Below are 72,089 nucleotides of genomic sequence, written 5' to 3' on the forward strand. Positions count from 1 at the left end.
TACTTGATCAGGGTGGATGATAGTTTTGATGTGTTCTTGGATTCGATGGGCAAGAATTTTATTTAGTATTTTTGCATCGGTACTCATAAGGGAAATTGGCCTGAAATTTTCTTTCTTAGTTGGATCTTTGTGTGGTTTTGCTATCGGTGTAATAGTGGATTCAAAGAAGGAGTTGGGTAGTGTTCCTTCTGTTTCTATTTGGTGGAAAAGTTTGAAGAGTATTGGTGTTAAGTCTTCTTTGAAGGTCTGATAGAATTCTGCACTGAAACCATCTGGTCCTGTGCTTTTTTTTGGTTGGAAGCCTATCCATGACCCCTTCTATTTCTTTAGGGGTTATGGGTCTGTTTAGATGGTCTATTTGATCCTGGTTTAATTTTGGTAATTGGTATCTGTCTAAGAAAATGTACATTTCCTCCAGATTCTCCAGTTTTGTTGAGTACAGGTTTTTGTAGTAGGATCTGATAATTTTTTGAATTTCCTCATTTTCTGTTGTGATATCTCTGTTTTCATTTCTAATTTTGTTAATTTGGATACTTTCTCTGTGCCCTTTGGTAAGTCTGGCTAAGGGTTTATCTATCTTGTTGATTTTCTCAAAGAACCAGCTCCTGGTTTTGTTGATTCTTTGTATGGTTCTCTTGGTTTCTACTTGATTGATTTCAGCCCTGAGTTTGATGATTTCCTGTCTTCTCCTCCTCCTGGGTGAATTAGCTTATTCTTGTTCCAGGGTTTTCAGTTGTTCCGTTAATCTTCTAGTGTAAGCTCTCCCGAATTTCTTTTTGGAGGCACTCAAAGCTATGAGTTTTCCTCTTAGCACTGATTTCATTGTGTCCCATTGATTTGTGTATGCTGTGCCTTCATTTTCATTAAATTCTAAGAAATCTTTGATTTCTTTCTTTATTTCTTCCTTGACCAAGGTATCATTGAAGAGAGTATTGTTCAGTTTCCATGTGTATGGTATGTGGGCTTTCTCTTGTTTTTACTGTTACTAAAGATCACTTTTATTCCATAATGATCTGATAGGAGGCATGGGATTATTTCAATCTTCTTATATTTGTTGAGGTCTGTCTTGTGACCAACTATGTGATCTATTTTGGAGAAGGTACCATGAGGTAATGAGAAAAAGGTATATTCTTTTGCTTTGGGATAAAAAGTTATATATATATATATATATATATATATATATATATATATTCCAATTGGTTCAAAGCTTCAATTAGTTTCATTGTCTCCCTGTTTAGTTTCTGTTTTCCTGATCGGTCCATTGGTGAAAGTGGAGTGTTGAAGTCACCCACAATTATTGTGTTAGGTGCAATGTGTACTTTGAAATTTAGTAAAGTTTCTTTGATGAATGAGGGTGCCCTTGTATTTGGGGCATAGATGTTCAGGATTGAGAGTTCTTCTTGTTGGATTTTTCCTTTGGCCAGCAAGTAGTGACCTTCCATGTCTCTTTTGATGACCTTAGGCTGAAATTCAATTTTATCTGAAATTAGAATGGCAACTCCGGCTTGTTTCCTGGGACCATTTGCTTGTAGAATTGTCTTCTAGCCTTTTACTCTAAGGTAGTTTTTGTCTTTGACATTGAGGTGTGTTTCCTGTATGCAGCAAAATGTAGGGTCCTGTTTACGTAACCAGTCTGTTAGTCTATGTCTTTTAATTGGGGAATTGAGTCCATTGATATTAAGAGATATCAAGGAGTAGTAGTTTTTGCTTCCTAACATTTTTGATTTTAATTTTATATGTGTGTGGTTATCCTCTTTGGGTTTGATGAAAGAAGCTTAATATCCTGCTCTTTCCAGGGTATTGTTTCCCTCGTTGTACTGGTGCTTTCCCCCTATTATCCTTTGTAGGGCTAGGTTTGTAGAAAGATATTGTGTAAATTTGGTTTTGTCATGGAATATCTTGGTTTCTCCATCTATAGTAATTGAGAGTTTCGCTGGGTATAGCAGTCTCAGCTGGCATTTGTGTTCTCTTAGAGTCTGCATGAGCTCCGCCCAGGATCTTCTAGCTTTCATGGTCTCTGGTGAGAAATCTGGTGTAATTCTGATAGGTCTTCCTTTATATAAGACTTGGTTTTAAAATCAAATCTCATGATGCTGATAGAGGGCTTCAGCAAGGATAGAAATAACTCCCTTAAAGAATACAGGAGAACAGGGATCAACAGATAGAAGAGCTTAAAGTGGAAACACAAAAAATCACTTAAAGAATTATAGGAAAGCACAACAACACAGGAGAGGGAATTTAACAAAACCATTCAGGATCTAAACATGGAGACAGAAACAATGAAGAAATAACAAAGAGATACAACTCTGGATATAGGAAGCCTCAGAAAGAGATCAGGAGTCACATATGCAAGCATCATCAACAGAATGCAACAAATAGAAGAGAGAATCTCAGGTGAGAAAGATGCCATAGAAAATATTTTCACAACAGTCAAAGAATAAAAAAATAATAATAATGCAGAAAGTTCCTTACCGAAAACACCCAGGAAATCCCCAAAACAAAGAGAAGACCAAACCTAAGGATAATATGTATAAAAGAGAGTAATACTTTCCAGCTTTAAGAGCCAATAAATATCTTCAACAAAATTAGAAAAGAAAACTTCCTTAACCTAAGGAAACAGATGTCTATAAATATAGAAGAAGATTACAGACATCTAAAAAGACTGGAACAGAAAAGAAAATCCTCCTGTTACATAATCAAAACACCAAATGCACTAAACAAAGAAACTGTATCAAAAGCAGTAAGGGGAAATGGTCAAGTATCATATAAATGCAGGCCTATCAGAATTTCACCATACTTCTCACCAGAGACTATAAATCTAGAAGATCCTGGACAGATAGAATACAGACCTTAAGGGAACACAAATGCCAGTCCAGGCTACTATATCCAGCAAAACTCTCAATTACCATAGATTGATAAACCAAATATTCCAACACAAAAACAAATTTACACAATAACTTTCCAAAACTCCAACACTTCAAAGGATCATAAATGGAAAATTTCAACAAAAAGAAGGAAACTACACCTTAGAAAATGTAAGAAAATAAACTTCTTTTAAAAAACCATGAAGAGGAGAGCAACATAAACATAATACCACCTGTAAGATAAAAAATAACAAGAAGCAATAATCACTTTTCCTTAAAATATCTTAATATTAATGGGCTCAAAACCACAATAAAAAAGACATAGACTAACAGATTGTTACTTTGTAAATGGGACCCAGAATTTTGCTGCACACAAGAAACTCACCCCAGAAACAAAGACAGACACTAACTTAGAGTAATAGCTGGAAAACTATTGTCCAAGTAAATGGTCCAAAAAAATCCAGTCACCATTTTAATGTCAAATTAAATTGACGTTCAACCTAAAGTTATCAAAGAAGAAGGAAGGAAACTTCATACTCATCAAATGGAATATCTACCAAGAACTTTCAATTCTGAACATTTATGCTCCAAGTTCAAGGGCACCAACATTCATAAAACAAACTTTACTAACCCTCCAAGCACATATTTCTCCCCACACAAAAATAGTGGGAGACTTCAACATGCCACTCTCATCAATGGACAGATCATGGGAACACAAAATAAACAGAGACACAGTGAAACTAATGGAAGAAATTAACCAAATGAATTTAATATATAACTATAGAACATTTTATCCTAAAACAGAAGAATGTACCATCTTCTAAGCACGGCATGGGGCCTTCTCTAAAACTGACCATATAATCAGTGACAGAACAGACCTCAAAAGATATAACGAGGTTAAGAGAATCCCTTGCTTCCTAACAGATCTCCATGGTCTAAGGTTGGTCTTCAAAACAACAAAAATAATAGAAAGCCCACATACATATGGAAGCTGAAGAACACTCTACATATTTTAAAATGTAATAAAAATGATGTCACAACACACCCAAACTTTTGGGAAACAATGAAAACAGTGATAAGAGTGAAATGCATAGCACTGAGTGCCTCCAAAAAGAAACTGAAGAGAACATGAACTAGCAGCTTGACAACACATATGAAAGCTCTAGACCAAAATGAAGCACATACACCTAAGAGGAGTATGTGTAAAGAAATATTCAACTTCAGGGATAGAATCAACAAAATAGAAACAAGAATTATACAAAGAAACAACCAAAGCAGAAGCTGTTTTTTGGAGAAAATCAACAAGATAGATATGCCCTTAAAGAAACTAACGAGAGGGCACGGAGACAGTAGACAAATCAACAAAATCAGAAATGAAAATAGCAACATAACAACAGAAACTGTAGAAATCTAAAAAAATATCATGCTACTACAAAAACACATACTCAAGGAAACTGAAAAATCTGGATGGAATGGTCAATTTTCTAGACAGATATCAGATTGACATCTTAAATGAGGATCAGTTAAACCTTCTAAACAGTCCCATAACCCCTAATAGAATAGAAACAGTCAGTAGTAGTCTCCCAACCAAACATAGCCCAGAACCAGGTAGGATTAGTACAGAGTTCCATCAGACCTTCAAACAAGACCTAATACCAGTACTCTCTAGACTATTCCACAAAATAGAAACAGAAGGATCACTACCTAATTCATTTTATGAACCCACAATTGATCTGATACCTAAAGCACACAAAGACCCAACAAAGAAAGACCATTTCTGACCAATTTCTATTATGAAAGCTTATGCAAAATTACTCAATAATATTCTCACAAACCAAATCCAAGACAATATCAAAATGTCATTCATCATGATCAATTAAGATTGATCCCAAGGATGCAGGGAAGGTGCAATATTTGGAAATCCATCAACTTTATCCACTATATAATCCAATGATAATTTCAAGCTCAGAAAGAAAAATTATCAATATTTTCCCATGGTGTTTATAGAACATGATTTTAATATTTCCAACTGTTAACATTCAACAAACAGAATAATAATTTTAAGACATATTTTATTTAAGTTTGTTTATCAATTTCAAAATAAAAATTGTTACAATATCCTATGTAATGAGAATATTATCGTTTAGCCTTTTTTACGTGCACCTTTTATTGTGTTGTTATTATATCAATTTTGTAAAAATTTATCATATATTTCATAATAACTCAGTGTTTTTAAGTCTTTGAGATCCTTTAAGTGCTGTCTGAGCACATAGGTCTTCTCTCCATTTGAAATGTGTTCATCTACCCCAGCACTGCTGGCAGTTCATTTTTAACTATTTATTATCAATTACCTTTCATCAGGAGTAAAAGCATCAAACATGCTCATATGATGAAATTTGCATTTTTCAATTGAGAGTCTGGAACTAAATTTTCTTTCTAAACATGAAAAGTGTATTTGCAAAGTTTATATACTTGCAATTTTACACCTTAATATGGCTTATATAATTGTCAACAATGAGAATTTCCTATATTTTTTCAATGTGTGAGATAATGCAGAATACAACAGAAATGAAATTCCTACTGACATAACACAGAAGTATAATAATGTGAAACCAAAATAACTATCAAAGTGTACATAGTGTAATGAGGCCAAAGATTGGAAGACATATTCTATAAATCCCAAAGTCATGAAAATTGAATAAGAGGTTAGATGAAAGTCAGAAACAGAATAGTACAGGAAACCTCAGTTCATGAAAGAAAAATGTCCCAGGCACATTGATTAGCTATAAGATTAGTAATTTCAACACAGATTCCCTCATGATTTGCAGGCACAAATGATAACATCTCCCAATTGGGATTTTAGAACTATGTATTCACAATAAGATCAGCTTCTTATTCACAAGAAGAATATTTTTTCTCTTAGATTTTCTCTAGTATGATATTTATTCAATAATAAATAGAAATATTGAACATATACCTGATACTAGTAGTAAGCCTAATATGTGACTGGGCATTTGCATGATTGAACCAAAAGATTATTCTGGTAAGAGAATATGAAGCCTGGCATTTATTTTCCACATTCAATTTCAATTCCAGACTGAAGGGTGGGACTCATTTAAAGATTATATTAAAAATCAATGTTTATTTATATTCACATGCATATAAGTAATATTGTACATGTAGTCAGAAACAGTAGACCCACACATTCACAAACATTTCAATGCATGAATACTCAACATTTAAAGGCCAAAACTAGATAGCATTTTAGGAAGGCATTTCGATGAATGCTTATACAGGAATTGTTGGCAGACTATTTAATATAGTCATTGATGCATTCTGTTCATATTGAGCACTTGCCAAAGGTGGGAACTGTAATATCATGTCAGATTAAAAGGCATTTATAAATATGATATCCATAGAGAGTCAATTGATAGAGTCCAGTCTCTCTGATTGCCAGCTTTCTGAACTGGATACCAACTTAGTAAAACTAAGTTAAACCGTGACACATTTGAAACTATTAAAATAGTGATTGATGTAACCATTAATTTTTAGTGGTTCATAGAGTTACAGGAGAAAGAACAAGACAGAACTCCACAATTTGTGTACATAGCTACATGTTTCTAATTCATGACAGTGAAGCAGAGAATAAAGTTAGTGACTTACCTAAAAAGAATAGTTTTATTATAAAAATTGTCTTCAACAGGCTCCTCTATTGTAAAAAGGAAAAAAGCCACAATCACTTCTCAAATCTCCATGATTATCTTCATTATTCTTTATCTTCCAAAAGCAAGTGTTTTCTGTCAAACAGCACAAGAAGAGAGAAAACTTCAGGAGCAAAAATGAAATAGTGAAAGCGCACATATTTTTCATGTCTGCAAGGCTCTCTGATGGAACTGTTGTGAAATCTGTTTCTTATGCAGACAAACATCACACAGACATTTACAACTAAGTGTCTGTTTTAAGGCTGCTGCTGTCTGGAGAGCAACTTAATTATATTCACTGTTCCTTTCCATTTATCCTATGTCATGCTCCCTGGATACATTGAGAAAATTCTGGCCTCAAGCTCTACATTAGAGGTCCAAAAACTTTTGATCAAAACATTTATGAAAACATGTTTTGGAGATCATTTTCTCAATAATCAGGTGCCATGATTTCATCCATATGCATGGCATAATTCCCAAGGACCATCTTCTCCTGGTCAGCTTTGGCCAGAATATGTGTCAACAGCCATATATATGAACACAATGGATTTCAACAGAACTTCCATAGACAAGAAGTTAGAAGGTCATAAAAGTTCCATATCATTCACACTTTGAGAGGAATCATAGGACATTATGTCTTCCACTGTCTAGTGTAGGGAAACACAGTCATACATGAAATATTGAGCCTGGAGTTGAACATTCTCTATGTTTTTCATATAAAATTGTAAGCTTGTCATGTTTACAAAATATCTTCAAACCTTCTGTGATTCCTGTCATCTGGACAATATATCATTATGCAAAATCCAAATGCCTGGATTATAAAGATTCAACACCCGTCCTCTCCAATATCAGTACTTGTGCAGACATTCACTGAGTTATTATGCTGATCTTATCCCTGATAATCAGTCCCTGACAGTTAGTATCATTTAATGAAACATTTCTTTGTTGATATTTGTTCACACCTCTTTAAGAAGTTTGAGAACAATTTCATATGTTTTTCTCAAAGAAATGAAATAATTCACATGCCATTTCTGACAAACGATTGTTAAAATGTTAGTATGTACCTTATATTTTTCATCCATGTCTAGTTGGTATTTGTTTTGAAACAGTCCTGTCTTGCAACAAGACAAATGTGTGTCTGTCCTGCTAACATATGTAACTTGGTTAGATTACAAAGAGTGACACATATGGAGCATTGAATTTGATTTATATATTTTTTGAACTAAATATTTTTGGCCCATAATATACACACTAAATTAAGAGGAATTTTAACTCCATTTTTGGAATCATTGCAATGTTACTGGCTTATAATAAATCCTTGCTATGAAGTTTATTGTAGTATCTCAGCTACTATGAATAAAAATTTGTTTCATTCTTTGGTTGAATTATGACTTTGTCAATTTGAATATTTTTGTGTACTTTTGCAGACCTGAAGATTGGGAAGACTGAGTGCCTTGATACTGAGATATTCTATACTTGCTGTATACTGGGTGGTAATACCATGTTAAATGATTTGGGAATGTGTGTGGAGGCTGACTCTTCACTCCATTGTAACTACTATGGAAATGCCATCCTGGGCTGTGGCATTCTTTTGGAAGTAATTTGCTGCACATGAGCATTGGATTTGGGTCCATACCATACTCATTATAGCCAGACTACAGGTCAAAGGTAAAGATCCTTCAATAAACTTGAATTTGAGTTTGCCAAGATTGAGAGCTTAGACTGCATGTTGTTTTCCACAGAAAAATCATTCATGTTCTTGGAACAAAAATAGTATTTCTTGAAATTTCTTTTCTTTCTGCCTTAAGCTTATGTTATTGACTTGATACATTGGAAAGAAGGCACACCACACACTGCTGTATTCGTCCTGATTATCAGGGGAGTCTTTTTTTCCTTTAAATTATAATATTGGATGGCAATATTAAGATATTCCCTAAAGTATTTTATAAGAATGTAAAATAAAACATTCTTCCATGTCTCTTAAATGTTATTCCATAGCTTTTGTTCAGATTATTGTCCCTTTTTTTCTTTTTGGAATCAGATATCTGATCCATGTTGTGCTATATGGAACTTGAGATAGCCTCTATCCCACTTTCATTTCAAAGTCTAATCTCTGAAGTATTGGTGTTGTATTTTCTTTAAATGTTTGATATCATTTATTAGTAAAATGTTCTTGTCCAGTTTTTCCCCACTAATCAGATACTGATTTTTGTTTCTTCAATCTCTTAAAACAAGATTTGATATGGCACAGAAATATGATTTATTCAAAGCACTGAAGCAGTTTTGGGTATCTGAACTCATCACTCTACATGGATGGAAAGACTTCATCTTTCACGAATGAGATATGCAATAGCAAAGATCTTATTCAATAACCACAGATATTTGAAAGGCAATGTGATGTCCATTTTACATCCATGCAACAATAAACATAACTACACTTTCTTCATTACAAAAAACATCTCAGTTAATTATAATTGTGATGATTTATGTAGAAACTTCAACTTAATCCAATGCAACTAAATATAGCTTAATTACAAATAGGATTTTTAACACAATACATTATAATTGGCATGAAATATTACTCCAGTAACCCTTAAAATACAAAGCTGTACAGACTTTCTGATCATTATTTTTAAGTTTTAACCTTATAACCTTTAAATTATAAACTCAGATTACTATATAATATCCTATATTCCCTTCCGACCTTCATTGTCCCATATACTAAACCTTAATAAGATGGAATACCAAAAATTTTTTCAATATTTTATATAAATTTTATACCTGAAGGACCTCTATAATCTGAACTTATGAAAGCAGGTAGTGCCTCCCATATCTAATGGCCTACCTGTCTAACCGGTGGTCTTCCAATCTAGAAATATAGATTAGACCTTTGGCTGAATACCTTCACCAGTTTGGACCCACACAGACACCAGCACATGTGCTATCCAGCAAGCTCTTCCTGAGACACATTGTCCTTCCAGTCTGCATCTTCATTTGAAACTATGGCAGATTCTTATGTCTACCACAGACCCCAAATCCAACCTGGTTTTCAGGATGTCTGCCTTAATCAGACACATGGGGATGCATGAAGCTTGCACTAAGCATGGACACAGTAGGCACCACATAATCACAGACAGCACTGCCTGTCTCCAAAGTGGCCTGCTACAATCTGTGGGGCCCAGTCAAGTTAAAAAGGGAAATGACCAGGTGGTGAAAGAAAAATGCAAGAATATAACCAACAGAAGCCAATGTAATTTGGCAGTGTCCGAACACAATTCTACCCTGGATATCCAAGCACACATGAAGAGCGAGATTCTAACCTAAAATGGCACCTCATGAGGACAACAAATGTCTTTAATGATGATAAAAATTACCCCTTTAATGAAATATAGAAAGCCACAGGCAAATAGGTATAAGCCCTTAGAGAGGAAAAAATAAATCATTTGAATAATGGAAGAAAATATAACTTAAAAGGGGATGTAATGGAGGAAAAGAGACTAAGACTTAAAATCAGAAGCAATAAAGATATCACAAATCTCTTCTACACATTCTTCAGACTGCAGACACATACAGGTAAGCTTCCCTTGCCCCAGCCATCTACCCTGATCTCTGAGCCTCCTGCAACAAGCCAAGTTTCATTTAGCAGTCTAATAGCCCAAGAAAATCTCCATTCTCTTGCCACCACTCCACATACTTTCATCTAAAACTAAAAGAACTGGAGGTCTGGAAAAACACAGTCTAAGGATACCCATCAGATAACTACCATGCTAAGATCAACAAGGTGCATGTCCTCCCAATACCAACTGCAATAAGAATTTCTGTGGACCTAAACTTTCATGATAGATAAAGACCCTCAAAACAACAAAATTAGCAAAAGACATGGATACATAGTACCTCCAAAGAAGACCTATGTCAATTCAGTAAGCCTTGGATATCCTGATATATGGAAAAATGACTGTCGCTGCGAGCAGTGAACTGGGTTCCTGGAATAGAAGCTGGGGAATAGATGGAGACAGTTAAAAGAACGAAGGCCAAGACAGCCCAATTGCTGATTGAGGTCCCAAGTTTAATGGAGGTCTCACAAGTTAAGAGTTTTTGGAAGCCCCTCCTTGCAACTCTGTGGTGAGTTCTGGGGAAGTGTTCTGGCTATTCCTTGGGTGTTGGCTTCACTGTTCTGGGCAGTTGGGCAGGTCACCTGATTAATTCGGGAATTCATAGACCTAGAGGAACAAAGAACTTCACCTTCACCCTGAGCACTAGATCAAACAGGATCCGGAATAACACAGGAATCACTGCTCAACAAAGGCTGGGGGAAGAAGTATACCTTGATCAATGTCGAGTCCTACCAAGTGGCATGACACCCCAAAAATGCTCTATACAAATTACTATAATCCAATCTTGTAAAAATGAAGTGGCATTTAAATATGAAATGAATGAATCTCTTAAAGAAATACAGGACATTACAACCAAAATGATAGAAAACTTAAAGAGTGAATAAATAATTGCCTTAAAGACCTATATAAAAATGCAGTTAAACAGGTGAAGTAAATGAATAAAGCTCTTCAGGATCTGAATGTTGAAATCCTGGAGATGGAAAACCTAAGGAATATAACAGAAATGACAGAGGCTACCTTCACCAAGGGAATACAGTACATGGAAAAAGAAAATCTTAGATGTATCAGAGAAATACGATATTAGAAATTGATTCTTTGGTTAAAAAAATGGTAAATCTAAATGACTCCTGACCCAATCTATACATGAATTCTTGGATAACATGAAAAGACCAAACACTGGAATAATGGAAGTAGAAGACATTGAATAGTCCAAGTTCCAAAGCTCAGATAATATTCTCAACAAAATTACAAAAGAAAATTCTCTTTAACAAAAAAATGGATGCTTATAAAACAAAAGAAATGTATTGAACACCAAATAGACTGGACCTAAAAACGATATCTTCAGGGAATATAATAATAAAAACAAAAAAATCTAGAGAAATATGAAAGAATATAAAACATAGCAAGAGAAAAGGCCATGTAATACAGAAGCTATTCCAAGGCTAATAGACGGATTTATCAGAATTACACCTAATATCACAATACATACTCTAAAATCTAGAAAATACTTGTCAGATATCTTGCAATGTTTGCATCTCCCCAAATACTGCATCCCCCAATAATGCTCAGTTACCACCATACAGGCAGAAAACAAGATATTTCAAGATCTATCTACAAACAGCTCTACAGAAAATACCAGTAGAAAACTCCAAACCAGGAAGGATAAATACATCTACAAACAGGCAACAAATAAGTAATTCTGTATATTCAATAAAAGGGGAAACCACACACATACCACCAACTCCATCATCACCACCAACAAAACCAAAATAAATCAATATCAAAATAAAAACATCTGATCATTTATCTCTCTCAATATCAATGGATGCAATTCCAATATAAAAAGAGAGAGGCTAAAGAATGCATGTTAAAACAAGATACATCACTCTGATGCACACAAGAACCACACCTCAAAAATAACAATGCACATTTTCTCAGAGAGAAGGGCTGAAGAAAACTTTTCCAAGCAAACAAATCCTAGAAACAAGCTTTAGTAGTCATTCTAATATCAAAAAAAAAAAAAAAAAAAAAAAAGAGAGAGAGACTTTCAACAAAAATTAATCAAACCTTTAGGGACAAAAGGACACTTCATACTTCTCAAAGGAAAAATCTACTAAGATGATATCTCAGTTTTGTACATCTATATCCCAAACACAAGGACACACATATTGGTAAAAGAAACATTTCTAAAGATTAAGTAGCACATTGAAGTCACACTTTTAGTGGGAGACTTGAACACTTCACACTTCCAATTTGACTGGTCATTCAGATATAAACTAAACAATAAAAATGAAACTAACACTTTTCATTAATGAATTGTACCTAATAGACATCTATACACTATTTTACCAAAATACAAGATACTTTCAGTAAACCATGGTCCCTTCTCCAAAACTGGCTGTATAGTCACAAAAAAAGCCTAAATAGATAAAAGGAAATTGAAACAGCACGTTGCAGGTTTTCATACCACCATAGATTGAAGCTGTACTTCCAAAGAGCAGAAACAAAAGAAAGGCTACACACTTTATGAAAATGAACAACACTCTCCTCAGCTTCTCAGTTTCTATAGTAATGAACCTGATGGTTGCCTCTCTCAGAAAATCTCTGTGACTGTGAATATTGTGGTCAGCAGGTCACAAGGTGTGCTCCCCTTGAAACTACAGCAAAAAAAAAAAAAAACATAAGAAAATATTTTCTCTTGTATAAATAAGTTATTTGTGTAGCCACTTCATGCTTGTTTAAATGTAGAAATATGTTCTTCCTGTCTTTGTTTTAGATTATTGGCTTATACCTTATTGAGTATGATTAAAATTTGTAACATTTGTAACAAAAAGTTGGCTTAAATCTGGTAACACAAGCTCTGAGTAATGTTAAGCATCACATGGTATGAACCAACCCTCCCCCCCCCCCCAAAAAAAAACAAGTCTCTAAAGATATATCTAAATTGGGATAATAATTTATGTAATTCCAGTCCTAATCATCAGACACATAAAAGATACGATTTAAAATAATGAGGTATTAAAAGCAGCACCATCATTCATTCATACATAAGGAATGACAGGAAAACTTTGTAAGATGAAATTAATGCCCTTGTTACTGATTTTAGAGGAAATGGATTGTTTACACAGTTAAAAAATTGTTTTAATTTCCAAAATTACAATAGATTCATAAAGTAAAACAGGGCTCATTATGGCCACATACACCACAAATTTATTTAAATCCTTAAAAATGTGGATGTCAAGGAGCTCTCTGCTGAGTGTCTCTGCAATCCTACAGCTCGGCATACTCATGCCCAAGTGAAGTGGAAGGATGATATGACAGGGAACTGGCCTGGACCTGACTCTGTACTTAAATGGGGAGGGCACTGGCCTGGACCTGACTCTGTACTCTTACATGTTAAACATACTTGTGTTTTTTCACAGGGAGAAAATGGGCACAGTGGTTGCAGTAAAGGCGATGTGAGAAATTGTACAATTCACTCCCTGCTGATTCCCTCAATGATGATGATGATGGTTCCTGCACACTTTGAAGTCAACAGGGCCTTTGTTCCTGACTTTTCACTGATATATTCAGCAGTGTGGTCCAGACTAAAGATTCTCGTGCTTTCATCTCTCTGGACAGAGGAGCCAACTTGTAATAAGTCTGCCACCCTCAATGCGTTTGGTGATGGGTGATGCGTTTGGTTGGTTTCTGTTTGCTTTGTAAAGAATAGTATGGGTGTACTTCTGTGTTTCCTTAAAATTGTAATCTCTCATTAACCAGTCATATTAAAATTACTTTTATTTCTTCTATTGTATTTAATATAAGTTGTATTGATTGCACACCTACTTTTTTTACATGTTTTCTTTCATTATTTTTATTAATCATTCCATTCATTTACATCGCGAATGATATCCTACTTCCCAGTTGCCCCCTTCAACAAACACCCCATTGCATGATATCTGACTTCCCAGTTACCCTTCTCCAAATCCCCAACCTACATCTGCCTCCCATCCTTTTGCCTATATGAGGGTGCTACCCCACATACCTACCCTCTCCCACCCCAAGGACAACCATCCCCCACCACTCGGGCATCAAACTTCCCAGGGACCATGTTCCTCCCCTCCTATTGCTATTGGGCAAGACCATCCTCTACTATATATGTATCTAGAGCCAAAGATCCCTTTAGGTAAACTCCTTGGTTGGTGGTCTAGTCTCTGGAAGAACTGGGTGGTCAGGTCAACCTATGTTCTTCTACCAATGTGGTTGCAATTCCTTTTCTCCTGCAGTCATTTTGCTACCTCCCCCACCGGGTTCTATGAATTCAGCCTGATGGTTGGCACCAAGCATCAGCCTTGTATTGATATCAAGGGTGGTTGGTTGTAGCCTCTTCCAGTCCCACCAGCAGTGGAAGAGTGCTCGTATTTCTCCACATCCTTGCCAACATCTGGTGTCGCATGCAATTTATTTTAGCCATTCTGATTGGTGTGATGTAGAATCTGATTGTCATTTTGATTTGAATTTTTCAGATGAGTAAGGATTTTGAACATTTCTTTGTTTCTCAGCCATTCAAGATTCCACACTTGAGAATTCTCTATTTATCCCTGTTCCCCAATTTTAATAGGGTTATTTGGTTCTCTTAAGTCTGACTTCATGAATGCTTTAGATATTTTGGATATTAACCCTCCATGGGATGGAAGTTTGATAAAAATCTTTCCCACCTATTGGCTACCAATTTTTACTACTGACTGTGTCTCTTGTTTTACAGAAGCTTTTCAATTTTATGAGGTCCCATTTGTTGATTATTGCTCTTAATGCATAAGCCACTGGTGATTACTACTACTCAGGAAGATTTCCCCTGTACCCAAGTATTCAAGGGTCTTCCCCACTTTCTCTTCTGTTAGATTCAGTGTATCTAGTTTTATGTGGAGTTTTTTGATTCACTTGGTCTTGACCATTGTACTGGGAGATAAGAATGGATCAATTTGCGTTTTTCAACATGTGGATTGCCAATTGAACCAGCCCCATTTGTTAAAAATGTCATTTCCCCCCCACTAGATTGTTTCCTCTCCTTTCTCAAATATTAAGTGACCATAAGAATTTGGGTTCATTTCTTGGTCTTTAATTATATCCCATTGATCTTCCATCCAGTCTCTGTACATATACAACGCAGTTTAATCACCATTACTGTGTAGTACAGATGGGAATGACCACTGAATATCAGAATAAATAATGAACCATCTTATATTACTTTGCTTCTTGTGCTTGAGGTATCTGGGGACATTAATAAGATTTACTTGTGTCAATCAAACAAATCTGAAGTATAAAGAAATATCCAATTAATCATGGTATTTTACAATAATCCGTTACAAATAAAGAACGCTGTCAATAAAAAAAAAACAGCATCAGTGGCAAAGTGAAGAAAAATAACATTTGTATTAGTGCAGATTCTCAAGATAAATATATCTCAAATCATAGAGAGAATGTATCTCTCTGTGGATATAGAAAGGGTATGTTATAGAATGTCTCACAGACAATGGTCAACCGAGCCCAATAAAGGATGTTGACCAAGGGAAATTAGAAAAGTCAAGGACTGGTAGATTTCCTGTTGCAGCACATTACAGATGGTCTTCAGTATATACCAAATTTTTGAAGAAATAAGTACATACATATGCCAGTTTAAAAACCAACCAACAAACAAACAAATCATCTTTGTTTAAAAAAAAGTATGGCAAGTACAAAAATACAAACGATCTACCCAATTGAATGTTCTTTATATATGTAGGATGCGAAAAGATCTATAGCTTAGGTTAAAGGTGGATCTGAACAACTCAAAGGATCAATATTAAGAACAGGTTTCTTACTTCAAACGGTATAATTAGGAAATATCCCCAACAGTAAGCAGGGTTAGAATTAGAGTTGGGCAATTAAAGGCTTATAGTTATGATACCAAGACACAATTAACTTATCACATGATTCCCAAGAAGAGGGAAGGAGAGGGCCCTGGTCCTGGAAAGGCTTGATTCAGCGTTGTAGGGGATTACCAGGACAGAGGAGTGGGAGGGGGTTGATCGGGGAATGGGCAGAGAGAAGGGGGCTTATGGGACTTATGGGGAGGGGGGAACTGGGAAAGGGGAAATTATTTGGAATATAAACAATGAATATATATATATATATATATATATATATATATATATATATATATATATATATATAATAGATATATTTCCATCAAAACCTTCAATTTTATCAGAAAACAATGCTTTCTGCTTGGCCATTTAGTATAGATAAATTTGACATTTTTAGCTTTTACCATTATTATTTTCCAACAAATGCTATTATTTTAATACATTTTTTCTATATATATCTTCAATTTTATTAGTATATTCCATCAAAATCTCCAATTTTACCAATTTTTTTCTATATATTTGGTCAATAAATAAGGACATATTTTCTATGTTTAGGATTTTACCATGACTATTTTCTACTAAATTATTCAACTTTAATACATTTGTCTATATATTACTTCATCAGAAATATTTTAGGATTTTGGTTTTTTCGAGACAGGGTTTTTCTGTGTGGCCCTGGCTGTCCTGGAGCTCACTCTGTAGACCAGGCTGGCCTCAAACTCAGAAATCTGCCTGTCTCTGCCTCCCAGAATGCTGGGATTACAGGCATACACCACCACCGCCTGGCTCAAAAATATTTTAGATGAACATCTTCAATTTATCAGAAAATGTTTCTAGATACCACCTCATTAAGTTTAGAAATATCTAATATGTTTACCATTTTATCTATTATTTTCCATGACAAATTTTAATTTGAAAACTTTTTTCTATACTTCTTCAGTTTTATCAGAAATATTTTCCATCAGTATCTTCAATTTTATTAGAAATTGTTTCTTTGTGCTTGTTGAATTAGTAAGGATATATTTTTGAAGGTTTACTATTTCACCAGTATTATTTTACAAGAAATTCTTCAATTTTAACACCTTTTCCTATGTATTTCTTCAATCTTATCAAGCAATGTTTATACTGACCACTTGACTTATTTTAGAAATGCGTAATATGTCTACCATTTTATGTGTATTATTATCAATGAAAATCTTCTATTTAAGACATTTTTGTATATATTTCTTCAATTTTATCAGAAGTATATTCTATGTAAATCTTCCATTTTATAAAAATGGTTTCTATTTAATTATTTAAATAGTTTAGAAATGTTTTCTATGTGTACCTTTTTATCTGTATTATTTTCCATGAAAATCTTCAATTTTAATACATTTTTCTATAGTTCTTCAATTTTAACAGAAATATTTTTCATGAAAATCTTCAATATTATTAGAATATTTCTTGTACTTGCTTTTTCAATTTGTAAAGATATATTTTGTATGTTTATTATTTCACCATTATTGTTTTCCAATAAATTCTACAATTTTAACACTTTTTCCATATATTTTTTCAATGTTATCAATATTTTCCATGAATATCTTAAATTATATCAGAAAATATTTCTACATACCACTGTAGTTAATAAATGATTAATATATAAACCATTTTCTGTATTATTTTCCATGAATGTCTTCAATCTTAACTCTTTTCTAATTAATCAGATAGATTTTCAATCAAATTCTTCAATTTTTTATTAAATATTTCTACTAAATTCTTTAATTAATTTAGAAAAGTTGTCTGTCTATAATCTTATTTGTATTATTTTCCATGAAAATATTCAATCTTAACACTTCTCATATTTATCAAAAATATTTTCCATCAAAATGTTCAATTTTATCTCAAAGTATTTCTACTAAACTTTTTAATTATTTTTGAAATATTTTCTATGTTTATCATTTTAACTGTTTTATTTTCCATGAAAATATTCTATTTTAACACTTTTTTCTAGATTTCTTCAGATTTTGGATATCAAAGGAAGGAGAGTTCCCTGGTCCTGGAAAGGCTCGATGCTGCAGTATAGGGGAATAATAGGACAGGGAAGCAGGAGAGGGTTGAATGAGGAACTGGGGGAGGGGAGATGGCTTATGGAAATTTCAGGGAGGAGGAACCAGGAAAGGGGAAATCATTTAAAATATAATATATATATCCAATAAAAATTATTTTTAAAAGAAATATTTTTCATTAAAATCTAAATATTAGCCAGGTGGTGGTGGCGCATACCTGTAATCCCAGCACTCTGGGAGGCAGAGGCAGGCAGATTTCTGAGTTCGAGGCCAGCCTGGTCTACAGAGTGAGTTCCAGGACAGCCAGGGCTATACAGAGAAACCCTGCCTCGAATAAAACCAAATCCAAAAAAAAAAATCTAGATATTAATTTTTTCTATATGCTTGGTTAATTAGAAATGATATTTTTTATTTTTAATATTTTATGATTATAGTTCTTCAACAATTGTCTAGAATTTTAATGCTTGTTTTTATAACTTTCTTTAATTTTATCATTATTTTCCATGAAAATCTTCAATTTTATCAGAAAATGTTTCTATTTACCATTTCAATTAGTTTAAGAATGGTTAATATGTCTACCATATTATCTGTATAATTTTCCTTGAAAATCTTCAATCCTCTCATGTTTTTATACATATTTTCTTCAAATTTATTCCCATCAAAATCTTCAATTTCATCAGAAAATGATTCTAATTTACTCTTTAATTAATTTAGATTTTTTCTTTTTTTAAGATTTATTTAATATATACATAAGTATAAATGTTTCCTATATCCTCCATATTATCTGTATAATTTTCCAGGAATATCTTCAATTTTAGCACATTTTTCTATATATTTCTTTAATTTTATCAGAAATACTTTCAATGAAAGTCTACAATTTTATCAGAAAATATTTCTACTTAACACTTCAATTAGTTTAGAAATGTTTAATATGTCTATCATTTTATCTGTATTATTTTCCATGAAAATCTTCAAATTTAAAACATTTTTGTACATATTTCTAAGGCTAAGAGACAGACCAGAGCTGTTCAGAACATGTGCTATTTGATATTTGTTGACAAATTTGGATACACAACTGTTGTGAAGTGTCTGGTGAGATGGGCCTCTGACAGCCTCACTGACAGAGCATGGAATACAGGGAATATACTATATCCTTTGTTTTTGTTTCTCGGTCAGAGTGTCAGATCTGAGTCATCTTGTTTTCCTAATCCCTGTCAGCAGGCATCATCTCCAAGCAAGACCATCCTGAGGACGTCCCTCCAATCCTGAATCTCCACATGCTGAAGGTGTACCTGGAACTGCCTTCTAACAAGTTCATGCGGCCAAAGCCTAGGAAGAAAGTGGACATCTCAAGTCTTCTGCTGACAACTTGATGGTCTGGCTCTTCTTTCCATCCTGTCCTAGTCCTCCACAGTTAACACATTTGGAAATAAAGCACACCACTTTCCATTGTTCACACACTGACAAATCTCAGTGGCTGAGACCTCTGACTTTTGAAAGGGAAGTGATCTACATTTGTGTCTCAGGAGAGTCTCCCGGAATGGGCTCCTCAGCTTCTGTTCAGTAGAGGGAGAACATAAAGAGGAAGGCAAAGCCTGTTCTCCATGACTTAAACAATCCCTTGTGTGAACATTCTAGTGTATCCTGGAGAGTTCTAGGCATCCCCTGTGATGTCATCAGTGATGTCACAACACCCACTGCTCTCAGAGCTTTCAATTAGTCCCTAGGGAGTTCACCTATATTTATGTCTACAAGATGGAGGGGGAGCCTACTTGAGAGTGAGAATGGGGAGCTTAGAGAAATGAAAGAGGCCAAAGGAAGCTGGATTTCCATCTAACTGGAAACCACCAAAAAAATTGTAAAATAATTACAATTATAAAAAGAATTATAAACATTTTCGATTAAACTGAACATTTCCGTAGAAAATGTTTCTAATAAAATTAAAGAATTATATAAAAATATTAAAATTGATGATTTTCGTGGAATAATATGTTTAAATTGGGTTACTTAAAAACATTTCTAACTTAATTGAAGGAGTAAGTATAAACATTTTCTGGTAAAATTGAAATGGAAAATATTACATGGAAATTATTTCAGATAAATTTGTAGAAATACATAGAATATGTCAAAATTGACAATTTTCATGCAGAATTATACAGGTATAATTGTAGGCATAATAAACATTGCTAAATAATTTGAAAAATGAAGTAGAAATATTTTATGAAAATATTGAAGATTCATATGGAAAGTATTTTTGATGAAATTGAAGAATTTTGTCGAAATAGTGTTAAAATTGACAATTTTTTAAAAAATTGACAATTTTCATGGAAAATAATACATCAGTTGGTTGACATAAAAACAATTCTAAGTTAATTGATAGTGGATTGCAAACCTTTTCTGGTAAACTTGATTTAAAGGGAAAATACTTCATATAAATTGAAGAAATATATAAAAATATTAAAATTGAAGATTATAATAGAAAACAATATGGATAAATTGGTTGACTTAAAATATTTCTAAATTAATTGAAGAAGAAATTACAAACATTTTCCATTAAAATTGAAGATACATGGAAAATATTTCTGACAAAATTGATGAAATATACAGAAAAACATGTTAAAATTGAAGATTACCATGGAAAATTACACAGATAAAATGATAGGCATAAAATATTTTTAAATTGATTTAAAGTTGAATTACAAATGTTTACTGACAAGGAAAATATTTCTCACAAAATTTAAGACATATATGGAAAGATGCATTAAAATTACCAATTTTCATGGAAAATTATACAAATAAAATGGTAGACATAAAAACATTGCTAAATTAATTTAATGAATGATGTAAAACATTTTCTGATAAAATTGAAGATAAATGGATAACATTGCTAAAATATTGAAGAAATATATAGAAATTCAAGTTAAAATTGATGATTTTCATTGAAATATTATACAAATAAAATGGTAGGCATAAAAATATTTCTAAATTAATTAAAAAATGAACTAGAAATACTTTGGGAAAAAATAAAAGTTTTACATAAAAAGTATTTTTGGCATAATTGAAGAAATATATAAAATGTTAAATTTAATGATTTTCATGGATAAAAACATAAAGTGTTTGACATCAAAAAACATTTCTAAATTAACTGAAAGTGGAATTATAAACATTTTCTGATAAATTGAAGATTAAAATGGAAAGCAATATGGATAAATGGATTGACATAAAGAACATTTCAAAATTAATTTAAGGAGGATATATATATACATTTTCTGATAAACTTGATGATTTAAGTGGAAAATATTTCTGATAAAATTGAAGAAATATACAGAAAAATATATTAAAATTGATGATTTCCATGGCACATTATTCAGATAAAATTGTAGACATAAAAACATGGCTAAATTAATTGAAAAAGAAAGTAGAATTATTTGATGAAAAAAATCAAATTCTTACATGGAAACATTTATGAAAAAATTGAAGAATATAGGAAACATGGTAAAATTGAAGGTTATTATGGAAATTTTTACATATAAAAATGGTAGGCATAAAGTCTTTCCAAATTTCAAGTCAGGTTAAATAAACACAAATAAATAAATAAATAAATAAATAAATAAATAAATAAATAAATAAATAAATAAATATAAAAAAAAAAAGAATGGGACAAGATAAAACCAGTGTCCCCATATGTTTCTTTGTAAAATCATAGTAAAAATTATGTAACTTCAGTTATGTGTATATGTAATTTTTGAGTGTGTTTTTATGTGAACATGTGAGCAAAGATCTATTCTGAATCCAGGACTGGAATATAGGGCACGTCATTACTTGGGCCTATTCTTTTTTAAATTCGTAAATTTATTAATTCATTATTTAACTTACACTCCAAAATTTAGTTCCCTCTGCCCAGTCCACCCTCAGACTGTTCCACATCCCATACCTCCTGTCAACCCCCTTTCTCCATGAGGATGTCCCCACCACCCACCCCTTACCCCATTTGACTTCTAAATTCCCTGGGTCCTCCAGATTCTTGAGAGTCAGGTGCATCATGTCTGATTGAACGCAGACTCCTCCATCTTCTGCCATATGTGTTTCGGGGACCTCATATAAGGTGGTGTGTGCTGCCTGTGTGGTGGTCCAGAGTTTGAGAGACTTTGGACATCTAGATTCACTGAGCTGCTGGTCCTCCTACACGTTAGCCTTCCTCCTCAGACTCCTTCAGCTTTTGCCCTGTTCATCCAAGGAGTCAGCAACCTCTGTCCATTGGTTGGATACTAACATCTGCATTTCACTCTTTCAACTGCCCATTGGATCTTTCAAAGTGCAGTCATGCATGTATTCACTTTATAAGCATATGGTTTCAGAAAACAGAGGCTGCCTAATTCAAGCATGGCCTCTGCAAAATTAATACATCATATAATTACTGAGATTTCTGTCAGTGCTCTTCAATACTCTATGTGTTAACTAAAATATTTTTCTCTCTTAAATTCTACTCCTCTAACACTTAGGATGAGTAATGATTTTATTATCATCCTTCCTGCAAAGGGATGATATTGGCATGACAACTTCAACATTCATTCTCTCTCCCACACAGTTTTAGTTTGCTCTTAGCCATCAACTCAAATCAAAGTTGCATAGCACTTATGAACTCAGATTCCAAAATAAGCTAATATGAGCTCATGTTAACTGTTATTCTGGATCAAAGTAGGGAAAAAAAAACTTTCCACATGGAGGAATATCTACAACCATGACCTTGAAAATGAGCAAATTAGTAGATGATGATACAATGTGTAGGAGAGGTTGTTGCTTTTTGTTTTGTTTTTTGTTTTGTTTTTTTTTTTTTTTTTTTTTTTTTGGTTTATTTTTTTCCGTTACACACATTCATTTAAAGAAACACCAAGAAACACAATTTAATGAATATATCTTGAACTGAATGCTAATAGTTGCTTCAGAACTAACATATTTCTCAGTTACAATCTATAATAAATGTGTGCAAGGAGAATTTTTCCTTAAGTCTTGAAGAAAATTGTTCTCTTACCTTAACAAAATTCCAAAGCAAATTGTGATAAAGATCCACATTTTGAGGTGTGCATAGAATGCCAATATGTTGAAGACTTCAACACCCTCCACTACCTTGACATGGGTGCTATGGAGGATATTAATAAATAAGCACTGGCAACTGCTGCACACCAGCATGATGAAAGTCAGAAAAGTGGCTTAATTGAATATGTCATGGAGTTTCCTAACTTAGAATGCCACAGTGTACATCATTATTGCTTGGTGGACCTGTTATCTCAAGACATAGAAAAGTGCAGTAAGCTTGGTGCACACCATTAGAAGTGTACATCAATATCAACTGAGAGAATCGAAATCTCTAGCCTGATTGCATGGGTAATAACTGTGATGAGGGATAAATGGGATTGATAGAGTTGGGTATCAGTAAAATCAATGTGTACTTCATTATTCTTCTGCTGGCTATGATTTTAAAACCACATACTAATAGTTTTGGCCAGCACAATCTAAACAAAATGATGCATAACTCAAAATAGTATTTGCTGCAGGCACCAGTATCCTGAATTTAAATAAACAATTAAAAGCCAGGTGAACAAAGCAAATAAAATTTTAATTACATGAGGATGTAATAGTTTAATGAACAGTTAACTAGAATTCACAAGTACCTGGCTGTGGTAATGAAAAAGACATCAAGACCAACTTGTAAATTTAGACAAAACACAGGTAAATGAAGAAAAAGTCATCTCCAAAGAATTTTCATGAATGAGAAGGAACATAGTTTTGTGATTGTATGCTTCTGTTCTATGTTGTCATACTTGTCCAGTGGTCACTTCACACACTAACCCATATGTGATGGAGAAAGGAAATTATTGTTAATGCAGGTTCAGCCTTTTTATTGACAGTCCATGATACATAAGTGTGCTGAAGAAGCCTTAATATACATTGTGTAAACATTTATATACACATAGACATACATATGTAACATGCATAAGCATATGTATACCATACCTATATTCAGATACCCAACTATCAGGCTAGTATGTATTGGAAAGACATTGGTGGACAGCAAGTAATCAGTTTCATGATGTTCATCATCTTCACAGAAAATCAAATGAATCCATCATTTCTTTGTATATTCCACTGTATTTTGGTGATAATATCACTCATTGGGTTTCAGAAATCAAATATTTTAGCACATTATCAAAGCTAATATGATTTTTCCTAGACTGACAAACTAACAGAAGCTAATATGGCATTTAAGGAATTTTAATGTTATAGTCCTTGTGCATTCAATAACTCCTAAGGTATTACTCAATTTTTTATGAATGCTGTCCCTATGAGAGTTGGAAATTCTGAATTTTAGTGGGACAAGACATGAATATGTTGCACAGTCTGAATTCATGTGTGCAGATTCACTGACATATAAGGTAATACTAAAAAGAATCTGAAGGATTTATGTGTGCGTGTGTATGTGTGTGTGTGTGTCTGTCTGTGTTTCTATCTGTGATTGTAAATAATGCTCATAATAAATAATAAAAGTGCTCATAAATTAGGGAGTTATTGTGGATTTTATGTGTGCAGGGCGAGTATGGAGAGAGATAATTGTTGTAAAATTAAAATACTAGTATTTAAAACTGCAAAATGTAGAAATAACATGCATTCAGTTACATCCTCATCTCACAGGAGGGATACAGAGTTTTAATAAGTAGCAGAAACCCTATCACTAAATTTAGAATGGTCTGTTCAATCTATTCTTTCTTTTTTATTGATTATTTTGTGCGAATATTACTCCCCTTTCAGGTTACCCTATGAAAGCACCCATTTCACTCCCCCTGCCCCCTCCCGCCTCCTCATGGGTGCTCTCCCACCTATCCACCCACTCTAATTTTGCATTAGATAACCCTGCATCCTGATTCTACTGGCTTTGGGATCAGTCATTTACTTTTTCATTCATAAATTCCTGTCTCTGTGAGACCTAAATTAGATTGCAGAATAGTAAAGACGATATTAATAAATTACCACGTCAAGAAAAAAACAAGCAAGCAAGAGTGGTAAAAGATAATGTATGGTTTTTAGGAATCTAACCTCATTGGTTAGATGTAATCATCACTGTAACAAGTTTAAGAAATATTCCAAAAGACCCAACAAGCAGCTGACAGAGTCAGATGCAGATATATGCACCCAACCAATGGACAGAAGTTGTTGACTGCTGTGGTTGAATTAGGGAAAAGCTGGAAGAAGTTTTGGAGAAGGGGGATCCTGTAGCAGGACCAGCATTCTCAAGTAACCTGGACCCCAATATCTCTCAGATACGGGAACATTAAACAAACAGCATGCACCAGCTGATAAGAGACCCACAACACATATAGAGCAGGGGTGCACCAGGTCTGATTCAGTCAGAGATGATGCACCTAGTCCTCAAGAGAATGGAGGCACTAGGTAGTGGGGAGGTCTGGTGGGCTCCTGTGTGTGATGGGCTGGACCATCATTGTGCAGACAGCGGGATAGGTATGGGATGTGGAAGAGTAGAAGGTGGAACAGGAGGGGGTAAAATCTGAAATATAAATATAGATTAAATAAAATTTTTAAACAATTTAAAAATAAGAAATTGCAATTGCACAGAATCTTGGAATATTTGCAGAGAGTGATGATGTGTTTCCAGGATTCTATTTACTTTTATCTATAACAATGCATTTATGGAAAGCAATTATTAGTTATTATTATTAGGGGCCTGGACATTTGGCTCAACTGTGCAGAGAATTTACTGTCCATGCTGCATATTTGAGATCTGTTTCTCGATTCATGTCCTGTTTTTCACAGCTGTCTCTGTGTTTAACTATAGGATCACTGGAGGCTTTTCACTTGCAGCTGCACGTGTATACACATGCAAACACTTGTGTACTTACTGAACATGCATACAGATAAATAATTTTTAAAAAATGATTTTTGTTAAATTTGTGTTGTATTTATTGTCCTAAGTAGGATTTATTCTTACTTGTTTTATTAGAAATAATTTTATAACAATTTGTATAATAATTTTGACTCATTTTTAGGTGAGAATATATATATTTCTGAATAGAACTTCTAGGTTAGCCTGTCTCGTTATTAAATAATATTGTGGATGAACTAATTTGCTCATATTTAGTTTGAGTGCAATAACATTTTAACCCATTATATTGCAGCACATTAAACTGGGTGTGTATAAAATGTAAAATATAAGATTCTTCATATTCTATACAACATGAGTCAAAAATTATCCACAAATTCAAAGATACAAAATCATGTGAACTTTTGAAATGGGGGTGTCTAGATCATGAATAAAGTCTTTGACCATTTCCTTAGCAATTTTTTAATGTAATAAGTAATTTTTCCTCTTCATTAATCTTACAGAGACCTTGAACCTTAATATCTAGCATCCAACTAGTACAGTCCAGTTGACCTTTCGCCATTTTCTGTTCTCCACTGGCTCCTGCACTTACCTGGTGACCAGAAAACATAAGGGCACATAATTAAATGTAAAACAGAATAAGTAAATATTATTAATATTCAAGATTGGAATGTAATATAAATATAATATTAGATGACATCAGAAACTATCATAAATTTTTGTAGAAACCCTTAAACTTCAGTTTGAATATAAATATTTTCTTTGTGAAATGACATCTTCCAGGAATTTTCAATGAATACAATGTGGATGTTAATGAAGAATATATTCCATAAAGGGACATTATTAATGATCATATTTCTATGAAGACTTACTTTGGAAAGGGATAGTTCTTGTTAGTGTTGATGCAATTTAGACCCTTTCTTTATCCCATTATTGGAGGAGAATTTGTGATTTTGATGGATTTAGTACAGCCATAAATACTCAATTGTCTTTTTGGAAATGCCATTTTCTTGGAAGCAGCATAGTCAAAGCATCTGGCTCCCATTCCATCCTTCCAGAATTTTTTCAGCCAAGGACCACAGTCAGAACTCGATACCAAGGGCAGAGTCTGAAAAAAATTAGCTACTGGCCTGTATCAGTAGTTTTACCCATTGCTTCCATAACTAAGTTATAATAGTAGTATATAATAGGACTATATATATATATAGTCCTTTATTTTTTTTTAATTCTTTAATCTTTATTTTTTACACTTATGTTGTTATGGCCCTCTCCTATTTCCCCCTGACTCTTCCTCTTCCCATAACTCCTCCCCCATCTCCAAGAAGATATCCACACCTCCCAATTCCCAGACCTTCCCAATCTGGAAGGCCTCACGTTTCTCAGGGGCTTAGATGTGTCTTTTCTCTCTGAGGCCAAACCAGGCCATCCTATACCATATATGTGTTGAAGGCCTCATATCAGCTAGTGGCATAGTGTCTGAGAGATCTTGGTTGTCCGGGGTAGTTGAGACTGTTGTTCTTCCTATGGGTCACCCTCCTCCTCAGCTTATCAAAAGTATTCTGTAATTCAACCACTGTCTTCCACAGCCTCTACCCATTGTTGGATATAGTATTTTTGTATATGAGAGCGAAAAAAGATCATTTCTACCTCAGACTACTGGCCAATATATTGAAGATTAGGTGGAAAACAGGCAGTACTCTGCCCTAAATGTGCTCCTACAGGAAATAAGAAAATATGATCTGATTTCATCTTTGTAAATTATTTAGTTAATTTGTTTGACTTGATAGATGGTTTCTATTTGTAGCCATGTCTGTTCTGGAACTCACATTCTGTACAAGGTCATATATTCAGCTGTCTTATCAAATTTTATTGGAAGTTACCAGGGGAGAAGTGTCCACAAAAGCAAAATGACGAATACATTTTTAATAAGGATTTGAGAATTTTATTTCTTCCAGAGTCAACACAGCAAGTGAATGGGTTAAGATTTTATGGAGACAGTTTACAAGTTCGGCAGGTATGACACTTCTAGTCATCATTAGAGGAGCCAGTGAGAGTGATTTCAAAACTAGATACATGCAATGTAATCCAAGAATTGATAGATATGTGCCAAAGTTTGATAGAAATTCTTAAGTATTTCTTCAGAAATATGATTTCTCCCTGATATTTCAGATAGAATTTCTGTCCGGTCTTATGAAAATATGTAGATCTTGGGTAGAAAGATGAATCCAAGCATCCCTGCACTGGATGATAAGATGGAGAAGATCTCCACAGCAACCAGTACTTTGCCCTTGGTGCTATGATAGACAGGGAGGAAGGTGAACCAGACACTGCAGAACACTAGCATGCTGAAGGTTAAGAACTTGGCTCCATTGAATGTGTCAGGCAGATTCTTTGCCATAAAAGCCACAGTGAATCTTTCAAGGGCCAGGCAGGCCAAGTATCCCAGGACACAGTAGAATGCTGTAACTGAGCCCTTGTTGCACACAATGATGATGTGGCCATGCTCAGAGTGTTCATTTATTGCTCCTCAACGAAGTGAGGAGCAACTGCTAGCCATATTGTACATAGAATACATTGAAATAGAGAACATATGGGGATAATGTAGTTGGGTGTCCCAGATACGAGGAAGTTTCTCAAATTTCTTCCTGGGTCTGTGACTTTGAAAGCGAGAACCATAGTGATTGTTTTTGCCAGAACTTTGGAAACAGCCACCATGAATACAATTCCAAGTGTGATTTGCTGTAAGATACAGGTGGCTCTGTTATGATGGCCAATGAAGAAAAAGGAGCACAGAAAACAGAACACGAGTGACTAGAGTAACAGGTAGCTGAGGATTCTGTTATTGACCTTCGCAATAGGAGTGTCATGGTTCTTGACAAAGAGCCCAAGTACCAAAGCTGTGAATACAGAAAAACACCATGCAATTAAGGCAAGCCCCATCCCCAAGGGGTCTTCATAGCTTAGAAATATCACACCTTTCTGAATGCATTTATTGTGTTCTGTGTTGGCATACTGGTATCTTGGACAATTCACACACTAGTGCAATTCTGATATTCAAAGGAATGTTTAGTTTGTAGTGCTTTTGAAATTTATTGACATGCTTTCTCAAGTAAGGGTGATAAAAGAAGCTTTCAAATGCTGACTTTGATGCTAAGAATGTAATTTGGATGACATTGCTGCATAAGCATTGCTTTCACTTCTTTTTTTTTTGCTTTCACTTCTTAATGTGATAAAGATTTAAGGAAAAGTAAAACCAACCAATTGTTTCTTTGTCTATGTAACTTTTTTGATTATAACATTTACAATGTAATTAGAAAGCAAAGATTTCCTAAACCATATTTTGATTCTATTTTGATATCAAGAAAACATTGAATTCAGAGAAGATACAATCATAAACTAAAATGTGGTTGGGTATGTTTTATAAAAACAAAACCCTAAACTCACTGTTTCCTGAAGTCATTGACTGTATTATTAATTCATTCTCTATGAAACATTGAGACTTTAATTTCTACTGGGACAAGTACCTGTCAAAGGTACTTGAGAAATCATTAGCTCAGTCTCATTGACATAAAAACAACACTAGATTGAACAGAAAGACTAGTCATATATATATATATATATATATATATATATGTATGTATATATATATATATATATATATATATATATATATGTGTGTGTGTGTGTGTGTGTGTGTGTGTGTATGTATGTGTGTGTGTGTATTCATGTAAAAGTAACAATTGCATTATTGAATTTTAGTGATTCCTGTCATAAGACATAAGAAGAATTTGGAGACTTATAGGTAATAAAATATTAATGTTTGAAAACAAGTAATCATTAAAGAAATTAGCCCTCAGATATGCCCTCATTTGGAAATAACTAAACAAAAATTCCAATTGTTGTTCATGAGATGCACTAATATTAGCAATGAAGGAAACAAAAACAAAAAAGAAGCTCTGTATATACTTTGTACTAAGAAGTCCTTCATCTTCATTACTTCTTCATTTTGAAAGCTAAGCATTGTCATTCTTGCCTAATTTCCAATCTTATTGATCTCAGTGTCTGTGAATGTACTCTACTATGAAATCAGTAATGAGAAACTTTATGAGAAATCTAACAGAGGAATCCTCAAGCTAGAGTGGTAAGCCAGATGCTTTGTTTTAAGCTGTAGTACCCCATTCCTAAATTGAAATACCAACCATGGCAGCAATATGAACTATGGCTGTAATTATACTTGATTTTTATGTCATGTGCTTCCTTGGATTTCAGAATTCTTATCTAGAACATTGCATTTGTGGAGTGATATTATTTGATAAGTTGCCTTACATCCTAAGAACTTGGATTACCTACAAATAGAAAGTTTTGCTCTAACATAGAACCTGGTTCAGGTCCCAATGCCATGTCAGGTGACTCAAAGTGCATATAAATATAACTACAGAGATATTTTTTGCCCATATGTGTGCCTGTTTCCATGTTATCCCTCCCACACACATAAGCAATTAACATAATAAAATATTTTATGGAATTTTGAAGGATGCATTTTTTATGTAATGTATTAATTCTTTGTTTTTTACATCTAAAACAATTACATTATCTCTTAAAATTATTGTTGAGCATGATGAACTTTGCAATGTATGACTTCAAAAGGCATCTTCTGAGTATGTTGCTTAGTTTTACTACATGCATCATGGGAATAAACTCACATAGTATTTCTTAGCAACAATTGATTTAACTGTTGAACCATCTCACAGGCATGATATGTATTTCAAGAATTTTACTTCATTATATAGAATGAAAGGCAAAATAATTGAAAAGCTAACCATAAACTTTTGCATTTTGCCAACCTTAAATATTTGGTGTGGTACGCAATATACTATATATGAGTTTTGCCATATATTCTACATTTTAGATGAAAATTTATCCACTACTTCCTGTATTCATATCAGAGCTGACTTTGAACATGACCTTCTGAATATTGCATATTTAGCAGTTTCTAATAAATTTGCAAATACTTTACTCTTCTATATTAATCTTAAAAAGAAAATGGATTGTGTACCTAGCAGGCTCATGGCCTTGTCTGATATATATATGTATATATATATATATATATATATATATATATATATATATATATATATATATATATATACATATATATATACATATATGTATTATATATAATACACTTTACATTATATATATGTATACACACACACACACACACACACACACACACACACACACACACACACACATATATATATATATATATATATATATATATATATATATATATATATATTATGGAAAGGGTTGCATAATGATATGTAAGACAGATATAGTCATGAAATATGACTAAATACTGCTAAAAATTGCAACTAAAATCTCAAATACATGTAGCTTTTCAATAGATTAATTATCAAGAAAATCATATGGAGAATTCCTTCAAATTGCAATTATATTTTCTTAAGTATTTCTTTGTCAAAATGCAATCTGCCATTAATTTGCAATAAGTCAATCTGTGGGTTAAGGCATAAATTATATGTTTTCATTTGTTTGTTTGGTTGGTTGTTGTTGGCAGAATTTTGTTAATGTTTTTATAACTACAACTAGTAAATTGAATATGTAATATATTTTATATTTGCCGTTGCCTTTTGGTTGACTTCATCATCCCATTGTGGAACAGCGAACACTCACTTGTTTCATTAGAAAGTTCATTTTCAGGGCAGGGGCTGCAAACAAAACAGCAGGCTGCCATTCCCTCCTTCCAGAATCTTCTAAAGCCAGGACCACAATCCTCGCTGCACACAAAGGATGGCATCTGAGAAAAAAATTAGATACATACTGATAAATTTTTTTTTTTGGTTTTTTGAGACAGGGTTTCTCTTTGTAGCCCTGGTTGTCCTGGAGCTCACTCTAGACCAGGCTGGCCTCGACCTCAGAAATCCACCTGTCTCTGTCTCCCAAGTACTGAGATTACAGGCATGTGCCATCACGCCCGGCTCTTGATAACAAGTTTTAGGTATTTCTCTTATATTTTACATTAATGGGTTAATTTTTTAAAAGCTTACTTTAGGTACACCAGCTGATTAACATTTCACTATGCTTATAGTTTAATGATAGTTATGAATACAAGAAAGGCATGGAAGAAATGTTGGATAGTTTCTGAATGTCTAATAAATTAGGACAAAGAGCTGATAGTGAGCCATGTGCAAAAAACTGTAGAGAATGCAACCTGGTGGGTTTTTTTTTAGTTAATTATATTCAATTTGGCAGTAAGTGCTATGAAGAGAAAGAAGGAACTTTAGTTGAAATGTTTTCTGAGCCAGCACTAGCCTGTCCTCATATCTTTGACACATTTTAATTTTTAATTGTTGTAGCGTTGCTCATCTCATTGTGGACAGTTGAGCCAGTAAGTAGTGTTGTTTTGCGTGTGTGTGTGTGTGTGTGTGTGTGTGTGTGTGTGTGTGTTTTGTTTTGTTTTTGAGATTCATGCCTCATGTCAAATCACAACTTCATCCTCACTTTGTGACGAAAGCATAAATAAAGCAACAAAGAATCAAGTTAGTATTTGAAGAAATTTGAAACAGGAAAATTATGTTCATTAATCACAGAAAATAAAAATAACCTTAAATAAATTACCAGTGCAAAACATGAGAAACTGTATATAAACAACAGTGGAATGTGCTGACAGTGGTTTACTATGTTTGGAAATGATAAATTCATGTGTAGTGACCTTAAATATGAAATTTTTCATGAGGTAAAAATGCTCTAAAGTGGTTGCAAATACTGGAAAATACTGGATAAAACTTCAAATGCTTAAAGTTAATTGAACATTAAGAATTCTTCCTACAATTTGATATTGTTGAAATGGATCTTGCCATGAAGTATTGGTATATTAATATTCCAATGATGTTCAGAGTACATTTTCCCTTTTTACCTATCACTTTCTTTAAATTTATATTAACACTTTGTAATATTTTAGTCTATTTTGAGTTAAAGTAAAGAAAATGGGCATGCTTTTGTAATTTATGTTAATTTAATTATTAATTAATTTTAAGGTAATGTCTTCATATCACACATGGCTAGTTTAGACTCACAATATAGGGTAGACATGCCACAAACAGATATTTTCAGACCTCTGCCTCTACAAAGACCAATGTTCTAATGCCAATATGTGTTCCTTGTTTTCTTTCACTTGTTTTGTTTCTTTATTTCTGATTGGATTTAATTAAGAGCCGTTTCTGGAATTTTGGAAAATAATGCAATCGTATATTTTGTGTCATATTATATTTAATGGATCTGCATATGTTGAACCATGATTGCATCCCTCACATAAATTCTCCCTAGGAGGTAGAGGTAGAAAAAGAAGGGAAGAATCAGGAATAGGAGCAGATGGAGGTGGACATGTACAAAGGGTCAGGAAATTGAGCAGAAATGTGTAGCAAATGTGTAGAAGGGAAATGAGGGTAACAGCATGAAAGTCGCAGATGCAAAAAAAAGCAAGAGCCTCCAAAGACCCAACAAGGATGAAGTTAGCTGAAATTTCCTAAAATGGGAGGATAAACCAGAGCGTATCTATAGGTTTTACATGCCTTCCACCCCCTTGTTTTGGTGCTTGGCCACCCAAACTCCTCCAAAATTTTAATTCTGTGTAGCTCATGTCTAAAGGAAATACAAGGACAAAGAATGGAGTGGAGACTGAAGGAATGGACATTTAGAGATGGTCCAATCTGGGGATCCATCTCACATGCAGAAACCATCCAAGACAGTATTGTGGGTGCCAAGATGTCCTGCTGACAAAAGCCTGAGATGTATGTCTCCTGAGAGGCTCTACCAGATTCTGACCAATACAGAAGCAGATGGTCACAGCCAACCATCAACTGAGCCCAGGTCCCCCAATGGAGGAGCTAGGGGAAGGACTGAAGGAGGTGAAGTGGCCTTATATGGCACAAATGGGAGAGTATACACTTGATCCTGTAAAGGCTTTATGCCCCAGTGTACAGGAATGCTAGGGCGGTGAGGCAGGAGTGAATATGTGAGTAGGTGAGCACCCTAATAAAAGCAGGGTAAGAAGGTATAGGATGAGGAGTTTGTAGATGGGAAACTGGGAATGGGAATAACATATGAAATGTAAATAAATGAAATATCCAATTGCAAAATGGAAATAAGCCACAAATATAAAAATCATAATAAAAATGTGAATATACTTCATGCAAAGCTGCTAGCCTAGCACACAGTAGGTTCAATCTTCAACACTGCAAAAGTAATAAACAACAATAATATAAGGGCAGGTTTAGGAGTAAGGCTGTATGTGTTTCACTTGTATTAAGCTAAAGGCATTAATGTATTATTCTAAGAGTGGAATGATAGTCTATACTTCTTATACACTTGTTACCTTTTACGTTGTATTCAGACAACTGTCATGCTTATTAAAAAAAAATGTTACCCTAGTTTTACATCATGAATACAACTTTAAAATAATAATTTTTACAAGTATCTTGTTTAAATATGAATCTTCAGAAGTTCAATTGCTCAAATTATGATAGAGTTAGATAATTAAATTTAATATCACCTTTTCTTAGAGAACAACTCTAATAAAATAGGAAATTGGAAGAGGAAAAGATTTATATGGAAGGGAATTCCAAGCATAAAGCATTACTTACGATGGCCTGATAAAAAGTGTGTAAGGCTTCAGGAAGTGCAATCTCAGAATAAGAGTTCTGAATGCCTGGAGAAAGAATGCATGTCAACTATTAATTCTCCATTTCTACATTACTTAGAGTAGGGTTTGCATCGATGTTTTAAATGTGAGAAAGAAGAGGTAGCATACACAGTTTGAAAATGGACAGTGATAATAAATACTAGTTCATTTTGTCTCAAGCCTCCTTCAAGAAGTATACCAGTTGGACCTACTATATATCAGCCCCTAGTCAAGAAAAAAGGTAAAATTAATAAATGTGTGTATGAATAATCTTGCTATTTACTATTTCTTTATATAAAATATTAAAGTACACTGTGACAAATAATGTTTTATATATCCATACATGAACACTTGAACATATATGAGGGGTATCTAACTCTCAGTGATGGACAAGTAGTGCTTTCTTAAATATGTTATAAGTAGTACAATTTCAAAAAATAATAATTTTTCACTGAATGAATAGTGTTGACAAAAATACAAAGTAGGAAAAAGAGTGAGCAATCCAGGAGTACCAATAATTGTGGAAGAGCACTAGCTCCGATATATTTGCAAGCTAAAGTGAGAATTAGCCTCATCCCAGAAACCTTAAGAAATCCTGTCTACAATAGATGAAATAGTCAAGTGAAAACAATGAGTTGGTCTAATTTGTCAATGTGATGTTATTTTCACACTTATGCTCCCAAGGCCTAAGGACATTCATTTTATATAAGATTAATATCCACCTAGGGTAGCAAGACATTTGTGGGTCATAAAAATTTGGTCACTATCCTTTGCATTTGGAGATTATGTTATGATTAATCAGTGATAAAAGAAGATAGCAACAGTATTTGCCTACCAGGTTTTTGTGTTTGGGCTGGTGTTAGCAAAGGCAATCTATTTCAAAGTTTTTTATGTAGAGTTCCCATTGACATGTTATATCAATTTGTCCACATAATTCCTTCTGTAATTCAACATTAATAATTTAGAGGTTCTTTATATTGTACTTATTCACATGTGGAATAAATAATTGGCATTAATATTTCCAGAAGTTCTGATTATAGGATTTCTAGTTTGAATTATACTTTCAAAAATAAACAACACGCCGGACAGTGGTGGTGTATGTCTTTAATCACAGTACTTTGGAGGCAGAGGCAGGAGGATCTCTGAATTCGAGGTCAGTCTGGTCTACAGAGTGAATTCCAGGACAGTCAGTGCTACATAGAGAAATCCTATCTCAAAACAAAAAATAATAAATAAATAAAAATAAAAATAAGCATCTATTAATACTAAAATAGGAATAACTATCACTGGATTGTCTATCACCATCTAATCCTCCAATCACTACTATTCATGTAAGATATGAAGTAGGATTTCTTCATTTCTTTCGCCTAGTTCCATTTCATATGTCTACTTACAATAATGGGTTATGGAAATTTTGTCCAATTGTGATGTCTTATTTTATGGTTCAATCTTGATTCATTTTATTATTCTCCCATAGAATCCTGTTATTTTCCAATGAGGGACAGAGAGTGGATGTAATGGGAGAGGCAGTTGGGAAAGAAATAGGAGTATTAACTCCAATATATTTGCAAGCAAAACTGAGAATTGGTCACATCCCAATAGAAGGAAAAGAAACTGTCATTAGCATATTTTATCCAAGAATAACAAGTTATTCTCAATAACATCAGAGTTTCAAAAAAATTCTCCATGTTCTCAGGAAATGATCTTTCTATTGTGTGTTGTGTTCTTTTGTTAGGTTTTTTTGTCAAGAATCATTCCATACATATCCATCAAATGTATTGTTCTTTAATTACTTTTTCCCTCATATTACAAATTAATATTTTTCCTCCATTTTTATAATGAAATGTTCTCCTCCTATATGAGCATCATGAGTCTTCCTACCCTGTCTAGGCAATCATTGAAAGGCTTAACAAATAAACCAGCCTAGTTGTCTTTGATTCAGCTAGAGAATGGTAAGCAACATTTTTAAAAATAATGGAAAATAATTTTTTACCTTTATCTGGTTGCAGTTATTGTTGTATTTGATGTATTTTAATAGATATTTCTTTGTCTGTTGCTCTAATACCATCCATGATTCTTTGACCTTTTGTTCATCTTACTAAAAATTGTGAAGGGGTTATTCAATTTTATTAAAAATAGATAATTCAATGAATATGAATTTCTGAAAATTTGTTCACTAGTGAACTTGAAAATGTCCTTTTATTAAATGGGAAAACAGTTTAGACTATAACAACAAGGGTTAGCAATTATGAAATTTAGTGTTTCATAAATGTAATATTAGTCCCAATCTTTTCAACAGTGTTTCCAGAGGATTAAAGTAAGACAAAAGATTACTGTGTAGTAACAAAAATGATCTGATGAGAATCCTGTTTAATTCAAAGGAAAGAATATTAATCAGTGATGAAAATAGATTTATATTCAGAAAATAGTTCTGATATGAAAAAGGTACATATTATGCATGTATGAAATCTTTAAAGAATTAGTAAAAAGTATACAAAAATGTAAAAAAGAAACATATTTCAGGAGCCTAGAGTTTGGTTCCTGATGTGATGAAATATTTCATTTCAATATGATGCAGTGTATTCACTTGCCAGTGTTTACTACTGTGTATTTTAAATCAGTAAATTCAGACACACCCACCTTTTTACTTCCTGTGATGAACTCAATCACATCTCCATATAAATGAAGGTGTCGGCCATGTTGAAAATATGGGCTGAACTTTCCTAACTTCATCTTAACCCCAAGGTGTTGAGAAAGATTCCAAAAGTGAAAAATGTCATAGTCTTCCTTCAGTACTACTCTCTCTTCCATAATCACTTTGTCGCCATGAGGATTAATGAACTGGGTCTTTCTCAGAAAGGAGTTTATCTAAAAGACAAGCATTGCATAATAATGTACACACTTCAAGTCATAAAATGTGTTCTGATTTCATAGTAAAGGCAACTTCATTTAAAGAATGAAAGAGAAATCACAACACATACAATTGGATAACTGAAATCATCATAATATTCCAAGAATTTCAGTTCTCTCAGTGAAGACTCTGAAACAGAGACAAAATTACAGAAGCAAACAAAGATACACAACACACACACACACACACACAAACACACATACACACACAGATACAAACATACAAACACACATTGTCACAGAGAGGCTCACATCTTTTCTGAGTCACACACTTATTGCAGCTCTACACTTATTTACCCAGAAATACACATACAGGTTGACACTCACATGTAAACATTCAGGCACCAAAGAGACACACATATGTACTCAACTAACTAAAAGCACAGATTTGAAATCACACAAAATACATATATTGACATGAACACACACACACACACTCACACCCCCCCACACACACACATTGACAGCAACACATAGGGAGAGGTGTAAATATGTAACCACCAGCCAAGAATTATATTGACACACAAAGAAATTTATACTCACATATAAAGACAATAAGTAGGCAGAGGGCAAACCAAGCACAATGAAATGGGCAGACACATACACTTGTAAATCAGATACAAACATATATATGCACATACAAATACTCACAAAATACATATAATGGTACACAAAGTCATACGATCTGACAAATACACAAAGAAACATAAACACATATACAAACACACTTTTAGAAAGAAATTAATACATAGAAAATATGTTGGTTAATAACATATTCATACAGAAATATAAAAATGTATGTTCATAGTAACACAAATATAAACACAGATAAACAGAAAGAGTAAAACATATACAAATACACAGTGAGAAAAATACACTCACACAAATAAACACATTTCTACAGACAGAATTGAATACCAACACCATTATTTGGTTAATTACTCTCAGAAAAGCAAAAAAGTTACACAGAACCGACACTGGAGACAGAATCACTGGACTACTCTAAGGAAAACTGTTCCTTAAAATGATTTCTATATAACTGGCAATTATTAATGAACATTCATCTTCTTGTCATGGAGAAAATTCATGAGATAGGACTCTTTATATGCAATATTGGAAGGAGTGTGCTGATGGATATTCAGGTCCTCTGAATGTAACCCCAATTTTTCATTGATAAACTATGCTTTCTTTTTCCATTCTTAATTATAGCAGACACTTGATTTCCATTATTATTAATTTTTTTTGTTTGTTTTTCGAGACAGGGTTTAGCTGTGTAGCCCTGGCTGTCCTGGAACTCACTCTGTAGACCAGGCTGGCCTCGAACTCAGAAATCTGCCGGCCTCTGCCTCCCAAGTTTTCCATTATTTTTTAAGAAAACATCTCAGAATTTTTTTTATATTGGAAAATATTTCCTATTTCATTAAGTGTGGGCATTCGAGAAGCCCTAAACAACTAAGCATTTGAAGACACCAAACATCATCCAATAGAAGAAACTCTACCTTCAAGCAGTGAGTACTGACTCCTTTCTCATTAACTATTGCCTGATTATCAACCTGTTGCACATTCACCCGATGGAATGCATGGGCCACAGCATACACAGCACTGTATATGTTATGACTAACATCACTAAAGGTCATGTACAATGTCTGTTCCATTAGCCAGTCTAATGAGGCAGTAGAGGTTCATCAGTATTTTACACTGAGATTCTGGGGCTTTCCAGTTAAAGTACTTCCACGCTGGCATTGCTGAATATAAGTCTGTGCTACTGAGATGGCACCATGTCTGTACAATTTTTTTATGCCAGAAATCTCACCATGGTGGTGAAAAAAGAATAAAAGTCCCATAGAATATATCATGGAATAGGCCTCTATTACTGGTGGGGAAATTCAATTGTTTTGTGCTGGCCCATATTCTCTGTATAACTGGAGATTCCCACATTCTGAAGTCCAATTCAATAATACCGTTTGTTTGTCCATAAATGATAATAACATTTGTGGATGACATCAAAATTTGTTTGTAGTACATTTCACTTTTTTCATGGTATAAAATTTCCTGGACTGATATGTTAACAAATGCAAAGCAAATATCCTTGTTTTCATTCTCTTTTCTCAAGTCTGAGAGAAATTGTTTCCCTTGATCATCATCTGAGATGACAAGGCCACCCCAGTTCCAGTTGAAGTAAAGTATGAAGGAGACCATTGCCAATGCCAGAGATGAGTCTTTTGGAGCCATCTGATAGAGATAGGGAAATTTTTCCTTATCACTGAAAATGGAATGGAAAGGTCCATAGTTAAGCTGAAGGAACTACAACATAGAGAGAAGAATAATGTGTAGTAAACTTTTAAAACATTATAATCATATTTACCCACAAACAGTTGATTTCTTGTGACTTTTCCTCACATTTCAGCTTCAAATGAGCAAATGTGGAAGACGGGAACCTCCACATCTAATGGGAACAGCAAGAATAGCTGTTCAACACATAATGTAACAAAATGTATGCACATGTTATAATAACTACAGTTCTGTCTTTCAGTTTTCATCTTGATATCTGCATTTTCAATGTTTGGAGAGATTTTAAGATATTTACAACTTGACAATGTTTGTCTAATATTTTTAAAAAAGGCATTTATGCAGTAATCCAGAAATACTTCTTCTAAAATATAACAGTCGTGTACTATGCATAATACTGCTTTAGTTTTAGGAGAAAAAAATCTAGTCTTCACGTACTTGAGGGTATAAATTGTACTCAAGAAGTTGTGATTCACAAAAAGATGCCAGAGATCTCCTTTTTAGGATAAGGATCCAAAATGTTCGCTTAATATCTCCTTCTGTGCCTCTTCAGGAAACTGATAATCAGAACATAGTAAATTTAAAAATATAAACAAGATTTGTCAGCCTAAAATTTTTTTGCAGCAGATAAGATTAAAAAAAACATTCCTACTGGACGCCCAGGCTATTATGGGGGAAAATATATCAGACTCATAAGTTGTATGTGTAGCAGAAAACATACAAAAACTAATTTAGTTTGGAAGGATATATCTTCTCCATACAAAGGTGTTTTATAATAATGGAAAATAATTGTGTGGACAAATATGAAAGAATGAGGTATCAGAAGCCCATGACACCTCTTTCTTAGAGAAGTTTCGATGTAAAGGAACACTCTTGTATCTTTTTTTTAAATGTTTTTATTCGATATCATTTATTTACATTTCAAATGATTTCCCCTTTTCTAGCCCCCCACTCCCCGAAAGTCCAGTAAGCCCCCTTCGCTTTCCCTGTCCTCCCACCCACCCCTTCCCACTTCCCCGTTCTGGTTTTGCCGAATACTGCTTCACTGAGTCTTTCCAGAACCAGGGGCCACTCCTCCTTTCTTCTTGTACCTCATTTGATGTGTGGATTATGTTTTAGGTATTCCAGTTTTCTAGGTTAATATCCACTTATTAGTGAGTGCATACCATGATTCACCTTTTGAGTCTGGGTTACCTCACTTAGTATGATGTTCTCTAGCTCCATCCATTTGCCTAAGAATTTCATGAATTCATTGTTTCTAATGGCTGAATAGTACTCCATTGTGTAGATATACCACCTTTTTTTCCATCCACTCTTCTGTTGAGGGATACCTGGGTTCTTTCCAGCATCTGGCAATTATAAATAGGGCTGCTATGAACATAGTAGAGCATGTATCCTTATTACATGGTGGGGAATCCTCTGGGTATATGCCCAGGAGTGGTATAGCAGGATCTTCTGGAAGTGAGGTGCCCAGTTTTCAGAGGAACCGCCAGACTGATTTCTAGAGTGGTTGTACCAATTTGCAACCCCACCAGCAGTGGAGGAGTGTTCCTCTTTCTCCACACCCTCTCCAACACCTGCTGTCTCCTGAATTTTTAATCTTAGTCATTCTGACTGGTGTATCTTATGATGAGGAAACAAGAGAAAAACACAATAAGACATAGTAATAAGTCCCAAGAAGAAAGTCCTAAACATACCAGTATAGAAATTGATGGATAATCACTGAAGATGTTATGTTTCTGAAATGTTTGACAAAGGGTCTAATGACAATTAGCCATCTGAAACTGAGTAGTAAAATGTCTAACTCCACAGACTGGATTGGAGGTTTTTAGACTGTCTAGCAACATTGACATTTCACTAGCTGCCAGACTAAAAATGTTCTGTTATGCTTTTGCAAAAAATACTTGAGATACTTACTGGTGGGTTATAGAGAAAGTGTTTGTTAAATAAATTCCTGTACCATCACAGTTTGTGACTGATGAGTAAACTTCTAACACTACCATGATTGTTAATAATAACTCTGTTGTTTTACAGTTTACAGATGATAATCTAAATTTATGACCAAGATAAAGATACCACGTCATGAAGCATAAATAATATGTTCTATACTTTTTAACAACATGAGTTAATCTCTGCTTACTGAGATTTGTATAAATAAACACTCTGGCTGCCAGTCAGTGAAGGCTGAAAGATTCTCTCTGCCACCATGCTAGACTTTATTCTTCATGCTCTCCTCTATTCCTCCTCCTTTCTGAAATCTGTCAACTTCTGGAGGTGGCCCATAGCAGAAAGCCTCTCATGTCTCTGATTAGTAAGTACCCTGGAGCTTACTAATTGATTATGATTAGTAACATTAGATTGACAGAATCTTAAGTCCAATCTCATCCATTAACTTTATTAATATATATCAAAATCCCCAAAGTGACATGATGCTAATAATTACTGGCCTAGAATAATTCACCCGTGGAGATAAGTTGATGTCCAGGAGTATCCACAAATTAAAAGATACCTTCCTGTGAGGTTCTGGAAGCAGAAACGAACACATAGTCTCTTTGTTAAAGAAATAATTTGACACAGGCTTATACTTTTTTTTTAAAGAAATAAAGGGTTTACAGTATTTCCATCACAGTGGCCGAAATTGTCTTTTATAATCAAAGTCATATTTGGTAAAAGATCAGGATTCCTGTTGATTTTATCCATTGAAAAGGCCAACGCCAAAGCATATTTGTGGATTTTAGTTGTTTTTCTGTAAAAGATTACAGTGCTTATTACAGAAAAATGTCTATACATGATAATTTGTACTCAATAGAAACACTATTCATAATTGGAAGTTTCTGCATCTGGCCACTAGAGATGGAAACAAATGTATATTTTTGTGAGATTGTATTGACATGAAAACCTGGATAATAGCAAACACTTTAAAAGTTCATGACAACTTTGGTCCCATTAATAATTTACGGTATTGACTTCATCCACAGATAACATTCCCATCTTCATTTTTTAAGTGCTTGATGAGAAGGTAAAGAGAAAATCAGAGGTATTGACAAAAGTGTAATTCTGATCATGTCTTCAGTTATTAATTATTGAACAATATAAATATATACGTGTTATTAGAACCATAGAGTTTATGAAAATACTCATATTTTTCTTCTTAAATTAACTGAATTGGGTAAGGAAGTGAAAACATGACTTATCAGTGCATAATAGTCTCTCTGCTGCAACATTTGGTTCTTTCATTTACAATCACTTACAATTAGTGGCCAATGGTTTACCATGTCCACTCATATCTAATCCTCATCTTTGTCTTTCAATCTTTGCTGAAATATTTTTTCTAGAGATATAGTTTTAAATAATTTCAATATCAAACAAGCATTTGGTAAATGAGAGATGTCTATGTATGTTTGTATATACTTGAGGAAGGATCATCTAGGCCAAAGGAAGGAAAGAATCCAAATGTTTTATAACATACTTCACTGAAGATTAGCCTTGCTTCAAATGCACAGGGTTACACTTGAGCTAGCTACTTAGTGCAGAGATTAAGGTCTTGATGCACTACCCAAATATCATTCACCTACATTCTGTTTATGAAGGAATGTGATATATTCACTCTGGGTACTTCAAAACATTATAACTTTATGTCAAAGAAACATCATTGAGAAAATTTACAGTTATACTAAAACAATATGAGCATCCTACTGAGAAGTAGGAAAATAAGGAATTGCACTGATATTTGTATGTGCCAGTAGTATCTGTTTATATAATAGGAGAGATTTCGGTGTAAATTGTAAGGAGTATGTTCAGTTTTTTTTTAAGTGGGCCACAAATCAGTAGGAATAGAATAATACTATACTATATTTACATTTATGTAATGAATAATGTCTACTGTCTCATACTTGCTAGTTCATATAATCTTATCAATAAACACTAAATATACACCTATATATTCAATAATTAAATTTGAGGTGAATACAATCAGGTTTTTAACAAAAATCATACTATTATGTACTCATTCAATGCTCTATAAAATAGCCATCTTAGAATATTCTTTACCAGCACATGCAAACAAATCACAATTAAAAATTTTACATATTTTTATGTACTACTCAATTAATACTTTTATGATACTTAAAATAATACTCAAAAGAAATTTGAAAATAGACTTTATGCAATGCATGAAATATGTGCTAGCACTAAACTTTAGGAAATGTCAGTTACTGAAGCTGTCTGTGTAGCCTATTAGTCTAAATGGCTTTGATTAAAAGCAACTATCGACAATCCTCAAAAATGTGTTTCATTAACACATTGAGAACATTTGCTCCTATATTTACTAAAATTACTGAAAAAAGGCCCTATAAGATTTAAATATCATTAAAGGGTCAGAGATTCACCAACTTAAATATGAAAATAGAAATCTTGTTTCTTAAATAATCACAAATATCTAATAGATATCTCCTATATCACTGTTCTCAAATGTCCCAACTAGCCCACACCACAACTGTCAGCCATGCCAGTGACAAGGGACTGTTCACTAATCAGTCACTAATGTTATTGATAGCCTGACTATTCAAAGAATGTAAACATATCATTGGATCCATATGTTCTGAATATGTTTTACTCTAAAGAGTGAATGCCAAATGAAACTTGATAATGCATAGAAGTCAGTGATATTACATAATCTGTATGAAGCAAAAAGCCACAGTGCTTTTGGATTATCTTTTAAAACACTTGGACATCTTGACCTCTAATGACCTAAATATTCCTTGCTCAAATACATACAAAAATATACATTCAGGAATTCCTAAGAAGTATGAATTTCTGAGTGTGAAGATCTTCTCCTTACAAACATGATGAAGTTTATAAGGAAAGAAGGGACCACATGCATAATAATGTGAGAGAGTAAGTTTCCATACATGTAAGGCTCTTGACAACTATGTGTTCCATGAATATTACTGGAACCAGCATATGCTCTAGGAGCAACACACTGATGGAAGGACTTTGAGCAAAGTTTTCGACCATTTATTTGCATTTGTACTTTGGGTAAAACACAATGAAATATTATGTAATCAGTTTCAATAAGGTATTACTGTGTAGAGTGCAATATAAACTTTTAAAAGGAGGGCTTTATGTACAGGTTCAGTGTACATAATCCTATATTCTACAGCTTGCAGGCTTCAATGGGTAAAATAACATTGAATCTGTTAAAGAATTAAGGTTGTTTCTTGGTGTTCAGACTTAACACCTGGTCATAAGACTCAAGGATTTGTCTAATATTCATCTTCAGACCACATGAGAAATATTTTATATATCACTTACATGGAAAATACAAATGCACTTATAGGACATTCAGAGCCTGGTTGAAATAATCTTTCTCCAAAGTTGTCTGAACTGCTCCAAGGATGAAGGTACAAGTTAACCCAAAATCTTCATCTTTGAGTTCACTCAGATTTATTCTCCAAAAGCACATGGGATCAATGTAACTGGCCATAAGAAGTGGAAAGTTGAGGAAGAAGAGAAATCCCATCAAGATGAACATATTTGTCCTGACTTAAACCTGGCATTGTGGATTGTTCAGTGCCTTGCATATCAGCACATCACATTTCTGCCTGCTTTTATTTCTCTTGGCAAAGGAGAGTTTGCTACATATCCATAATTTTTTTTCATATGGCTGCTGAGCCACAAAGATCTCTTAAACACTCTCTTCCTTGGGGCTTTGCACCTGGTGTCCATAGTCCATGCAATAAACAAGAGCAGGCAAATAAGATAATTACTTCTCTGGTTCAACAATATCTCTCATGATTGTGAATGCCTGGAAGGAAACTTTTTCGTCCTAAGGCTTCATGCATACTTGGAAAGTTTGATTTTGATCCTTGGAAAGTTTCAACAAGGTGATTATGTGAACACAGTTAGAAATTACATCAGTGAATTGTATCCAATGACTCACAAAGGGACATCCAGTAATAGTACAATCTTAGCAACTTGCCACACACAGGACATTGTATTACAAAGTCCATGTCAGGAAGAGGCAGTCTCATGTTTATAGTCACTGAGATCCACAGACCATGTACAGTATGAACTACATCACACCAGTGACATGAACACATTATCTAAGCAAGGCTTGTGCTTACCTTGTCTTGGGGATCAATAAACATACCAAATCAGAAATATATTTAATCCTGCACTATCAAAATTTCTACAGTTCTTCTGAAATTCACAGTTAATTTATGTGATGAAAGATTGATTTTAAAGGTTCAACCAAATCCAGAGAAAATGCTGTGTGTTTTCTTTTTTCCTTTCTTTCTCTTTATTGGTTATTTTATTAATTTACATTTCAAGTTTTGTCCCCCTTACACGTTTCTCCTCAATAACCCTCCCATCACTTCCCCCCTCTCCAGCCTCTCTTAGAGTACTCCCATGCCCACCCACCAACTCCTGCTCAGAACGCTAGCATTCCCCTAACCTGGGTCATCTATCATCCACAGAACCAAGGGGCCCCTCTTTCAGTGATTCTAGATAAGGCTATCCTCTGCTACATATACAGGTAGAGCCATGGGTCCCCCCATGTGTCCTCAGTGGTTGATGGATTAGCCCCCTGGACTCTCTCTTTCAATCCTTCAATACTAATGAGGAAGTAATCTTAATATTTGCATTGCAAATTATGATCTTCCTCCATGATCCTGAGGTTTTTTTTTTCTTATATTGTTTTTCACTGATTTTACATTACAGTAGTGGCTGAGTGGAAGTTTTGTTTAGAAATATCTTCTTAGTATCTTAGAAGTAAATAGTGACTGTGAAGCAACACTGTCTTCTAATGTGTAAACTTTTATATAAATTCTTTCTACCATATATTCTTGCTTACATTCTTGAATCAACATTGAACATCAGAGAGCTTTCTGAAGATTGTACTCTAATGAATCCTTTTCAGTAGATTTGGACTGAAAGAAAGCAGAGCATATATAGGCAGTCCATTGGTTTGTGTGATAATGTGCCTCATGTGTTTTAATGAGACAAACAAGTTTAGGGTATTTCACTGGATATTTTTTTACACTTAAAAGTCAATGTTTTCAACCTGTATGACTTCTGGTTCTGGGATAACCTGTCCTAGAATGCTGAGACTTGTATCAAGAGGAATGTGAATGGAGAAGACTTTCATAAGAATACTGAGTAAAGTTGTCTTTTAAGAATAAGTGATGGGGCCACACAACAATCTCAAAAATTTTAACCCATAATTGCTCTTGTCTAAAGAAAATACAGCCACGAAGAGTGGAGCAGGTACTGAAGGAAAGGCCATCCACAGACTGTCCCTCCTGGGAATTCATCTCATATGCAGCTACCAAACTCAGGCACTATTTCTGATTACAGGAAGTACTTGCAGACAGGAGCATCACATAGCTGTCCCCTGAGAGGCTCTAAGAGAGCTTGACCAATACAGATGCAGATTATTGAAGCTAAGCATCAGACTGAACACAGAGACCACCTAATGGAGGGATTAAGGGAAGGACTGCAAAATATGAAGGGGTTTGCAACTCCATAGGACAAACAGCAATATCAACCAACCAGACATCCCAGAGATCCCGGAGCCTAAACTACCATCCAAAGTTTACACATGAAGGAAGCAACTGCTCCAGGTGCATACTTAGACAAGGATGACCTTATGTTATCACTAGGAAGGAAGGCACTTGGTCCTGTGAAGGCTTGATTCCCCAGAGTAGGGGAATGCTAGACCGGTGCATTAGAATGGCATGGGTTAGTGGGGGACCATCTTCATAGAAGCAGTGGGAGGGGAAATGGCCCTGCATGAGGAAAAATTATATGCACCAACCAGTAAGCCCAGAGCTCCCACGGACTAAACTACCCACCAAAGGATACACATGGAGGGACCCATGGCTCTAGCTATATATGAAGCAGAAGATAACCATTTCAGACATCAGTGAGAGAAGAGGCCAGTGGTCCTGTGAAGTTTCAATATCCCAGTGTAGGGAAATGACAAGTCAGGAAATTGGGTTGGTGTCGGGGGAGGTGGAAGGGACAAGGGATAGGGGTTATGCAGAGACGGATGCTATTTAAAATATAAATAAAGCAAATATCATTTTTTTCAAAAAGAAAATACCATACATTATTTTGGGTTTCATTATGGCACACTAACACAAATGCATCATGTACCTTGTTGGTATCTGCACTGCCAACACCATTATCTGCTGCATCTCTTGCACATCTTTTAGTGACTTATTCCTCAGTTCAATCAACCTCCTTTGACATTCATGACATTCTGTATTAATGTTAAATTTTAAATTCAAGTATGATATTTTCTTCTATAGTTTTATACTACCAGCTTCACACGATATAACCATTCCCAATTCCTTCATGCCTTTTCGGTTTGCAAATAATGCTTCTCCTACTTTCTTTGTGCAAAGATGTGAAAACACACACACACACACACACACACACACACACACACAACTTATTGATAAAAAGACACACACTCTTACATCCAGATTTAAAACTGTTGAATTTCCTTAGTCAGTCCTTAGTTTGAAATGACACCCCCCCATTTTATCCTTAATTATTGTTAACTAGAACATATATATGCTTGAGGGTTAGAGAACATTTTCTTATGTGTATTTACAGCCTTCATGTCTGTCGTCTAAATTGTAGTATGAATACTAGAGCAGTGGACTGAGAAATGTTTTGTTATAATATCCATTTTCTCAATATTTCTGCATTACATAAGGTCTATGTACTTAAATATTTATTAGATTGTTTTGTCAGTTTTATTCTATTATTTTTTATTTGATATATTCTTTATTTAGATTTCAAGTGAGTTTCCCTTTTTCTGAATCCCCCCTCCCAGAAAGTCCCATAAGGCCTCTTCCCTCTCGCTGTCCCCCAATCTACCCCTTCCCACTTCCATGTCCTGGTATTCCCTGACACTGCTGCAGTGAGCTTTTCCAGGATTGGGGGCCACTCATTCATTCTTCTTGTGCATCATTTGATATGTGCATTGTGTCTTGGGTATTCCAAGCTTCTAGGCTAATATCCAGTATAAATGTGTATTTTTAACATTCATATTCATTGAATTTTACTGTTAAAATTCTATGAACGCAATTTAAGTGGCAATAATAAATAAATAATGGATATCCGTTTTTGAAAGTAGAATAACTAACTTTTATATGATAAGCTTTATTTATTCCTTTTAAAAATGCATCAAGATTCATGCCATCTTGCAAATTATAATTAACCATAAAACAAAAGACAATGATAGTAATTTACCTATATGGTATGTTCACTCATGATTACCTTAAAAGAAATCCACCAGAATTTCAGATAAACTAGAACATACTTCTCCTGCTTCTTATATTGAAATATTTTGTAAGACTTTGCACAAAATTTTTATTCTCAGTATATTATTTGGTACCTGCCCTTTCACAAAGTGAGGTTGGATTCACATCCTATTTCAACTATGATTGTATTTTGGATACTTAATATACCTGTAATACTTATGTAATTCTCTGTAATTTGAAAACTTGGAGTAACAATTAAGTACTATTTAAAAAATATCAAAATTATAAATATTGGCTATGTAATAATAATTATTCCTGTAAACAATAATCCTCATGTTTAGGTAATTCACACACATCTCTACTGGCTGCCTTCATTTTATTATGAAGTGGTGTAGCATATTTTCAAATACTTTCTTCATCTAATGCATCCTTCAGCTGCTTACAATTAATAAACAACAACACAAAGATAAATATTACCTCAGAATAAAATGCTGGAAAAAATTTGACACAAATGGACCTAAGGAGAAAACTGTCAGAAAAATTCCATTGGTAACACAATAGACTTGAATTGAAAACAAATCATAAGGTATAAAAAATACTACATATTCATCAAATTACTTTGATTCTTATAATGTTTGCCACAAACACAAGGATACCCTCTTTTGCCTAAAGCACTATACAGATTCAATGCAATACCCATCAAAATCCCAACTCAATTCTTCGCAGAGTTAGAAAGAGCAATTATCAAATTCATCTGGAACAACAAAAAACCCAGGATAGCTAAAACTATTCTCAGCAACAAAAGAAAATCTGGGGAAATCAGTATCCCTGACCTCAAGCAATACAACAGAGCAATAGTGTTAAAAACTGCATGGTATTGGTACAGTGACAGGCAGGAGGATCAATGAAACAGGATTGAAGATCCAGAAATGAACCCACACACCTATGGCCACTTGATCCTCGACAAAGAGGCTGAAAACATCCAATGGAAAGATAGCCTTTTCAACAAATGGTGCTGGTTCAACTGGAGGTCAGCATGCAGAAGAAAGCGAATTGATCCATCCTTGTCTCCTTGTACTAAGCTCAAATCCAAATGGATCAAGGACCTCCACATAAAGCCAGACACTCTGAAGCTAATAGAAAAGAAACTGGGGAAGACCCTTGAGGACATCGGTACAGGGAGAAAGTTTCTGAACAGAACACCAATAGCGTATGCTCTAAGAGCAATAATTGACAAATGGGACCTCATAAAATTACAAAGTTTCTGTAAGGCAAAGGACACCATCAAGAGGACAAATCGGCAACCAACAAATTGGGAAAAGATATTCACCAATCCTACATCAGATAGAGGGCTAATATCCAATATATATAAAGAACTCAAGAAGTTAGATTCCAGAAAACCAAACAACCCTATTAAAAAATGGGGTACAGAGTTAAACAAAGAATTCTCACCTGAAGAACTTCGGATGGTGGAGAAGCATCTTAAAAAATGCTCAACTTCATTAGTCATTAGGGAAATGCAAATCAAAAAAATCTTAAGACAGCTAAACATTTAGTCATTCCAAATAAAATATCATGAGAGAAAATCCAAAAAATAAAATCAGGAGTAAAAAAGGAGCATCAGGAGAAGCACCAAATAACTCTAAGAATCATAAAGGCATTCATTAATATTCTGTACTCAATTAAATTCAAAAATTGAAGAGAAATGTTTAATATTCTCAATAGGTATCACTTAGAAAATTTTGGTCACATAAAAATCAGCATTTCATATAAATGTACTATCCAGAAAGAAAAGGAAGCAATCATAAAGATCTCAAAATCTGACTTCAAGCTGTTTGTTTCTAACAGAGCTAGAGTAATGAAAATGTATCGTATTGATATAGGAACAGACAGGTTGATCAGTGGATTAAAATAAAAATGCCAGAAATAACACTGTACAGTTGCAGACTGTAGGCGCCCGTGGCTGCATTTGAACATATTACCGGTGGTTCCCTAGAAGGAAAGCTGCGGATAAGAATAGGGTGGTGAAAGAAACATGGAGCCGAGAAATGATTTCCTGTTCAAGTCTGAATAGTTTATTGGGAGTGTCTCCAAATAAATAGGCGAGGGAAGACCCTTCCCCCAAAGGCTGGAAACATCTGCAAAACTGGTTGTGTTTGCTCCACAGGAGGCTGAAGTCAGGTGGCAGCTGGTTTCTCTCAGGAAGTGGCAAGTGCTTGGAGAGTAGTGGGCTTCACCTTGGTCTGAGGGTTCTCCGCCCCCCCCCCCCAGGTCGGGGATGCTTATGGCTAACTGAGGTCTGGAAATCCTTGCTCAGAGAGCTGAGCTCGGGGGGGGGGGGGGGGCACAGCAGAAAATTGATTTTCACAAAGTGCCAAAATAATTCCAAGAGGAGAGTAATGTGACTTCACCACCTCCTGCTGGTCGACCTGGATATCTGCTTGTGGATACATGCAAATAGATCCATATTTGTCACCCTTTGGAAAACTCAAGTCCAAGTGGATCAAAGATCTCAATTTTACATTTGAAATACATCAGGCTTCACATCCCTAGGGGATAAAAGAACCATGTCACATGGTTTCTGCTGATGGAGATTAATTAATTCTTGGATACACTCTTTCATTCCAATAAGTCAGACAAATACTTTAACTTAGCATTTCAGAGGGACAGATTAGAAGTGTGGTTGTTTCCCTTCACTCTAGTGGTGTTAGGTGCTGATCAAGCTGGGAAGGGGATCAGACAAAGCTTGTCTTATAAAGAACACAGACTGAGGGACAAGTATGATGTTACAACTAGACTCTGCCATCCTGCAGTCTGTGTTTCCAAACATTTATGAGCAACTGTTCTATAAATGCCTTGAAAATGCCACTGTGGGACTAAATGTTCTCCCAATGGTTGTAAGTTTTATTTATTATCAGAAAAACCTGAGTCATGACCCCTAGCAATACGACATGCCATCATTACACATTCCTAGAAATGTCAGTCCTGTAACACACTCTATAAACCAGGCTGGCTTTGGATACATAATCTGCCTCTTTGCCTTCTTAGTCCTGGGATTAATGAAGTGACCACTTCACAATGGAAACTGGTTTTGTTATGAATGGCTTTAAGTTCTTAATACAATTCTCTCTTGGTATCCATTGGTTCTCCATGAAACATAATTTTGTCCTAGGTAGTGTTTGTAAACAAAGTCCTAGAACACATGCATATATCAAATTTTATTGGATATTTATCTTGTTTTGATTTTATGTTACAAGTATGGATCAAAATGATTTAGGAATATTTTTTGCTTTGAGGAGGAATTCAAAGCATTTTTGGAAACCTAGGCAACTCTTTAGATCTAGAGAAGTCATGGATAATAGAAGAGAATCTGCTACTGCAACTTTACTAAACCAATATGATTCCTAACTGCATTGTAAATGTTTATCCTTATACCCACAGTACACTGCAGCTCTCACCCCTCTTAAGAAAAATATGGATTGAAACCGATGAGTATCATTATGGGGAACCAAAGAGAACAAAATTCAGAGAATAAGAAATCATTTGGTGTCTCTCCCTATTTTATTCATCTACAACACAACTGAAAGCTTATGGATGAAAGTAGAAGTTGAAAATGTTGCATGAGCCAGAGAAACAGGACAATTTCTTTGAAAATATTCTCCTATAAATGCTGGAAGGATGGCCTCCATGATGTCTCATAAATTTGACATGCTAAAGTAAAATGGAAAATGGGTGACATTGATAGACATACTACCATGGATGTGTTGAATTGAATGAGGACTCAACCATATGCTGAAAACTACAGACCATCATTGAATGCTGAAATTGAGAGAAATAATCTATCCAAGGGAAGAGATTTCCAGTAGGTAATTCAACATCAAAAATTCAGTCTTGAAATATTTTACATATAAATCGTGCTGTATTCTCTATGCAAGACCTATATCTATATCTATATCAGTATCTGTATCTGTATCTGTATCTATATTTATCTATCATATATATAATATATATATATATATATATATATATAAAACATTCATAAATGAACACTATAACTATGAAAGTGTTTATGAATATGAGAATGTTTGAGGAATATATACTGGAAGGAATGAAGGGTTGAATGAAAAGGGGAAATGATGCAATTATATTTAAAATTTAAAAGTAAAAAGTACTTCTTTTTTGAATTTTTATTAGATATTTTCTTAATTTACATTTCAAATGTTATCCTCTTTCCTGTTATCCCCTCATAAAACCCCCTATCAGATCCTCCCTCCCCCAACTTCTATGTGAGTGTTTCCCCCAACCACCCACTCCCACTTCATCCTCCTGGAATTACCCTATACTGGGGCATCGAGGCTTCACAGTGCACAGGACCTCTCTTCATATTGGTATCCTACAAGGCAATCCTCTGCTAAATATATGATGGAGCCATATGGTTCCTCCATGTGTACTCTTTGGTTGGTGGTTTACTCTCTTGGAGTTCTGGTTGGTTCATATTGTTGTTCTTCCTGTGGGGTTGTAAACCCCTTCATTTCCTAAGGTCTTTCTCTAGCTCCTCAAGTGGGGACCATATGCTCAGTCAAACATTTGGCTACAAGCCTCTGCCTCTGTATTTGTCAGGCACTAGGAGAACCCCTAATGGGACAGCTATATCAAGCACCTGTCAGCAAACACTTCTTGGAATGCAAAATAGTGTCTGGGTTTAGTGACTGTATATGGGATGGATCCCCAGGTGGGACAGTCTCTGGATGGTCTTTCCTTCAGTCTCTGCTTCACACTTCATCTCTGTATTTTCTCCTATGAGTATTTTCTTCCTCTTTCTAAGAAGGAACAAACACACTTTGGTCTTCCTTATTCTTGAGCTCCATTAGTCTGTGAATTGTATTTTGGGTATTCTGAGCATTTGAGCTAATATCCAGATATCAGTGAGTGCATACTATGTCTGTCCTTTTGTGATTGTGTTACCTCACTCAGGATGATATTTTCTAGATCCATCCATTTGCCCAAGAATTTCATGAATTCATTGTTTTTAATAGCCGAGTAGTATTCCATTGTGTAAATGTTCCACATTTTATGTATCCATTCCTCTGTTAAAGGACATCTGGGGTCTTTCCAGAATAGCTTCTGGCTATTATAAATATGGCTGCTATGAACACAGTAGAGAATTTTCCTTAAGTATATATTGGAGAATCTTCTGAGTACATGCCCAGGAGTGGTATAGCTGGGTCCTCAGGTAATACTATGTACAATTTTCTGAGGAAATACCAGACTGATTTCCAGAGTGGTTGTACGAGCTTGCAATCCCACCAGCAATGAAGAAGTGTTCCTCTTTCTCCATATCCTCCCCAGTATCTTCTGTCACTTGAGTTTTCAATCTTAGCCATTCAGACTGGTGTGAGGTGGAATCTCAGGATGTTTTTGCATTGCATTTCCCTGATAACTGAGGATGTTGAACATTTCTTTCTGTTATTCTCTACAGACCATTCTATATTACTCAGGTGAAAATTCTTTATTTAATTTAGTACCCTATTTTTAATAGGGTTATTTGACTCTCTGGAGTCTAATACATTGAGTTTTTGATATATATTGGATATTAGCCCTCTGTTGGATGCAGGATTGGTAAAGATCATTTCCCAATATATTGGTTGCCATTTCATTTTATTGACAGCGTCCTTTGCCTTACAGAAGCTTAGCAGTTTTATGAGGTCCCATTTGTCGATTCTCAATCTTAGAGCATAAGCCACTGGTGTTCTTTCTCCTCTATAAGTTTCAGTGTGTCTGGTTTCATCTGCAGGTCTTTGATCCATTTGGACTTAAGCTATGTACAAGGAAATAAGAATGGGTAGATTTGCATTCTTCTGCATGCTGAACTCCAGCTGAACAAGCACCATTTGTTGAAAAGGGTATCTTTTTTTTACACTGGATGGTTTTAGCCCCTTTGTCTAAGATCAATTAACAGACCAAATGTGTTTGGGTTCATTTCTGGATCTTCAATTATATTCTTTTGATATTCCTGCCTGTCTCTGTAACAATACCATACAGATGTTTAGTGTTTTTTAATCTCTATTGCTCTGTAGTAATGCTTGAGGCAAGAAATGGTGATTCCCCAAGATGTTTTTTTTATTGTTGAGAATAGTTTTCACTATTCTATGTTTTTTGTTATTCCAGATGAATTTGACAATTGCTGTTTCTAACTTTATGACGAATTGAATTGGACATTGGATGGGGATTGCGTTGAATCTGTAGATTGCTTTTTGCAAGATGGTCATTTTTACTATATTAATCCTGCCAATCCATCAGCATTAGAGACCTTTCCCCATTCTGATGTCTTCGGTGATTTTTTTCTTCACTGATTTGAAGTCCGTGTCATACGGATATTTCACTTGCTTGCTTAGAATCACACCAAGGTATTTTGTATTATGACTATTGTGAAGGGTGTCGTTTCCCTAATTTCTTTATACCCTTTGAATAGAATAAGGCTACTGATTGGTTTGAGTTCTTTTTATACCCAGTCACTTTGGAATCTTAAAATAACAATGGAGACACTTATTCCGATAGAAGTGAAAGAGGGTAACAGATTTGAATGTCCTAACAGAAGCAACAGTCTTCTGAACAGAACATCATAAGTGCAGGTGCTAAGATAAACCATTAACAAATGGGACTTCATGAGACTGAAAAGCCTCTAGAAGGCAAAGGACACAGTACGATGGACATGATGAAACCCTAAAGAAGAAGAAAGGAATTTTACCAACTCCAAATTATCAGAAGCATAAAACGCAAAAGGTAAAAGGAACTCAAAGAACTACATGTTTAAAGGAGAAAGGATTCAGTAAACATCTCTGTGTGTGTGCTAGATTAACGAAGAAAGAAGCAGTGGTTCAAGGACCATACACTTATAAACAACTCTGACAAACAGTTCTGTATCCATTACAAAGCAGCATGTAATTACAGATTAGGCATTGCCAATCTGCCAAATTCTTTCTCCAATCTGATTTCAATCTTTAATACTCTCTCATTTGTCAGATGGACTAAAGAGTTTCAACCATCTTGTGCACACTATTGGTAGCAATAAAACTTTGAAGGGCAAAGAGTACAAAAACTAGCTGAAAAAACAATCAAGTTCAAATGTTCTAACATTTTATAGTTTGTAAGTGATTTTTTTTTTTGTAGTAAGAGTTGGTTCAGAGATGATAAGCAAACGTGCTATTATAGGGCACATTAAGATGCAGAAAGTTCTTTTATTTGGATAGTGTGAGAGCTTTCTGCCAATGCATCATATTGCATGAAAAGGCAAAAATGGCGTTCAGAAGCAGACAGACTTGTTTGGATTTAAAAAATGACAATGAATTACAGTTGAATAAAAATGTAATTGTCTTTGTCAAGTGCCTTATCTTTTTTGTTGTTCTTTTGTTTGTTTTGGTTTTTGTTTTTTTCTGTAACAAAAAGCCAAAGTGACCTGGTAAAAATTCAATTTTTGCTCATGAGAATTTGTTTAGACCTTTAACATTTTATATCTCAGCTAGCATATGTTTAGTATAATATTAAATTAATGTAGAAACACTGTGTGACATTATACATGGGGTCCAACTGTTTACATACATGTCATAGTCATGTCAGACAAAACTGGGTAACGTGCCTGGCTCAGAGCTAGGAGAATACAATGGAACCGGATCTCTGAGGCTGTGCTGCCATGCTGCAGAGTGTCTATCTTCTGGTTATCCTTGGTCAGTGCGAAGAACAAAGAGTTGGCTAAAACAAATGAAAGGTGGACAGAGAAGCAGATTGCCCCACAGACATAGTAATGGCTGCCTCCACCCCAAAGGACATCACCGTGTGTCCAAGGGAGAAGGGCTCACTTTAATTTATTCGAAATGTTAATGTATTTTAAATTTTATCAGAAAATGTTTTACTTCCTTTTTCAGTTAATTTAGCAATGGTTTTATGTCTACCATTTTATTTGGAAAATTTTCTGTTATTGTTAACTTATCTTTCTATATATACAAAGCCATCCTCTGCTGCCCATGAGTCTGTCACATGTTCAGTGCCTTCTCATCCCAAAGGATGAGGACACTGGATTACGGTCTCCAAACCTGCAAACCTGTCTGTGTGCAGTTGACTATGTGAAAGTTGTCCTCAGCAATGGCCTTGCTATCCATTTTCAGAGAGAAACCTTCTGTCCTAGCAAGCAACAGAGAGATGAGAGATTCCTTAGTGTCCGAAATTGGAGCTAGCCCATGAGGTGGGTCTCAAGTTGGGCCAGTTTTCATTGGTTATTCCAATGAATTAATAATAATAATAATAATAATAATAATAATAATAATAATAATAATAATTTCTAATGGTTAGTTTCTGTTCCATTTTTGACCCTGCATTTCTTTTAGACAGGAAAGATTTTGTTCTGTGTATCTGCTGTGTTGTGGTTGGAACTGACCCTTCAAATTTCTTCTCCTGCTCCCACACAGTCACCATTTAGACTCTGTCCCTTCATCACAGAAGATGCTGCAGAATCATTTGCTGTTCAATGTTGAGACATGTTGCCATCCTCATGGTTTTTATTATTAATTTTAATCTTTTTGTTTTTTGTTTTTCAAGACAAAGGTTCTCTGTGTAGCCATGCCCTTTGAGGGGCAGACCTATGTAGACAGCCAGGCCCCTCACAGCGGGACACACCCAGTGAGCTGACTGTGAATGAAATAAATCACAGACCATATTCCTAACTAGAAGGTAAGTACAACCAATAATCACTTGCAAAAGGAAATATTGTTTCCTTCAAGGGAGTCTCACAGAGCAACCAAAACACTCTTCATGGTAGACAACAAGCCCTGCAATATCTAGCCAATATGACACTATCTCATTGTAATATTCCAAGCTTCCTTGTCTTATATTTATGAATCACAGCATTTTTAACCTTAAATATCCATTGATCTCTTATTATCTTTGTGAAGGCTTCCAGTATTGGGTCTTTCTTTGCCTATGAATCTATTGCACTTTTTCTTTCTTTTTTTTTTTTGATGTTAAATAAAACTCCTTTAATTATACTTAAAGTGATCATTTTATCCATGTACTTTTTTTGCTTTATTAATCATTTTATTTTTTTTATTCGATATAATTTATTTACATTTCAAATGATTTCCCATTTTCTAGCCCCCCACTCCCCGAAAGTCCCGTAAGCCCCCTTCTCTTTCCCTGTCCTCCCACCCACCCCTTCCCACTTCCCCGTTCTGGTTTTGCCGAATACTGTTTCACTGAGTCTTTCCAGAACCAGGGGCCACTCCTCCTTTCTTCTTGTACCTCATTTGATGTGTGGATTATGTTTTGGGTATTCCATTTTTTCTAGGTTAATAACCACTTATTAGTGAGTGCATACCATGATTCACCTTTTGAGTCTGGGTTACCTCACTTAGTATGATGTTCTCTAGCTCCATCCATTTGCCTAAGAATTTCATGAATTCATTGTTTCTAATGGCTGAATAGTACTCCATTGTGTAGATATACCACATTTTTTGCATCCACTCTTCTGTTGAGGGATACCTGGGTTCTTTCCAGCATCTGGCAATGATAAATAGGGCTGCTATGAACATAGTAGAGCATTTATCCTTATTACATGGTGGGGAATCCTCTGAGTATATGCCCAGGAGTGGTATAGAAGGATCTTCTGGAAGTGAGGTGCCCAGTTTTCGGAGGAACAGCCAGACTGATTTCCAGAGTGGTTGTACCAATTTGCAACCCCACCAGCAGTGGAGGAGTGTTCCTCATTCTCCACACCCTCTCCAACACCTGCTGTCTCCTGAATTTTTGATCTTACCCATTCTGACTGGTGTAAGATGAAATCTTAGCGTTGTTTTGATTTGCATTTCCCTAATGACTAATGAAGTTGAGCATTTTTTAAGATGCTTCTCCGCCATCCGAATTTCTTCAGGTGAGAATTCCTTGTTTAAATCTGTACCCCATTTTTTAATAGGGTTGTTCGGTTTTCTGGAGTCTAACTTCCTGCCTATGAATCTATTGCACTTTTTCTATAGATAATTTTCTTCTCATTTTGTTTGTCCTATTTTATTTTTTTTATTTTATATATTTTATTTTGTTTTATATCATTATTATTTTAGATGTCATTTAATTGGATGTAGATCAAGCTAGATGAAAATAGAGGTAGGGAAGAATTGAAAAAATGGAGGGAAACAAAACTCTAATGAGCTATATCATGAAAAGCAAGATATATTCTAATCAGAGAATGAAATATAAAAATAAAATAAAGAAATAAGGATGCTAATAAAACAAACCCAAAGCACACCTACTTTTTACCAATATTTATCAATGAAACACCCTTAGGTTTACCACGTTATCTTAGTCATTAATATGAGTTATAGGCATTAAAGGTAAGCAGAATTGTAGGTTGTCTTCCCCTTTTCAAGGTTTCACAGAGCCCTCTGCCACCAAGAAGGCCCCTCCTCACAGAGGATGCATTCATGTCACTTCCAGCTCAAGGGTATCATGGCTGAATTTGAAGGGCATGGTTTCTTCAGGAATGTAGGATTATGGTTCAACTCTGGAGTAACAGTGTCTTATTCTAATTCACAGAGTCACACAACAATAGGGCAACTCACAGGACATGGAAAAGTCATAGAGTTATTCGGACCTAAGGTAATGATCACGACTTCACAAGCAATATGAAATTAGAAATTCGAAAGGTTATTTCAAGTTTGTGTCTGGCATGTGATGCCTTGAAAATACAATTAATGAAAATAATTTTAGGCTCTTGTAAATAGAAATTTAATGAAAATGATCTTAATCTATTGTAAACTGAAATTATAGGCGAGATGACATAAAAATATGGTGATTTGATAACATCCAAAAAATGAAAGAATTATTGATCGTGCTTGGGTTGACATCATCCTCAGAATTAAGAGACATTTTAAACTTCCAGTTAAGGCTAACAATTTGATGTTTCCTCCAGTTAGAAGGATACTACCTAATTAAATCATTACTTATTTTTCATGATTCTTAGATTTTTAGCATAAAATGATGGATGAACTCTATAGAAAAACATACATCGATCCCTAATATAAAATTCACCAATGAATCTCAGTATGATAAAACATGAAAAGCATTTATAGTGTAGATATGATTAGAAATTAAGGAACTTAATCATATGTTAAAGTTTGTTTTCCAAATAACATTTTTTTTAAAAAAGTTATTCTTATTATAAGTTTAAGTATTTACAAAAAATGGGATATGTTTATTTTGCTTGAGTTATGTACATGAAAATTAATCAAAACACAAACAAGTCCTAAATTGTAAATTCTTTTTATTGTTGATTGCATGGAATAGTTTTTTTTAATTATATATTTTTATATTCTATATTCTTTGTTTACATTCTAAATAATTTCCCCTTTCCCCGTTCCCCCTCCCCATATGTCCCATAAACCTTCTTCTCTCCACCCATTCACCAAACACCCCTCTCTTTTTTCTCTGAGTTAACATGGAAACATTCTACAGTGAGTCAGGAAAAGGAACTATCAAGAGTCTCCTCACTGGGTTAAAGGCTTCCATTTAGGACAATTATCTGTGAAATACAAAAAATAGAAACAAAAGTTTGAATCATATTTCCAGTTCTTTGAAGGATGTCATTTGCTACTGTTTTTTGGACAGTACAAGTGAGAAATAAGAGCTTTTGTAGTTTCCATTAATTTTCCTTCAATTTCACATGGCCAAACAACATTGAATTTACCTGTTAAATATATGTTTTTGATGTATTCTAATGGAATCTTTTGCAGTTTGGTCAGGTTGATATATTCTTCCTTCATTTCTTCAGTAAGATTTGTTCCTTTTGCTGCATTTCAAGAGGAAAAACAGGAATAGATACCCAATGAAAGCCTGTATAGTCTGTGCATTAATCAAATCTCATTGTCTAAGAGTAAATTATTCATGATTATGCGAGCTCCAGCATACTCTATGATGCTAATCACAAAAGTATTAATAAAATTATGTCATAGTATAGGGGACATTTTCAGAATTTATCACTGTGTTAATTTTGCAGTTCTTCACATATTACAGACACTAAAGGCAACTTTTAAATATTTTCACTTAAAAATCATAAACTGTTAAACCCCATTCAAGACTTGATACTGTGTTGATTAAAAAACAAAACCCAAGGCGAAAATACCATCCCTGCTCATGCTTTTTGTTGCTCAGAGAAGGGTCTAAATATTAGTTTTCTTGTCCCAAAATCAAAACCACAGTAATTATTCAGAATTGAGCACTTGAGCACCCAGCCCAAAATCCCTACAGATTTGCCCACCTTGTATATAAGAAAAAATTGCAAGTTCATTGTATCTGATATGGACATTTATTTTCATGAAACTTAAGCAATAAGATGATATTGTAGAGATGATCACTGGGGAATTATCAATGTTTTTATATGTTTATATGGAAATGATTGCAGCTGAAGTAGAGTTCATATATGTTGGAAGAATTCACATCATGCTTACTGACACAAGGTTGATGATGTAAAGAAATTATAGTTGTTTGATGAAGTTGTAATGACTGATATACATGTGAATAATTCAATATAATTTTTTTGTTTAGTACTGTGAAATATCCTAATAATACATGTATAAGACCTCTAATGATTGCCTCAGTAAAACTCTGATGCACAGAATGAGTAGGTGAACCCTTGTCAAAGACTCTTATAGGTACCATCATGAATTTTCATATGTATTGAGAGGAGAATATGAAATCTTCTTCTAGACATGATTATATGTAAAACGTGTAAGTAAAGGGTGTCAATAAATTTTCTGCAATTAAAATGCACACAAAGACTTGTATTCTAAGGACACATATAGAAAAACTTATTTTCTTCCACGTAAAATCATATGTTCTTACACAATGCTACAGTCACTCTTACGACTCTCCGTTGCACATGAGTATACTGCAGTAGAAATAAAATGGTTGTATTTGATATATAAGTAATTCTAAGCCTATATGAAATTGTAGCTGTGAACAAAAAACATAATAGCACATAACGTCACAGTGTTGATTAGATTTTGAACTTAAGTTGAGTCACTGATATTTATTCCACAATAGTTTGCTCTTTATTTCAAAATATTAAATCACATAAAAATATCCTAATCCTCAGTCATGCAATAAAATACATATGATGCCACCCACATCCACTCACCTAATTCATATAGCATTTATGTAGATTAAAATTTTCAAATTACCTTGTAGAAGTATTAATCTGTATATGGAAGTTTTAGTATATGAAGAAAACCTAGTTACTTAGTAAAGATTTATATTTAAATTATATTTAAATTATTAAAATATAAAAAGGTTACTCAATTTACTACCCCATGAAACACACTAGGTTCTAACACATTCGAATTAACTCAGATTTATCTGATCAGAATTGAAAATGTTGGAGACAAGTAGTCCTTGGTTATCTGGTACTGAAAAATATATTCTCTTGATTTATAACTTGTTTTCTAAGTAGACCTTGCAGTCCCTACAACTAAGTTAAAGAAGGGTAAGTCTATAGAAGAAATATATGACTGACACTCTGCACAATTTTCTAGAATAATGTATGATTCATTCAAACCTTTGATCATATAGGACTAACATTGAAATATATTAATTATAATTTCATCTATGAACATTTGAATTACAGTCTATTATTAATTTCATTGTATAGAAAATATAACACATTCAAACTTTTCTCATATTACAAAAATATGCGAGGTAAAATTGAAATAGTTACTCAGTGATAACTAGATCTGCAATGTCTGTCCTTTCTGAAATGACTTTAAATTCCATTTGTCTGGGCCATGTTTTGAGCTTGAATTTTGAGGAATAAGATATTGACGATGTTACTGTGAGTACATTATGCTCATATCATTTTGTATCCAATAATATATAAGGATGTGTGCTAATACAGTGCATTTGTGATAATGCACGGTGAATCCAGAGGACCAGAGCCACTCCAGGTTCCACCATGGTCTACAATCCTGTAATCACTGAGCAAACAAGACTGCCTTTTGCTTTGACTTTTAAATTAAGCATCTTGTGTATATTATTCAATGTGAGAAGCTAAGACAGAAAACCTTCTAATTTATTAGTATAGATACTAATGCTTTTCATATTTTAACACCATCTCTTAAACTTTTCATTGATTTATTTCTATTTATCTGTTCTAACAGTTATCTAAAATATTAAAGCCCCATTAAAATTGTGGCTTCAACATAAGTTTAATATAAAGGAATTACAGAAGTTTAGATAATTTTCTAAGTAGAATTTAAATCATATACAAAAACATTCCTCAATTTAGATATATTTTTTTTAACATTAGGTCGAGTCAATGTTTTAAATGCCTGTGTGATTTTTGTGTGAAGTGGCTCATGACTCTAATGCATTATTCCATAGCTTTTTTGGACAATGTTGGGAGTTTGTATGTAATTTGAAGTGACATTTATATTTATAGTAAAAAGAATCCAAAGACTGAAATTTTAACCTACCACTGATCTGATATCCATTTTGATATATGTGGGAAAGTATGTTTGGAAAATGATAATTTGGATTATCCACAACCCACTCTCCAATGGCAGGGTCTTTAGGATCTATATCTCTGTAAGCTTTGCCCAGAAAAATATCTGACATAATTAGAAAAAAAAAAACATTTAACCTATTTTTACCTCCATCAAATATTTTATTAGTTTTTGAAACGGTGATAATCCTAATTCTACCAAGAAAGTATATTCACATTAATATTGGTTTAAAATTAATTTTTATGTTTAATACTCACAGAAAATAATTTTCTAATTCAAAAAATCAAGTTTTACTGCTCTTAATGTGTGCTTTTGACATCTCCCATGTTTTCTAAACAGAAATTAAAAATTACACATTAATCATCAATTATCATTTTATGTAAATTCTCTCTATAGTAGAATTCTACTGCATTTTACACAGCAAAATTAATAATGTGTACTGGCATTCCTAATGTCTTTTTCCTAAGCTGAGTTCTAGGATTTTCAAATACGTACATATTTCAGGATTTTTTCTGTTATTTAGCTGTGTGGATAGACATATGCAGAGTAGAAAAGGTGACTAAGTGACCAGTCTGTGATTATAATAGACAAGAAGTATCACATCAGAAGACAGAGGGCAGCCACACTGTTCAGTTATTGATTAGCTCTGGGTGGATGTGAAAGCTGATGTGGTGATTGGATTGTACTTGTCCCAGTGGGTGAGTGGCACAATTAGGAGTTACGGCCATGTTGGAGTCAGTGTTAACTTGTTAGAACTGTCTAACCATGGCAGTGGACTGTGGAACCCTCCTCCTAGCTGCCTAGAACAGTGTGTCTTCTATTGGCCTTCAGGGTTAGGGGCGCTGTCCTGCTTCCCTCCAGGATGATAATGGATTCAACCCGAGAACCAGTAATTGAGGCCCAATTAAATATTGTAATTAAGGAGAGTGCCTTGGTCATGGTGTCTCTTTACAGAAATGGCAAATGTAAGACAAAAGTTGTAAACTTCATGTAAAGTTTCATTAAAACTTCATATAATAATTTATTTTAAGGATATGTCAACCATATATATTTCTATCATATTTCTCTGTCATGTCACTGGATAACTCATTCTCTCAAATTCTGCTTTATCATAAAAGTTTAAATTGATATTAATAATGCATGAGATAATGTGGAAATAAAATAGAATCCTGTAGCTTAGGGAATGATTTTTATCACTCCTAAGTCTATGGGACATAGGTTCTGGGCTGAAAATGTTTACAAATTATAATTCGAAGACAGATTTTCTGATATTTTAATTATAGCAAATTTTTATTCACATAATTTCATTTGATGTATGAACATGGATTTAGATTTAAATATAAAGTTCAAATATCAAGATCTAAATGATACTCTAAAGATATGAAAGCGTAATGTGTTCAAATATTTAGGTATCCACAAGCTACATTTACTAAAGTTACCAAATCCTATGTACTCGTGGGAAGTAAAAGATGTATCACACACTCCTTATCACCAGTAGTCAAATTATTATTGTCATCAGAAGAATTATTCTCATTTGTTTTCAAATTTTTCTCTCAACAATTCTTATATAACATTCAACAAGAAGAAAAAGGACACAAATTAACTCAATTTTTTATTTTTTCATAATCTGTAGATTCATACTTCATTGGTTTCATGGTGTGCTATTTTTAAAGATGTTCTTTTTATATTGAGTACACCGCAGTGAACATTTAATTTAAAATGGTAATCAAACCAGTATTTCTCTAAAATTTTGGTCTTTTCCTGTTTACTATGCAGAGACTGAGACCACTGATATGATTGTTCACAATATGTTTCTTCTAATTCTTATATTAAATTTCCTATAATTTTAAGCTATTTTTGTAAATTTTCTAAAAACCCATTATTTTTTGCTTAAATAATAATGCATCATAAAAAAATTCATTAGTTTCTTTCACAAAAGCCAGATATTCTCTGAAACTATTTTGATTCATCAATGTGAGTTATAAGCATTTCATAATGATACTTTTTCAGTGTGTCTTTAATGTAATATAATACAAGACTTACCATACTCAGAGAATCATGGGTTTTACTCAGCCTAGCTGCTTGAAAAGCCATGTGTCACAGATTTTAAGTTAGATGACATGGCTCTTTGTGTACTATGCAACTTCCAGTTCTTGAAAGAATAAATCAGTTCCTCATTCAGTAAATCATGAAGGCTTCTTTGTGTTTCACTGTTTGTTCCTTGGAAGTCAAGGAATCATAACAACCTCACAGAACAATTTCTCTTACATATTAAGCTTGTGTACACTGAATGAGTTTTAAATGACATTATTTTCTTGCAAATACAAGTGTATTGATTCAAGAGCCTGCCATTTTATTCTATTTCTTATGAAGATACAAGAATTCTCATTGCTCTCAATAGATAATAATAGTCTCAGTTTTGCTGTGAGCTCTCCAACATGGCAAGATTTAAATTGTTGTAACTACATCAGGTGATGTCTGTATTGTAATTAAGCACTATATATTGCAGGGCTTATACAGTTACAAATAATACACATTTTCTTACTTTGTGGAAGCATCATTGCAGAAAAAAACTGCCACATATTTATGAGTACCAAATTTGTTTCTTTTTTTTTCTTTTCCTTTTTTTGTTTTGTTTTGTTTTGTTTTGTTTTTTGTTTTGTTTTTTGTTTTTTGAGACAGGGTTTCTCTATGTAGCACTGGCTTTTCTGAAACTCACTCTGTAAACCAGAGTGGCCCTGAACTCAGAAATCTGCCTGCCTCTGCCTCCAAAGTGCTGGGATTAAAGGCATGTGCCACCATTGCCTGGCCAAAATTGTTTCTTTTAAAAATCTTTGACAGAAAGTGGATTTGCGATTTTAGTAGAAGTCTTTAGGCTGATTTAATTGTAATGAAAATAATATCACTTTCTTCTACCATTGTTCATATGTTTCTTCCAAGTTCTCATCTCTGGAACTGCCTGATTGCATGTTCCACTTGATTGTCTTCTTTATAATAGAGTTGTACTTGAAAGGATGCAATGTCATTTAAAATTCACAAAGTCTATAAAAGATTTACGTCTAAGACAAATTGTTCTGTGAGGTTATTATGCTTCTTTGACTTACAAGGGAAGAAAAGTAGAATGATAAAGAAACTTGATTCTTCACAGACAAAGGCAGTGAATCAGTCTTTCAGGAACTGGAAGGCACATTGTACACCAGGAGCCATAGAATCTAATTTAAAACAGCTGTGTCCTATGCCTCTTCAGGCAGACACACCAAGCCAACTCCATGGTTCTCTGAGTAGTGTAATTCCCATGTTGTACTACATTAAGTACACATAGAAAAAGTATCCTTAGTCTCTCTCTCTCTCTCTCTCTCTCTCTCTCTCTCCATATATATATATATATATATATATATATATATATATATATATATATATACATATATATATATATATATGTATATATATATGTGTATGTATGTATATATGGGGGTGGCTCTGTGGGGGTGTTTGTTCTGTGTATATGCTTTCAAGAATGACCATCTTTCATGAAACAACCACGAACAGTTACCTCATCAGTGACACAGTTCTATATGTAAATAATCTGGTCCCAAATTGGAATGGATCTCATAGTCTTGGTTCCCACTCGAGATTAATATAGCTATGGGACATTACCCCTACACTCATGTCTATAAATCATGCAAAATTTAAAAGTTTTTTACTTGTAGACTCATGGAATGAAACTTGTCTGAACTGATTAAGAGCTTAGTGGCACCTCCAGTAAGACCTTCGTTCGTTTTTTTTTAATATAACTTGAGTTGTGTAATTCTTATCTCTAAAATGTTCCCAAGAATTCAGGTTTAAATAGTTAGGAATATTTCATATTAAGAAACTGTTTTCTTTTTTCTTCTTAAAACCAGTAATAAGATTATACACAATTTCCCATTCTACAACTCAATTTAGTTGCCAAAATTGGGGAATATAACTAAATCATCAAGTCCTGTGTTTGAAGGATACACCCTGCATTGAAAAATACAATCAGAAGTATGCTGTCTCCTCTACCATGTAAGTATGCACTTTTATTTTTCTATGTTTTAATTAATGTACCTATTTTCAGCAAAGCTACTTGTCTAGTAAGAATATATAATTTGTCCGTAGGTTTAAAAGTGCAGGTACTCTATAATACCTTCTTAATACTCTACAGTACTTTGTAAGGGAAGATGAACAATAACCTGAGATAAGAATAATGAATGTGAAAGGTTTTTATTTTCTGAAGAGTTTTCAGGTGTAACAGTAAAAATCTGTTTGAGTTCCTGAGGTAAAAATTTTGTATATTTGTTTATATTTGATACATTTTATATTTTGGTGAATAGACATTTGACTCAGTGTAAGATTATTGACTGAGGGTCTATCCTCTGATCATAGTTTACAATGGAGAAAATTTGGCTCACCTGATTTAGTAAGTCATTTCCATTTCCGTGTAATTCTTTGAAAAATTAACATTACGCATGAGTATCTCTGTACTCCCATTTTCTGCAATTTCTTTTAAATCAGTTGAAGACATGTAGATGGTATTAAATCTTCCTCAAAGCTAAAACAGAATTTCCAGATATATTAGGTGACAAAAATTTTGCTTTCCCTCTCTGATCTGTCACAAACACTGCATCTGCTTACCTTATCACTTTCTTCTGAGGAGTGAATTTCCTAGATAAATAACAGTTTTATAGCATATGATTAACCAATTTTTGAGAAAAGTTAATAAGCTGCACATTTTTAAACTAAACAAAAAGTTGTTCATCAGGTAAACGTGCAACAATATATTTTTTTGGAATTTCATTTTACATTATACTCACATTAATTTTCAATTGTGAAGTATTTACTTTCAGGCATAATGTGATTTTTAAAAAGGCAATTTAATGTGAAAATATATGCTTCATGCTATTATCTCACCATTGAATAGAGAGCTACATCTCCAGCAATGACTACATATTGAAAGTTCACATCAAATCCATTGAACCCAGCAAATAAAGAGTAATTCACAAAAATAAGAAATAATATGATATGGAAAGAAATGTCATGGTTTTCAAAAATTCATGACTGGCATTTATTGCAAGTCCTACTGACATAGTGTTCTGTAAATTGGGACAAAAATAACTTAAAATTTTTACACTGTGTATATGCAGATGGCTATTTTGATAAATATTTGTCACATAGAAAGCAACACTGAGTTCAGATCTCCAAGACTCTGCTAAAAGCCATATATATCCCTGTGTTTTTACCTCAGTGCTTTTACGGTGAGGAGGAAGGAGAAAAATACAGATGACAAGAAGTATGTGGGTCAAACAGCCTGTGCACATGGGATGTGAGATGCTTTCTCATACAAGTAGGTATGTGGAGCTAAGCATGCAGTATCATGCTTTGACTCCTATTTCTTTGCTGCAATATATGTCTGCACACAGAATAATTTCCAAAGAATGGTAATAACTTCACACAGACACAATTGAATAATATATTCGACTAAGCAACTATCATATAATCCCATCTTTGGACACTACTACAGCACTGGGGACATGCAGGGTTCCATCAAACGAGAGACACTATCCTGATTAATTCTTTCAATTAATACACTTTGTATAAGTCATGAAATTTCAAGTGATTTTCATCAAATATAAAAAAATAATGAAATTGATTTACTTAATTGGTTAAAATTTGTTTGTTCCTGTTTTGGGGGAAGACTGCTTTACAGAACTATAGAGAACATTTTGACATTGAAAAGAGATTTATAATGCCAATTTTTAAGTACATACCTCTGTAAGACACTTGATATTTAATACAGCATATAGAACTATATATGTATTACACGATTGTGAGTTAATGAGATTTTTTTTTTAAATTTTGTATAGGTTATTTTACTTATTTACATTTCACATGTTATCACCCTTCCTGATTTCCATGACAAAAGACTCCTAATCTCACCCCACCCCTGCTACCCCACCCACCCAGCCACTCATTCCTCACCTCCCTAGCCTTCCGCTAATCTGAGGCATCAAGCTGTCACAGAACCAAAAATTCACCCAACATAAACCTTCCCAAGCCCACACAACCATTTTTTTTTTAAATCATATTGTACCAGTAGAAGTTCTTCAGCAGCATCAAGCAAACAAGTTAAGTCAGCAAGGACTAGAACATTAATCTTCTGGATTCTTCTCTTTAGACTTTTAAGGAAGAGCAGATGGTGGTGAAAATGTGAAATAAAGACAGATTTAAAGCATTTCTCACTGGAAACAAGGGGAATGTCCTGTCTATTTCCTCTTCAAGAAAATAAAAGCTTCAGACCATGTTGACTGTTTTCCATTGCAGTGTTTGCTAATGAGAAGAATATACAATGAAGAGTTTCGTGACTGAATATTTGATACTGTGTACAGGAGGAAACAAATTCTGAAGAGTAAATTTCTAAAACAAATACATGCTTCTTCAAATGCTGTTATTGTATGATGAATTATGAAATAAGGAATGTGCTGCTCTCTGTAAACCAATGATTGCTGATTACCGAATTAAGAGAGTCTTTGTAAAGTTACTTATCAAATCCAATAAAACACTTTTTGCTGTTATTTTAGTTATTGTTTGAAATATGTTTTTTAAACAAGTTAAACAGTGGGTATATACTGTATTGCTATCATTGTACTGCATAAATCTAGAATTCTGATTGTCAAAAATTGTCACTCTCAGAAGGGTACAGACTTAACAGCTTCAGTGAATGTGGGTGTTATGATTTAATAATTCTTAGAATTATATTAAGAATATACTTGGCACCATACAATGATCTTCATTTTAAGTGAATGAGTTGCTAAAATCTGGGAAGCAGTTGACCTTTTATCATTATTGTTTCTACAAAAACTGGTTTGGCAAGGTGATTTATTTGTGGTGAATAGTTATATTCATGACCTGGTCTCTTCTTTGCTTTGAATTTCAAATGTGAAAACCATATTGCAGCAGCTAACCTGAAGATCACTTTTCTCACTGCCAATTGCGGGTTAAAACTGAGAGATATTTTTCAAGTAATTTTTAAACTTCTTTTCCTCCAGCATATTCTAATTACCTTCCAATTGAAGTTATTTTCCACTTCTTGTTCAGTAATATCAAAATTGCTATTAATATTCCAAACTTGCAATGAATATCCCCACATTATTTTTGAATAAAGTTAGGAAGTACTCAAATTTGAGAAACACTACAATATGTTTTTATTTTGTATTGAAAATACATATTCAAATGACCATGATACAGGTGTCTTGAAAGAGAGATGCTTAAATATGGTGATGAATAAAATGTTTTTCTTTTTTTATTTCAAATCTACTGTACCAAGAAAATACAAGATATGAAAATACAACCCAAAATATGCTTTCAGAAGCATGTGAGGAATTGCACTGTTGTAATATTTCTGCATACTTTATAAGTGGCATATGTGTATGTAATGGCCTGTAAATACATTAGGTAAAGTAAGTTACTGGCACCTTTCCAATTCTGTTATTCTGAATAATCAGATTGACTATCATTAACAAGCTAAAGCTGTTAAGATCTTGACATCTAGATGAATAGCTAGTTTACTTGTCTTGAGTGACAATCCTAAATTGTACCAATATATTAAAATCTCTTTTTAATTTTATTTTTCTAGCAATAGTGTATGAGAAAAATTTTGTTTATACTATACTGTAAGCTGTCAGATTGTTAAGTCATGTCCTAGTATATATTTTATTAAATTTAAAATGGTACATCAAGAATAGTTCATTCTAATTTTGCTGAGTGAGTGTATAACGCAACACTGATCTATAGCTAATTTCCCCCTCCATTTTCTTCAGTAAACATATTAATAAATAATTATTTTCATCAAAATTAAGGAAGGACACCTTAATTCCACAAAAAATCTCACCAATTGAAAAGATCAAACATTAATTTAAAAAAAGATGATATATTAGTTAGTATAACTTTGGAATGACATAATACACAATGGATAGAAACAGTATAAAACAACAACATGATTTGTGTTCAAATTCAGCAGTTGAGTTCTAGAAATTTATGACACACTGATGTTTTGACAATTTCAGATTAGAATGAATAAATAATTTATTTATTTCACATAACTTTTCTTTTTTTGCTGGTTATAAGAGAACAAGGAATGTAGCACATCAATAAAATGGTATTAAATTAACTTGGAGATATTCACAGTTAGTATTGATTTTGATCTACATACATTATTATGCATATTTCTTTCAAGACTGATTGGACACAGACAGGACACGTGGAGCACAGATCTAAGAAGAAGTTCCCAGAAGAGAGTCTACAAGTCGCTGTACTATCTTTCTATACATGTACCTCAGGAGCACCC

At 34.0% G+C, this 72,089-nt stretch overlaps 1 pseudogene; it reads right to left on the reverse strand.

The window, feature by feature from the left end:
- Positions 1–28,144: 28,144 nt before the first annotated feature.
- LOC127671697 (vomeronasal type-2 receptor 116-like) lies at positions 28,145–45,442 on the reverse strand (annotated as a pseudogene).
- Between the last annotated feature and the right edge of the window lie 26,647 nt (positions 45,443–72,089).

This window comes from Apodemus sylvaticus, chromosome 21 (assembly GCF_947179515.1).
Source record: "Apodemus sylvaticus chromosome 21, mApoSyl1.1, whole genome shotgun sequence".
Classification (NCBI taxonomy): Eukaryota; Metazoa; Chordata; class Mammalia; order Rodentia; family Muridae; genus Apodemus; species Apodemus sylvaticus.